Source organism: Salvelinus fontinalis, chromosome 9 (genome assembly GCF_029448725.1).
Source record: "Salvelinus fontinalis isolate EN_2023a chromosome 9, ASM2944872v1, whole genome shotgun sequence".
Taxonomy (NCBI): domain Eukaryota; kingdom Metazoa; phylum Chordata; class Actinopteri; order Salmoniformes; family Salmonidae; genus Salvelinus; species Salvelinus fontinalis.
The window spans coordinates 15,106,581-15,158,999 of NC_074673.1; the positions used below are offsets into that span (position 1 = coordinate 15,106,581).

A 52,419-nucleotide genomic window follows, 5' to 3' on the forward strand; every position below is an offset into this window, starting at 1 on the left:
GTGAAGATTATAGATTGTATGTCTACAATAATTTACATTCAATAACTGGGCTTACGTCTTTTTTTCTTAAGCGTATGACCATTTGAAATGTGTTTGAAATGCAATGAAAAATACTTTACAAGACTACCATCTAGTGGTGTTTTTACACATTACAGCGGGTCAATTATCCTTCTCCAGGAGAGGAGAGGGATGTGGAAGCGCGAATGAGCAAGGCAGGGGCTAAGGAAATTATATGGGCACTGGTGGTGCAGAGCTGGCAGGAGCAGTGGAACAGCAACACTAAGGACAGGCATCTATTCCCTGTTCAGAGTAAAGTCGGGGAGGATGGTATGAAGGGACAGAAGAGAGGAGGCCATTTTTACAAGGCTACGGGTGGGACACAGCCGGTTTAATAAGTCATTATATGTGATAGGAAAGCGCCCAACAGGAAGGTGTGATTACCGCAAGGAAACAGAGACATTGGAGGGGTGGGTATAATTTGTAGAACGTTCCAACAGGAATCCGTTCCAAAAACTTCTTAAAGTACAAGGTTGCCAACAAACGCATACAATGTAACATGATCAATTCACCTAACGTTTGCTAAATAGCTGTCGAATAGGCATCAACTTACCACGTAGCTTATTCTTAATGTTTGTCAATAGGTTACCAGAGTGAGGACAGACATTTTTCGGAATAAACATGGTGAGTGAAAAACGCAATTAATTAGCCCACTCCCTACCCGGTATCGTATTATGCTACTATACAATTTTGTATGCGTTATTTGTGGGCAACCTTGTTATTTACGAAGTTTTTGGATCAGATTCCTGTCTTTTATTTTATTTATTTCACCTTTATTTAACCAGGTAGGCTAGTTGAGAACAAGTTCTCATTTGCAACTGCGACCTGGCCAAGATAAAGCATAGCAGTGTGAACAGACAACAACACAGAGTTACACATGGAGTAAACAATAAACAAGTCAATAACATGGTAGAAAAAAGAGAATCTATATACAATGTGTGCAAAAGGCATGAGGTAGGCAATAAATCGAATAATTACAATTTAGCAGATTAACACTGGAGTGATAAATCATCAGATGATCATGTGCAAGAAGAGATACTGGTGTGCAAAAGAGCAGAAAAGTAAATAAATAAAAGCAGTATGGGGGTGAGGTAGGTAAATTGGGTGGGTAGTTTACAGATGGAATATGTTCAGCTGCAGCGATCGGTTAGCTGCTCGGATAGCAGATTTTTAAAGTTGTTGAGGGAGATAAAAGTCTCCAACTTCAGAGATTTTTGCAATTCGTTCCAGTCGCATGCAGCAGAGAACTGGAAGGAAAGGCGTCCAAATGAGGTTTTGGCTTTAGGGATGATCAGTGAGATACACCTGCTGGAGCGCGTGCTACGGGTGGGTGTAGCCATCGTGACCAGTGAACTGAGATAAGGCGGCACTTTACCTAGCATAGCCTTGTAGATGACCTGGAGCCACGAACATGTAGCGAGGGCCAGTCGACTAGGGCATACAGGTCGCAGTGGTGGGTCGTATAAGGTGCTTTAGTAACAAAACGGATGGCACTGTGATAAACTGCATCCAGTTTGCTGAGTAGAGTATTGGAAGCTATTTTGTAGATGACATCGCCGAAGTCGAGGATCGGTAGGATAGTCAGTTTTACTAGGGTAAGTTTGGCGGCGTGAGTGAAGGAGGCTTTGTTCCGGAATAGAAAGCCGACTCTAGATTTGATTTTTGATTGGAGATGTTTGATATGAGTCTGGAAGGAGAGTTTGCAGTCTAGCCAGACACCTAGGTACTTATAGATGTCCACATATTCTAGGTCGGAACCGTCCAGGGTGGTGATGCTAGTCGGGCGTGCGGGTGCAGGCAGCGAACGGTTGAAAAGCATGCATTTGGTTTTACTAGCGTTTAAGAGCAGTTGGAGGCCACGGAAGAAGTGTTGTATGGCATTGAAGCTCGTTTGGAGGTTAGATAGCACAGTGTCCAGGGAAGGGCCGGAAGTATACAGAATGGTGTCGTCTGCGTAGAGGTGGATCAGGGAATCGCCCGCAGCAAGAGCAACATCATTGATGTATACAGAGAAAAAAGTCGGCCCGAGAATTGAACCCTGTGGTACCCCCATAGAGACTGCCAGAGGACCGGACAACATGCCCTCCGATTTGACACACTGAACTCTGTCTGCAAAGTAGTTGGTGAACCAGGCAAGGCAGTCATGGAGTCGCCAGGTGGAAGGGATGGCCAGCCATTGAGAAATGTTTGTTGTTCCAAAAATTATACCCACCAACATTGGAACATGTGCTGATACAGTGTGGGCAGTATGATAGGGAAAGAGAGACTACTAGCTGTTTGGGGTTTTAGGCTGGGTTTCTGTACAGCACTTCGAGATATTAGCTGATGTACGAAGGGCTATATAAAATAAACTTGATTGATTGACTGAGAATAGGGGAGAATGGGATACAGTAATTGAGTTTAAGTAGCATACTGAGTTGAACATCGTTAGATACAATCACAAATATTTTGTTATATTTTTTAAGAGAAACGTTATTTTGTTATATTTTTTAAGAGAAACGTAGCTGGCAGATAGGATTCAGTTCCTCCCAATAAAGTAGGTGGCGGTAATGCTCCACAACGTTGGATGCCAACTGCCGACAAACGCCAAAGAACACCAGCCGTACCGCCGATAAACCGAACAGAAGAGCGTCAGCTGTATTGACCACGTGACATTTGAAGATGGCTGCCTGCATGGAGAGAAAAATAAATTCAGGTACGTGTCACTATCTCTGGATAACGCAAATAATTAACCCATATGACTCTCCCCATGTCTCTATAAGAGGTATATATGAACGCAATTTCCTATTTAAGAAATACCTAATTTAATACACGTTAATTAACCCTTCAATATTGCTAAAGAAGTAGCTAGCTGTTCAACTTGGTAGCTATAACTACCTGTAAAATGCAATTCTGACAACTTATTTTTCAGGATTCACTCATACGGTATCATGACTTTGATGCAAATAAAGTAGCTAAGTAATGTGTATAATGTTTTGGAGTCAGTTATTCACAATGTGATATTGTGCTTGTACTCATTAGGGCCGATTCAGACTTAGGAACTTTACGCCTTTTCTACGCACTTCTCAGTACTTGGTATTCAGACTTACATTATTCAGTCCCATAACGTGCTCTGCAGTTGTGGCTACCAAACATATTTTATTGTGGAGTTTAAATTCAATAGGGTTTTCAGCACATTATTTATCTTAAAGCCATCCCGTTTAAATACGGTGTAGCTTTTTTTTTGCTCGAATTTTGTCAACAGACTAGAATATATCGAGAAAATGGTTCAGAATATTAGGGATCAATGAAAGAAAGCCATCAAAATATATGTATATTCCTTTCCGTTTCAGCACCAATTGGTAGATGTAAAAAGGGTACACAGAATCTCTGAATGTCTCCCCTATGTGGAAGCTAGGTAGTAAATTGCAACAGTACTAGGCTGCATTCAAAAGACATTTCCCCGTAACATGGTGGAGACTCACGCTTGAGCATTTTACTTTCGGTTTTGGTCCACCAGCTTCAAACGGTTGTAAAAATGTTATTTTTTGTTATTGAAAATATATTTCACAGCGATTTTTATGGTACACGGATTACTTACACGATTCAGTGCTTGATTTCTCAGAAACTGAAATTGAGTTAACTCTAGAATTTAATAACCAGGAAATGAGTGGGCTGCTTGACCCGATTTCCGCTAGATAACTCAGCCCAAAAAATACAATATAATGCAAAAAATAAAAATTATCCTATGTGTAGCTCCTTTAAAAATAGTCTGATCTTGTAGATTTTTTAGATTTAGTAAATAATGTCATTTATGAATCAAACGTTCTACAACCCATGTTGGAATATTAGTGTACATTTTTAGTGTACTTTTTCTCTTTCCAGTTAGCGGGTAGATTTGCTTTTAGCCAAATCCTTTTAGAGCCAGCCAAATAATTTCATGTTTTGAAAAGTTATCCGAGATCAGGATTCATGTTTGAATGTTAAGATGCCAATCATTTGAGTGTACTATGGTAAAGTTGATATGCTTCAGTTAGCCATATGACTGGTTTCACATTTGTCTCCAGCGATTTATAAGGCAAAATAGATCTATAACAAGTGTCATTATTTTTACTATTCCCTTATCCAGATGGATTACTCATTTAACTAGCTCTTATCAATAGCTCTTATCAAGTTGTAAATTTAAAGTGCATGGAGAATGGTGTTTTTATCGGGGGGAAATAAAGTAGATGCTTTTTCCACTTGGAACCGGCAGGTTGGCTAGACCTTATTCGTGGTTTCTTTGCGCATAAATGTGGAATTATTAGGGAATTAAGTCAAGGTCAGAATACAGCGTATCATCTGTAGACACACCTCCACCACACCTTCATATATTCTATCTCCACCCCAAACGAATAGCAGGTGAATAGCATGGTGTTCTCATGCTTATATTCAAGATCAGAATATGCATAGAGAGAAGTGCATACAAAGTGAATTATGTTCCATTTACGTGGCTTAACTTTTTTTTGTTGTCATATTGCTTAGTTTTAATGCTCCATTTTTGAGAAGGGGTGAGAATCATATCAAGCAATGTTTAATAAGAGCATGTTTCACTCTCTCCGCTCAGATGAACAGGAGTGGATACTGGAGCCTCTGTGTTTCCCTGAGCAGCCTGCTACAGACATCGGCACCAACTCATCCTCTCATCATGACATGGAGGTGGTGACCTGTGTGCTCTGCTCTCATTCCGCCCCTTTGTCAGAGAAGGACCGCCTCCTAAAGCACCTAGTACTGGAGCACAAGCTGGTCATCGCTGATGTCAAACTCATCGCTGACTTTCCTAAGTATGCAGCAGAGATACTATATTTGTATATATCCTGAGTATACAAAACCATTATTTTCATGACATAAACTGACCAGATGAAAGCTATGATCCCTTATTGATGTAACTTGTTAAATCCACTTCAATCAGTGTAGATGAAGGGGAGGAGACAGGTTAAATAAGGATTTTTAAGCCTTTAGACATTGAGACATGGATTGTGTATGTGCCATTCAGAGGGTGAATGGGCAAGACAAAAGATTTAAGTGCCTTTGAACTGGGTATGGTAGTAGGTTCCAGGTGCACCGATTTGTGTCAAGAACTGCAACGCTGCTTGGCTTTTCATGCTCTCAACCGTTTCCCATGTGTATCAAGAATGGTCCACCACCCATAGGACATCCAGCCAACCTTGCACAACTGTGGGAAACATTGGAGTCAACATGGGCCAGCGTGGAACGCTGTTTGAAGCGGGTGGAACGCTTTCGGTGTTCAGCCATGTGTGGGCCTTGGAGGGCATAGGCCATCCACTGGGGAGTCAGGTCCAGCCAATCAGAATTAGTTGGGTTTTTTTCCTGCAAGAGCTTTATTACAGACAGAAATACACCCCCCCCCCCCCCAGACGATCCCTCAGGTGAAGAAGCCAGATGTGGAGGTCGTGGGCTGGCGTGGTTACAAGTGCGGTTTTCTAAAGTAACGTTGGAGGCAGCTTGTGGTAGACAAATGAACATTCAATTATTTGTCAACAGCTCTGGTTGACATTCCTGCAGTCATTATGCCAATTGCATGCTCCCTCAACTTGAGACATTTGTGGCATTGTGTTGTGACAAAACTGCACATTTTAAAGTGGCCTTTGTCCACAGCACAAGGTGCACCTGTGTAATGATCATGCTGTTTAATCAGCTTCTTGATATGCCACACCTGTCAGGTGGATGGATTATCTTGGCAAAGGAGAAATGCTCACTAACAGGGATGTAAACAAATTTGTGCACAAAATGAGAGAAATAATCTTTTTGTGGGTATGGGACAACTCTGGGATTTTTTATTTCACCTCATGAAACATGGGATCAACACTTTCTGTAACGTTTTATATTTTTGTTCAGTGTATAAAATATATTTTCTACGGTATGTAGCCTCTCTTGAGTCCTCCTGACCACATAACTAGAATGCATCTATTTCTATGGTCCTGATTATCAAGTTCCCTATCACAATTGCGGCACAGGTTTGATGTTGTTTGATCTATACAAACCGTTATTAAACAGTAATAGCTGTCATGAAAACTGGGATAAATCACATGGAGAGATTGTCAAGCGTGGCTGGCTACTTTTTGTGTACCCTCTTCTCCAGAGGAAATGTATCACATACTGCCTGTCTATCACACAAAAAATTAACTGTGTTCTACTGTGTCCATTTCTTTCAGATACATGGAATACTGGAAGAACAGAATCTCTGAGAAACCCATCACAGATTTCTGCAGTGTGATCAAGACTAACTCGCAGGGCCCTGTTGGTAAGTAGTATTAATATACTATAGATAGCCTTGAGGTTCACAATATGACTGCTTCTACTTTACCCTGTTCTTGCATTATATTATTTAATATACCCTCTTGATGCGCTTTTCAGAAAAACAGGAGCATTACTTCCTTCTGTGTGATGTCCTGCCAGAGGATAGGGTCCTCAGAGAACATCTCCAACAGAAACGACTGGTGAGTTACATATTAGTCAATTAGGGTTAAGTGCCTTGCTTGACAGATTTTTCACCTAGTCGGTGCTGGGACAACAGTGAAACAGTGACCTTTCAGTTACTGGCCCAACGATCTTAACTTGTCAGATAACATAGCGGTTTTCAGAACAACCTCTATTTTATGTATACACTATACTGTATGTTCCTAGGCTAATATTCACAAAGCATCTTAGAGTAGGAGCGCTGAGCTAGGATCAGGTCTTCCCTGTCTGTAGAAACATTCTTATTATAATCTAAAAGACAAAACTGATCCTACATCAGCACTTCTACCCTGAGACTTCCCACTGGGACTGCATAGTTTAATTTATGCTAGTAACTTACACTGTTGGTCCACAGGAGGAGATCCTGGAGCAACAGCAGAGGGAGAGGGATGACGACAGCTTCCAGCGCATCTGCATGTTCTGCAATGACGAGTTCACTGGGAACAGGTCGTCACTGCTCAACCACATGGCCAGGGAGCACTCGTTCAGCGTGGGACTGCCTGACAACATAGTGTACTGCGTGGAGTTCCTTGACCACCTACAGAGCAAACTGGATAAGTAAGTTAGTTTTTGGAATGGATATCCTTTTTATGTTAATGTTTGTTTATGCTATTTTTATCATTTGAAAATAAAATTGTCATCTGTAGCCATCTGTAATTTAGTAATTGGTAACACTGTAGTAACGTTTTCCAGTACTTTTTGTTTTTCTGTGAAGGAGAATGCTGGTTGGTGTCACACAGACATTAGCATTACTCAACCAAACAATGTTTCACAGAGCTTTGAGTGTTTCATTGTTTTTTGTTCCCAGTCTGCAGTGCCTGTATTGTGAGAAAACATTCAGAGACAAGATGACACTGAAGGATCACATGAGAAAGAAACAGCACCGCAGAATCAATGGCAACAACAGCGAGTATGACTGCTTCTACATCATCAACTACCTGGTACGCTCAGTGTTGTGTGAGAGTATAACTAATATAAATGCATATTGCCATATTTGACCTGAAAATATATTATTTTCACATTTAATTCGTTTAAAGGGTCATCAAATGATGATAGACCATAGTCTTCATCACTTTATCTATTTCCCCTGCTACAGGAGCTGGGGAAAACATGGGAAGAGGTCCAATCTGAGGATGATCGGGAGATGGAGGATGAAGATGAGTAAGGATTGTCCTAGTGACACAGTCATTGTTTGGGATGGTCAAATAGTAGATTAGATGATTTGTAATCAGTGTTCTCTTGGATTGAATGGTATGCACTTTTGCAGTGTTGTATTTACCATTGAGGAAATGGCTGTCTGTCCTCTCTTCAGTGATTGGTCAGACTGGCAGGCTCACCCAGTGTGTGCTGTGTGCCTGTTCTGTGAGCAGCAGTCAGAGAGCATGGAGAAGATCTACACACACATGGAGGTAAGTCCCCTTACGCAGTTGTTGACAAATTAGGCCCATGCATTGCCGGTTTGGGAACAGCTACTTCAATATGGATCTGTTTTTCTTCACCATGCGTTTTCAGGAAAGCCATGGATTTGATCTGCACAAGTTGAAGACCGAACTCAGTGAGTAATTTTGCACACCTGCTATGCTTTGTTGTACAAAACCCACCATAAAAACAAACACGTACATCCATCCAAATGAATGGGCATACCAGTTCTAACCATACTAGGGCTACATTTACAGGCAGCTGAGCTATATTTTTCCACTAATTGGTCTTTTGACCAATCAGATGAGCTCTTTTGCCAATAATTAGGCAAGGGATCATAATTTGGTTGTGTGTATAAATGCAGCCAAAGTGTCCTGATAAGCATGTCTTCTCCCAGATCTGCGGTTCTACCAGCAGGTCAAACTGGTAAACTACATCAGACGAGAGATCCACCAGTGCCGTTGCTACGGTTGCCAGGAAAAGTTTGGGTCCAAACCTGAGGTTATACGTCATGTAATGGAGGCAGGTCACGTGATGCAGCTACCAGAGACGTCAACCTGGGACCAACCACAGTAAGTCTGGAGCTCTCATAAGTGATGTGCATGGAAAATGTATTGTTTACTTGTAATATTGTTAACTAAAACCATATTAAGAACAATAACAATACTATTGTTTTACTACAGTTTAAAAGTGATGTTATTGGAATGCTGAATGAATGGTATTGTTAATTGCTCAACTCTCCATCTGGTGGCTATTGTAACTGTTTCTGATGTCTGATGTCTAAGTGCCAGTCATTACAGCCCATTCTCCAATCCAGGTATTACTTCCCCACCTATGAGAACGACGCCCTCCTCTGTGCCTTGTCGGACAGTGACAGTGAATCAGAACACACAGGCCCTTGGGGAGACGTCCCTGTCATAGCTGAGGACATCTCTAACCTGAAAGTCCTGAAGCAGACTAGCGTCCTCAGCCACCTTCTGAAGAACACAGACAGCTCTAGTTAAAAAGCTGGATGGATGGACCAATGATGTTATAAACTCAGTGGAGGATGCTCAGTGGAGAATGGCTCATAGAGGGACACAGTGCAACAACTTCTTGCTTCGCTGTATCTCCAACAAGCCAGTGATGCTCATCACACTGTGCACTTAGCAGACCAGCACGCATGTGCAGAAATGAACATGGCCTGTTTCACAAGAAGTTCCTGAGCCTGGACTACATTTATGTATGATTTAATGTCGTACATGGTGATTTGTACCAAGTATAACATACCTGCAGGTGGATTTAAGTTTCAAACAGTATGATTGCTGACAAACGTGACCTCACTGCAGAGATGTGACAATTGCTGAATGTAAATGAATATACTATAAATGATGGTTCCCTCTCGTTTAGCTTGCTTATACAATAGCTGTATGAATGGCAGGTAGCCTAGTGGTTAGAGCGTTGGACTAGTAACAGAAAGGTTGCAAGATCGAATCCCCGAGCTGACATGGTAAAAATCTCTCGTTCTGCCTCTGAACAAGGCAGTTAACCTACTGTTCCTAGGCCATCATTGAAAATAAGAATTTGTGCTTAACTTACTTGCCTAGTTAAATAAAGGTAAAATAAAAAAACACCACTACATTTTCTAAACCTCGAGCTGCAATAAAGTAAAAAACAGTCTACAGATTAAATTGGAATCGGTCTGTTACTTGAGGGGATGGACGTCCATTTTCTAGTGCTTTTTGTCAGCCTTGGTGGTCTTAACATGAATAATGTGTTGTGTGGCTTTGTCCAGAACCACCTGCCGTATAGTCGACCCTAAACTGCAAAGTACTCAGTGTCTCCACCACGTCGTTCACATCAGGACTCACATTCAAACACGTCACTGAAACAGACAAACACACAGAAGTAACACATTTTGGGTAAGTAATACGTTCAGTTAAAATACATCACAAAATCATAAGCAATGCATCCTGTCAAGACGTTTCAGTATTTGGAAATGTCGAAGTCAGATTATTTTCAGTATTTTAGAGGAAAACTTTACCTTTGCATCTCCACTGAGACATGGCTGAAGCAGGGGTGTAAGTTGAGTTTAAATGTCACATGCAGCGTATTACATTTCAGGGCACTGAAAACCTAAGCACAGAATACCTTCTGTAAGTCATGGTCCCCTCAAATGCACAAAAAATGTAAAACAATTCTTTCACGAGTTCCAGAAGGCAAGCTTAATCAAGTCATGCTCAATGATTTCAAAGAAAATATCTGCCCCCACCCCATCTCCTCACATCAGTGTGAGCTACCCGTCCCAGGGACATCAAGGGTTTGTTGATGACTGCGGTCTCGACCAGTCTGTCGTTTGGCTTCTGTCTTGGCGATGAGCTCGGACCCCGCCAAGTCACACAGGGTCAGGGTATTGTGAGACGACACAATCTGTACCCTCCACAGTCAAGGGTGAGCAACAGGTGGACCGAGAGCTGAAGAGGGAGAGGCTCTTCCTAGCAATGGGTTCACAACCATACTGATATTGACATGACTTGAGGTACCTTTTATGTTTATTTTGGTTGAGCCAATCTTTCTATTTTCCCCATTTCCATCACGTTCAGAATGCCGTCCTCGGTCTTCACCTCGACGTGGGTCAGCCCAGACACAGAGATGGACTTCCCCTAGGTCAATATCTCTAATGAACTGGTGGGACTTTGATAGGAGATCATTTAGGTCAGGGTTTCCCAAACCGGGTCCTGGGGCCCCTCCTAGGTACACGTTTTGTTTTTTGTCCTAGCACTACACAGCTGATTTAAATAACCAAAGCTTGATTATGAGTTGGTTATTTGAATCACCTGTGTAGTGCTAGTGCAAAATCCTAAATGTGCACCCAGGGTGGGCCCCAGGACTGAGTTAGGGAATCTCTGGTATAGGCTGTCATTGTAGATTTCCAACGTGTGTAAGTCGTCCTAGAGCATGTCTGACCATAGGCTAGAATGCAGACGCTACTGTATATCCATCCGCACAAGACCTTACTATGGGCAGGGTCCCTTCAAATACTACCTCCTGCATGGAGAGACAAATTGAGAGAGCACACCGGCACAATATCTAATACCATCACAAAAACAAATGTTCTAATCACAAGAGGTTGGTGGCACCTTAATTGGGGAGGATGGGCTCGTGGTAATGGCTGGAATGATCTCAAACATAAAAAAAACATGGTTTCCATGTGTTTGATGCCATTCCGTTTGCTCAGTTCAAGACATTACGAGCTGTCCTCCCCTCAACAGCCTCCTGTGGCCCTAATCCATTGGGTTCTGTGTTTCAATTAAATTCACCTACCTGTGAGGTGCTGAAGGGTTAAACTTTATCAAATAGTAACTTATTCTTGGTTCCTTTGTTGTTGACCAGATGCTCCTGGTCTGAGTATCCGCCAGTGTCCCCCTGGAGCTTCAGCAGCTTGTTGTAGAGGACCTCCTTGTAGAGCAGGGATGGGTTGTGGGGGCCACAAAAAATCTGAACTCATCATGGGGGGGGGGGGGCGCAGTGGTCCACGGGTCTGCATACCCATATCCATACCCCCAACTTGCGGTAACAACTATTTATCTCCCCCCTTTAACAGTATGCTTAGGGTCATTGTCCTGCTGGAAGACTGAAACAGGTTTCCTTCAAGAATTTCCCTGTATTTAGCACCATCCATCATTCCTTCGATTCTGAACAGTTTCCCAGTCCCTGCCGATGAAAAACACCCCCACAGCATGATGCTGCAACCACCATGCTTCACTGTGGGGATGAGGTTCACGGGGTAATGAGAGGTGTTGGGTTTGCACCAGACATAGCATTTTCCTTGATGGACAAAAAACTAAATTTTATTCTCATTTGAAGAGAGTAACTTCTTCCATATGTTTGGGGAGTCTACCATATGCCTTTTGGCAAACACCAAACGTGTTTGCTTAATTTCTTTAAGCAATGGCTTTTTTTCTGGCCACTCTTCCATAAAGCCCAGCTCTGTGGAGTGTATGGCTTAAAGTGGTCCCATGGGCAGATACTCCAATCTCCGCTGTGGAGTTTTGCAGGTCCTTCAGGGTTATCTTTGGTCTCCTTGTTGCCTCTGATTAATTCCCTGGTCCGTGAGTTTTTGTGGGTGGCCCTCTCTTGGCAGGTTTGCTGTGGTGCCATATTCTTTCCATTTTTTAATAATGGATTTAATGGTGCTCCGTGGGATTTTCAAAATGTCTGATATTTTTTTAGAACCCAAACCTGATCTGGGTTTCTCCACAACTTTGTCCCTGACCTGTTTGAAGAGCTCCTTGGTCTTCATGGTGCCGCTTGCTTGGCGGTGGCCCTTGCTTAGTGGTGTTGCAGACTCCGGGGCCTTTCAGAACCAGTGTACAGTCGTGGCCATAAGTTTTGAGAATGACACAAATATTAATTTCCACAAAGTTTGCTGCTTCAATGTCTTTAGATATTTTTGTCAGATGTTACTATGGAATACTGAAGTATAATTACAAGCATTTCATAAGTGTCAAAGGCTTTTATTGACAATTACATGAAGTTGATGCAATGCAGAGTCAATATTTGCAGTGTTGAACCTTCTTTTTCAAGACCTCTGCAATCCGCCCTGGCATGCTGTCAATTAACTTCTGGGCCACATCCTGACTGATGGCAGCCCATTCTTGCAAAGTCAATGCTTGGAGTTTGTCAGAATTTGTGGGTTTTTGTTTGTCCACCCGCCTCTTGAGTATTGACCACAAATTCTCAATGGGATTAAGGTCTGGGGAGTTTCCTGGCCATGGACCCAAAATATTTATGTTTTGTTCCCCGAACTACTTAGTTATCACTTTTGCCTTATGGCAAGGTGCTCCATCATGCTGGAAAAGGCATTGTTCGTCACCAAACTGTTCTTGGATGGTTGGGAGAAGTTGCTCTCGGAGGATGTGTTGGTACCATTCTTTATTCATGGCTGTGTTCTTAGGCAAAATTGTGAGTGAGCCCTCTCCCTTGGCTGAGAAGCAACCCCACACATGAATGGTCTCAGGATGCTTTACTGTTGGCATGACACAGGACAGATGGTAGCGCTCCCCTTGTCTTCTCCGAACAAGCTTTTTCTGGATGCCCCAAACAATTGTAAAGGGGATTCATCAGAGTAAATGACTTTACCCCAGTACAATCCCTGTACCTTTTGCAGAAAATCAGTCTGTCCCTCATGTTTTTCCTGGAGAGAAGTGGCTTCTTTGCTGCCCTTCTTGACACCAGGCCATCCTCCAAAAGTCTTTGCCTCACTGTGCATGCAGATGCACTCACACGTGCCTACTGCCATTCCTGAGCAAGCTCTGTATTGGTGGTGCCCCGATCCCGCAGCTGAATCAACTTTAGGAGACAGTCCAGGCGCTTGCTGGACTTTCTTGGGCGCCCTGAAGCCTTCTTCACAACATTTGAACCGCTCTCCTTGAAGTTCCTGATGATCCGATAAATGGTTGATTTAGGTGTAATCTTACTGGCAGCAATATCCTTGCCTGTGAAGCCCTTTTTGTGCAAAGCAATGATGACAACATGTGTTTCCTAAAGTTCCTAAAGAACAATGATTCCAAGCACCACCCTCCGTTTGAAGCTTCCAGTCTGTTATTCGAACTCAATCAGCATGACAGAGTGATCTCCAGCCTTGTCAACACTCACACCTGTGTTAACGAGAGAATGTCAGCTGGTCCTTTTGTGGCAGGGCTGAAATGCAGTGGAAATGTTTTTGGGTGATTCAGTTAATTTGCATGGCAAAGAGGGACTTTGCAATTAATTAATTACAATTCATCTGATCACTCTTCATAACATTCTTGAGTATATGCAAATTGCCATCATACAAACTGAGACAGCAGACTTTGTGAAAATTAATATTTGTATCATTCTCAACTTTTGGCCACGACTGTATATATACTGAGATCATGTGACAGATCGATTGCACACAGGTGGACTTCATTTAACTAATAATGCGACTTCTGAAGGTAATTGGTTGCACCGGATCTTATTTAGGGGCTTCATAGCAAAGGGGGTGAATACATATGTACACACCACTTTCCATTTTTTTCACTTCACCAATTTGGACTATTTTGTGTATGTCCATTACATGAAATCCAAATAAAATCCATTTAAACTACAGGTTGTAATGCAAGAAAATAGGAAAAACACCAAGGGGATGAACACTTTTGCATGGCACTGTATGTGAGTCCCCAGGACTAGGGGGTCCTGATTTGAAAAACACTGCATTAACATTGTTTGTTCCAAATCCGTAAACTCTGTCAATATCTCGCCTAATATTCTCTGATAGCCTGAAAGGAGGTGGTTGGCTGCATTACAGACTAATTGACACTTAATGACCTTATGAAGAGATTACAGAAAAGAACTGCCAGTGTATGCATTTCACAGCAAAGTGGAATAGACAGGCCTAGTTTATTGCATACCAGCAGAGTGCATAATTTGTCCATTGAAACAGTACCATAATGTGTCTGTATATCAATCAATTAAAAACACTGAAATCTCCATTTTTATTGCATAGTTGAGACTTCCATCAATGCTTAAGATTAAAACATGTCCATACATATACAGTTGATTAGGCTAAGCTTGCATATCTAAATCACTGTATATGATATGATAAACCCCAGAACACAATCATGCATAAATGCAAGATCACATCCTACATTGGGTCCATATTCCTCCAGGTAGTGCAATCAGTATAGGTACAGTAACAACCCTCAGACTCCCTGAGGTAATTATAGTAGATACCAGACGTCCCAAAAGCAGTATAAACAAAGTTATTCATACAAAATAAATGAATAGCAGATGTGAAACAGCAGTGATAGGGAAAGGGGGATACCTAGTTAGTTGTACAACTGAATGCATTCAACTGAAATGTGTCTTCCGCATTTAACCCAACCCCTCTGAATCCGAGAGGTGTGGAGTGCTGCCTTAATCGACATCCACGTCTTCGGCGCCCGGGGAACAGTGGGTTAACTGCCTTGCTCAGGGGCAGAACGACAGATTTTTACCTTGTCAGCTCTGGGATTCGATCCAGCAACCTTCTGATATTCTTCAAAGCTTTGACATAAAGTAGTTAATTAAAAGCTGAATATACAAATAGGCCTAGGTGTATGGAAACACATGGATAGCAATCAAATATGAAAGTATCGAATTAGAAATCCACATTCCACTCTTGAAAATAAATGAAATACCTATTATCGTAATACAATATCTTAGTAACCTGATATCCTTTTTTGAACAGGGACAAAAAGGCCATTTGTGAAAAATATCAGATTTACAAAGCTGGATGATGGCATGCATTGGTCATAATTCATGAATAGTGCAATCAGTGTAACCACTGCAACTTTTTGTTGTTTGAAAATCCAATCTGGGAGAGTGACAATATGATACCACTTCACTACAGCAGCAGGGCTTCTCAGCCTGAAATTGTGATAAACAGGGAAAAAGAGGTATACATTTCAATTTGAATTTTTAGAGAGATTGAATTAATAGATAAGGTTAAAAAAGGTGGGAATATGCCGGTACAACTGGAGTTCAGAGAACGGTACAACTACCCCAATAAACCCACCAAAAGACTAGAAATGAATTGATTTAAAATAAAACTAATCAAATAACCACCACTAATGAATCTATAGAATGACTTGTAAGGAATAGCCAAACAATAATTTGGGATAGAAACATGTAGTACTACATCAAAATCAGGAACCTCAGATCAGTAACTTTGTACTTTAGCACACATAAGCAAAACATATAGCTCACACACACAATCTGTAACTGTCTAGTTAGTCATTAAAGGGAAACCTTGGGATTTCAGCATGCTAGCAGATACCCAGACTTCCACTCATTGTGCTAATGCTAGTGACCTCTAACTTCCTTCATACTGGACACAGAGACATGATATCCACAAGTTCATCTGACTCTGGGGAAGTAGATAAAGGGCCTCATTGCCAAAATCCAGAAGTTTCCTTTAAGATTTCACAATCAACAGCTGCCTTCACTGAGGGTCCTAAAAACTCAGCGATCAATATCACACAACCAATCAATCAATTACAAAAACTGATTTAGGAAACATTTCTGTACGGTGAAAAACGTGTAAATACAAAGTGAAGAAGCCTTAGACAGTATGGTTCATACAGAGGTGAATTTCTAAGATTTTACCAACTTGAACCCTTGGCCAGTGTCTAGTATGGCCGGGGGAAACCAGTTGAGTTTGACCCTTTTAAGGCACCGTAGGCAGACACTGCATAGCCAAAGCAGGTTCAGCCCCCCACACCAGAGCGCTAACTGGACCACGGGGTAGGTCATCCTGGGGAAGTACATCCTCCAGTGTTGAGTGACATCACTTTCTGTGGGCAGGTGCAGTGTGTAATCACTCCAGTGCTTAGAGATGCCGTAGGCAGCGGTGACAGTCCTTCCTCTCTCCGACCACTGGACAGTGCTGTCTGCATTGCAGTTGTACTCCACCCACTGAGAGGTGAAGTCCCCAAGCTGGGGGGTGTCCTGGAGCTCAATATCCGTGGCTCGGGCTAGCTGGGCCCCCTGCACCGCCACATAAAGCCCCCCCACCTTCCTTACCTCCTTCACCCAGGGTAGGGAGTTCTCACTGTCCAGGACCAGGATGAGGCGGGAGCAGGAGTCACTGTTCTTCTCCCTCCACCATTCCAGGATCTTGTCCAGTTGAAGGGTGCCCCCTCCTGACAGACAACCACAGCACAGGGCAGAGTTAGAGAGAGAGCAGTAGAATGCTGTGGTGGATAGTACTTTATTTTGTGGTTTCAGTACCATAAAATAATGTGCTACAGAGAGTGAGTTAAAGTAACTGAGCTTCACAGAATGACAAAACTTCTAAGTGATTGGTACCTGCTAGTGCCCACTCTCCGCTGCGGTGGGTATGCCCACTGTAAAACACCACATAGGTGTCATGGCGAGGCCCATCGGCTGTGCAGAGTTCCATGAAGGCTTTGAGCTTCACCTGTAGGGCTTCCAGAGTCACCCCGCTGGTGGAGTAGTCGCAGCCGAACGTCTCGATCATGTGGTGGGAGAAGAAATTCTGTATACTGTTCAACATGCCCGTGGAATGCATGTTCAACATATGTACCTGATCCGGAGGTAACAGAGTGGGCTGCCCATCAGGACTGCAAGGGAGAGAGGGAATGAAAGGGTGAAGAGAAGGGAAAGAGTGAGGATGATTGCAGTAAGGGTATGTGAAATTAAAGACTGTAGAAAAGTATGCGCCTGTGTGTTGAGTAAGTATAGTATAGTTTGTACTGTACAGTGCCTTCAGAAAGTATTCATACCCCTTGACTTGTTACACATTTTGTTGTGTTACAGCCTGAATTCAAAATGGATTAAATATTTTTTTCCCCTTACCCATCAACACACAATTTTATTTTATTTATTTATTTTATTTAACCTTTATTTAACCAGGTAGGCAAATTGAGAACACGTTCTCATTTACAATTGCGACCTGGCCAAGATAAAGCAAAGCAGTTCGACACATACAACAACACATAGTTACACATGGAGTAAAAACAAACATATAGTCAATAATACAGTGAAAAAAATAAAAAAATAAGTCTATATACAATGTGAGCAAGTGAGGTGAGATAAGGGAGGTGAAGGCAAACAGATATATGTATAAATAAATAAAAATATAAAAAGGCCATGGAGGCGAAGTGAGTACAACACAGCAAGTAAAATAAAAACTAAAAAAAACACTGGAATAGTTGGTTTGCATTGGAAGAAAGTGCAAAGTAGAGACAGAAATAATGGGGTGCAAAGGAGCAAAATAAATTAATAAATAAATACAGTAGGTAAAGAGGTAGTTGTTTGGGCTAAATTGTAGATGGGTTATGTACAGGTGCAGTAATCTATGAGCTGCTCTGACAGCTGGTGCTTAAAGCTAGTGAGGGAGATAGGTGTTTCCAGTTTCAGAGATTTTTGTAGTTCGTTCCAGTCATTGGCAGCAGAGAACTGGAAGGAGAGGCGTCCAAAGGAAGAATTGGTTTTGGGGGTGACTAGAGAGATATACCTGCTGGAGCGCGTGCTACGGGTAGGTGCTGCTATGGTGACCAGCGAGCTGAGATAAGGGGGGACTTTACCTAGCAGGGTCTTGTAGATGACCTGGAACCAATGGGTTTGGCGACGAGTATGAAGCGAGGGCCAGCCAACGAGAGTGTACAGGTCGCAGTGGTGGGTAGTATATGGGGCTTTGGTGACAAAACGGATGGCACTGTGATAGACTGCATCCAATTTATTGAGTAGTGTTTTGGAGGCTATTTTGTAAATGACATCACCGAAGTCGAGGATTGGTAGGATGGTCAGTTTTACAAGGGTATGTTTGGCAGCATGAGTAAAGGATGCTTTGTTGCGGAATAGGAAGCCAATTCTAGATTTGACTTTGAATTGGAGATGTTTGATGTGGGTCTGGAAGGAGAGTTTACAGTCTAACCAGACACCTAGGTATTTGTAGTTGTCCACATATTCTAAGTCAGAGCCGTCCAAAGTAGTGATGTTGGACAGGCGGGCAGGAGCAGGCAGCGATCGGTTGAAGAGCATGCATTTGGTTTTACTTGTATTTAAGAGCAGTTGGAGGCCACGGAAGGAGAGTTGTATGGCATTGAAGCTCGCCTGGAGGGTTGTTAACACAGTGTCAAAAGAAGGGCCAGAAGTATACAGAATAGTGTCGTCTGCGTAGAGGTGGATCAGAGAATCACCAGCAGCAAGAGCGACATCATTGATGTAAACAGAGAAGAGAGTTGGTCCAAGAATTGAACCCTGTGGCACCCCCATAGAGACTGCCAGAGGCCCGGACAACAGACCCTCCGATTTGACACACTGAACTCTATCAGAGAAGTAGTTGGTGAACCAGGCGAGGCAATCATTAGAGAAACCAAGGCTGTCGAGTCTGCCAATGAGGATGTGGTGATTGACAGAGTCAAAAGCCTTGGCCAGGTCAATGAATACGGCTGCACAGTATTGTTTCCTATCGATGGCGGTTACGATATCGTTTATGACCTTGAGCGTGGCTGAGGTGCACCCATGACCAGCTCTGAAACCAGATTGCATAGCGGAGAAGGTGTGGTGTGATTCGAAATGGTCGGTAATCTGTTTGTTGACTTGGCTTTCGAAGACCTTAGAAAGGCAGGGTAGGATAGATATAGGTCTGTAGCAGTTAGGGTCAAGGGTGTCCCCCCCTTTGAAGAGGGGGATAACCGCAGCTGCTTTCCAATCTTTGGGGATCTCAGACGACACGAAAGAGAGGTTGAAGAGGCTAGTAATAGGGGTGGCAACAATTTCAGCAGATAGTTTTAGAAAGAAAGGGTCCAGATTATCTAGCCCGGCTGATTTGTAAGGGTCCAGATTTTGCAGCTCATTAAGAACATCAGCTGACTGTATTTGGGAGAAAGAGAAATGGGGAAGGCTTGGGCGAGTAGCAGAGGGGAGGGCAGTGCTGTTGTCCCGGGTAGGGGTAGCCAGGTGGAAAGCATGGCCAGCCGTAGAAAAATGCTTATTGAAATTCTCAATTATAGTGGATTTGTCGGTGGTGACAGTGTTTCCTATCTTCAGGGCGGTTGGAAGCTGGGAGGAGGTGTTCTTATTCTCCATGGACTTTACGGTGTCCCAGAACTTTTTTGAATTTGTGTTGCAGGAAGCAAATTTCTGCTTGAAAAAGCTAGCCTTGGCTGTTCTAACTGCCTGTGTATATTGGTTTCTGGCTTCCCTGAAAAGTTGCATATCACGGGGGCTGTTCGATGCTAATGCAGAACGCCATAGGATGTTTTTCTGTTGGTTAAGGGCAGTCAGGTCAGGAGAGAACCAAGGGCTATATCTGTTCCTGGTTCTAAATTTCTTGAATGGGGCATGCTTATTCAAGATGGTGAGGAAGGCATTTTTTAAAAATGACCAGGCATCCTCTACTGACGGGATGAGATCAATATCCTTCCAGGATACCCCGGCCAGGTCAATTAGGAAGGCCTGCTCGCTGAAGTGTTTCAGGGAGCGTTTGACAGTGATGAGTGGAGGTCGTTTGACCGCTGACCCATTACGGATGCAGGCAATGAGGCAGTGATCGCTGAGATCTTGGTTAAAAACAGCAGAGGTGTATTTGGAGGGCAAGTTTGTTAGGATGATATCTATGAGGGTACCCGTGTTTACGGAATTGGGGTGGTACCTGGTAGGTTCATTAATAATTTGTGTGAGATTGAGGGCATCAAGCTTAGATTGTAGGGTGGCTGGGGTGTTGAGCATGTTCAAATTTAGGTCGCCTAGCAGCACGAGCTCTGAAGATAGATGGGGGGCAATCAGTTCACATATAGTGTCCAGAGCACAGCTGGGGGCAGAGGGTGGTCTATAGCAGGCGGCAACGGTGAGAGACTTGTTTTTAGAGAGGTGGATTTTTAAAAGTAGAAGTTCAAATTGTTTGGGAACAGACCTGGATAGTATAACAGAACTCTGCAGGCAGTCTTTGCAGTAGATTGCAACACCGCCCCCTTTGGCCGTTCTATCTTGTCTGAAAATATTGTAATTGGGGATAAAAATGTCTGAATTTTTGGTGGTCTTTCTAAGCCAGGATTCAGACACGGCTAAAACATCCGGGTTGGTAGAGTGTGCTAAAGCAGTGAACAAAACAAACTTAGGGAGGAGGCTCCTAATGTTAACATGCATGAAGCCAAGGCTATTACGGTTACAGAAGTCATCAAAAGAGAGCGCCTGGGGAATAGGAGTGGAGCCAGGTACTGCAGGGCCTGGATTCACCTCTACATCACCAGAGGAACAGAGGAGAAGTAGGATAATGGTACGGCTAAAAGCTATGAGAATTGGTCGCCTAGAGCTACCAGAGCAGAGAGTAAAAGGAAGTTTCTGGGGGCGATAAAATAGTTTAAAGGAATAATGTACAGACAAAGGTATGGTAGGATGTGAATACAGTGGAGGTAAACCTAGGTATTGAGTGATGATGAGAGAGATCTTGTCTCTAGAAACATCATTGAAACCAGGTGATGTCATCGCATATGTGGGTGGTGGAACTGCAGGGTTGGATATGGTATAGAGAGCAGGGCTAGAATCTCTACAGTGAAATACCCCCGGACAAAGTGAAAAAAAAATGTTTTTGAATTTTTGAAAAAGTATTGACAATTAAATACAATAGTATCTCATTTATATAAGTATTCACACACTTGAGTCAATACATGTTAGAATCACCTTTGGCAATGATTACAGCTGTGAGTGTTTCTGGGTAAGTCTCTAAGAGCTTTCCACACCTGGATTGTACAATATTTGCACATTATTATTTTAAAAATTCTTCCAAGCTCTGTCAAGTAGGTTGTTGATCATTGCTAGACAGCCATTTTCAATACGATTTAAGTCAAAACTGTAACTAGGTCACTCGGGAACATTTGATGTCATCTTGGTAAAGCATCTCCAGTATATATTTGGCCTTGTGTTTTAGGTTATTGTCTTGCTGAAAGGTGAATTGGTCTCTCTGTGTCTGTTGGAAAGCAGATTGAGCCAGGTTTTCCTCTAGAATTTTGCCTGTGCTTAGCTCTATTCCGTTTATTTTTTATCCTGAAAAACTCCCCAGTCCTTAATGATTACAAGCATACCAATGTTCCCTCTAATATGTGGTGTTCAATGCAGGCCTACATTGCATGAGACCTTTAGAAAACATTTTTAGATTATGAAGGGCTTGACATTAATTAATGATCTTTTACTTGATCTGTAACACCATGGGCCAAATAGGTGACTGTAAATTGCATTGTATTGTGAGATGCAAGAAACCACTTTACAAAATATAATGAATTGTTATTACCATACAGAGAATTTGATAATGTAGGCTACCCCTCTGCCTATTTGCATAATCAAGCCTGTCTCAAAATACAACACCGCCCCTTGAATTAAAACATACACTTTTTTTTCCTCTCACCTGACTGGCTTTACATCAACAGCTTGAAATGTAGCCTACCCATTTTGTGCTCGTGTAGTAAAGTAAATTTATTTGCCACATTTCTTGCAGTATTACTTTAGTGCTTTGTTGCAAACAGGATGCATGTTTTGGAATATTTTATTTCTGTACTGGCTTCCTTCTTTTCACTCTGTCATTTAGGTTAGTATTGTTGAGTAACGACAATGTTGTTGATCCATCCTCAGTTTTCTCCTATCACAGCCATTCAACTCTGTAACTGTTTTAAAGTCCCCATTGGCCTCATGGTGAAATCCCTGAGCGGTTTCCTTCCACTCTGCCAACTGAGTTAGAAAGGACGCCTGTATCTTTGTAGTGGCTGGGTGTATTGATACACCATCCAACGTGTAATTAATTACTTCACCATGCTCAAAAGGATATTCAATGTCTGCTTTTTCTTTTACCCATCTACCAATAGGTATCCTTCTTTGCAAGGCATTGGAAAACCTCCCTGGTCTTTGTGATTGAATCTGTGTTTGAAATTCACTGCTCGACTGAGGGACCTTACAATTATGTGTTGGGTACAGAAATTAGGTAGTCATTCAAAAATCATGTTAAATACTATTATTGCACACAGAGTAAGTCCATGCAACTTATTATGTAACTTGTTAAGCAAATTTTTAACGCCTGGACTTAAGGCTTGTCATAACAAAGGGGTTGAATACTTATTGACTCAAGACATTTCAGCTTTTCGTTTTTAATTAATTTGTAAATATTTAAAATACAACGTTGACATTATGAGGGTATTGTGTACAGTCCAGTGACATAAAATCTCAATTTAATCCATTTTAAATTCAGGCTGTAACAAGAAAATGTGGAAAAAGTCAAGGGGTGTGAATACTTTCTGAAGGCACTGTATATATTTGGGTGTCCACTATCCATACATTCCTACCTGCAATAGTTGGTGGGGATGACCACTGCATACCCCACACATGTGCCGCCTAGGCAGTTCCCCAGCTCATAGAAGAGGCCGTGGAACAGAGACTCCAGAGCCAGGACCAGCAGGAGCATACTCATAAAGATACTGCTGGAGGCCTGAAACACAGACACAATGGGTCACATTCACACACTAACCAAAAAAGTAGGACTATTAAGTTGAGAAGATGGCTCTGAATATCTATGACCTCAAAAACTATGGGAAAGTGTCCAATCTCAATTTATTTTACGCCAGTTAACCTAGCTTATCAATAAAACAAACAGACTAAGTTATATGAGCCATTAAGGTATAACATAGCTGGTCTGGACTGAATAACAGTGCTATATCAATGACTGGAGACATACCTGCCATGATAAAGCAGCCAGGATGACGGTGGACACCAGACTGAAGAGCACCAGGCGTTCAGAGATGAGACAGAAGTGTCTGACTCCTTTAGAGGCCATAACCTTGTCTAGGCAGCTGCTCCCGGCTCCCTGGGCCAGACACACCCTCTGGCAGTCACTCAGCTTGGTGTGGAAGCCCCACAGAGTGATGATGAACACCACGTGACAGATGGCCCAGAACACCCCACTCAGCATGAAGCCCGGGATCATCAGGTACCACCGGTCCAGGTCCACCAGCTTCAGGGCTGCCAGGATCAAGAAGCCCACCTGGGAACAAGGACCACAATGGAAGTCTACTGTTGACTCTGTGTTTTTATCCTCAATTATGTTTTGTGTGTATCATTGTACTCACATGGCTGGGGAAACTCTATATGCATTTTAAATGTATCAAATAAAATTAATTCAAATCACCTCCGCCAGGAGCAAAGGCAGGAGGGACAGCCTGCGCCACAGCCCCCTCCAGGCAAGGTAGGGCAGCCAGCGCTCGGTCACCGACAGCCCACTGAAGTACACGTCCAGCAAGGGGTCGCAGATCAGCTGGCTGAAGAAACATGACAGGGCAAAGGGGTTGGTGGTGATGCCCAGCGCCTTGAAGAACAGCACCGCAGTGATGATGGAGAAGCAGACCAGGTTGGGCAGGGCCAGGAGAGCCTTCATGCGCAGGACCACCATCAGAGTAGCCAGGGCCACCACTAGCACCACTACACTCATGGACTTCTGGATGAATAAGACAGTACTGGCGATGGCAAAGCCTGCCAGCTCTAGGGCCTCTGCTGAGGTGAGGAAGGCAGGGCGGTACCTGGTGCAGCCGCACATCCTCTCCAGCAGAGCCCACAGCGTCCTCAAGACAACACTGGCCAGCAGGAGGTAGTTGGTGGCTTGCTCTTTGATGTTGCTCTCCAGAGTGGGGTTGTTGAGGAAACACAGGAGGCCAAGCAGGAAGCCAAACCACAGGTGGAGGAGGCTCAGGCTGACTTTTTCCATGCTGAAGTAATAGTACAGTATGCTTGCTATCCCGAGGACAAACAGGGCCAGAACAAATATGATGAGGATCATGGGTTCCTCAGTCTTCTCCCATCGCACATAGAGCCCCAGGCAGAGAGCCACCAGCAGGTTCAGACCAGACAGGTACCCCAGACATCTGACAGAGGACCACATGTTAACCTCTCCGTTGACCTCCTCCAGTCTGGTCATCGCTGCATGCAGACAGTGACTGACACAGTACCGTAAGCGACACATTTTGATATGTAGGAGTAGCTAACAGTTAATTACAGCTGGTAACGTTATTAGTTAACAGTTCAGAGGCAATTAAAACCTTTCCATGAAGCTAACTTAGCTAGCTAGATTGCAAGACTATGGCGAAAAAAGTCACTCACTAGCTAGCCACCCTGAACTAACAGAGCAGCAAACTTTGAGCTAGTGATAGGTAGTCTAAGCTAGCTAACGTTAGCTAGAAGTTACTAGCTACTTAGCTAGTTTTTGCTAGTTTGCTAGCTACATGGTTTTTGCTAGTTAGCTAGCTACATGATTTGCCGGTAGCTAGCTTGCAGTTGTACGACTTGCAGATGGTACGCTTGATTACATGGTCCCTTTGCTGTTTCTCTTCTTTCGTGTGTAAATAGATACGTCTCATACAAACCTAGCTAGCCCAAATTAATTTATTTCACTTGAAGGAGCAGGAGACAAAAATACTTATTTTCCACTTCGAAAACTTTTCGGTCAAATGACTGCCGCCATCAAACTAGAACGGGGAATACGTCACTACGGCAAATCAGTAGTACAAAGTGGCGGAGAGGAAAGTCGAAGTATGGAAATTCATAAAGTGTGATGACTAATCAATAAATCTAGACGTACTGTAAATGAGGCTATTCCACTGAATATTACAATTACTTTATCAATATAGGTTAAACCATACTACACATTGATATACTTATGCCCTAACTAACATGATCAACACCTAGTCAGCAGATTGTAACGGGCTAATGTGATGCTCAATTAGCCGTTACAGGACAGGTACTGTTTGGCGTAGCAGAGAATTTTAGACCAACCTTGGCCATACCCTCTTCGTTCGAGTCACCCAAACATGTATCTTCTAGAATGTTGGTGTCCAGTTGCAGGTGGTTCCCTTGAATTTAGAAAATGTTCCAGTATTAAAATACAAATGTTGTAATCCAACAATGCATATACCACTATCTTGTCTACTTCATATCTTCTCTCATTGATTGAGAAGGTTGAGTCCACCCGAAACTGCCGTTTGTCATGACACTCACTGGTGTCGATCAATGAGAGAAGATTTGAAATAGAAACAGATCGTAGCGTACCCATCATTGGATTACTTCATGAAGCAAAAACATTTTAATAACAGATGATTTTCTAAATTGAAACGAACCACCTGAAACTGGACATTTTAGAAGATACATGTTTGGCCGAATCGAGAACGAAGATGGTATCGTCAAGTTAAGGTTGGTCGAAAAGTCTGTGCTACGCCAAACAGTACCTATCCTGTAACGGCTAATGAAAGGATTACATTAGCCCGTACAATCTACTAGCTAATCATTTACATTTACATTTAAGTCATTTAGCAGACGCTCTAATCAATACCATGACTCAATTAGTTTACTTCAGTCCTATAGGAAAATAGTGAATGGAAGAGGCCACAATAATCACACATGAACACTGCATTTCCATTCATTTATAAAAGAGAGAAGAGAAAAAAAATGCACACCTTGTCGAAATCCTTAATACTGAAAATGAAGCTATTCATGCAAGTAATGTAATCTTGGAAGACAGATGAGATGTATTCCTAAATGCTAACTGGTACAATTGATAACGCTCAAGAAAATGAACTAAAATGAGAAAATATATTTTGTATTTTCTGTTACTAAAGATAAATAGTTGAAAGTACACCAAACATGAACTGACCAGAAAGTTAACAGATTTAGAGCAAATTAAACGCAAAGTAATTATTAATGAAAAATTTAAACAAAATACATTGTTCTTAGGGTAAAACATTGAGCCAATGATACTTTGCAGTGGTAGATGGTAGTAGGTAGCTCATTTGGACAGTTGCACATAACAAACATTTGGCAAAAGAAGCCCGTTGAATGCTGCCAAGTGAAGGGAGTTTTCCAACACAGTATGGCCTGGGGATAAGTAAGAAGGCACCTTTAGGATTACAGGTATCCTGATGTACATCATACTGTTTATACTAATAAGACTATGGTTGTTTGCGTTGCATCCCAAATGGCACCCTATTCCCCATATAGTGCACTAGTTTTGAGCAAGGCCCATAAAGAATAGGATGCCATTTGCGAGACCTAATCCTAAATCCCCCATGACAGGAATCACATGACTCATGGCAACAGAGATTCGTCTACTATTTATGAAATAAAGTGCCACAGACAAGTTCATTACAACACACATCCACACTAAAAAGGGGAACATAAATACCATTCCCCATAAGATACAGTACTTTCAGTATACACCTGGCTATTGCTAAAATGCACTTTGATGGGATCAGAAGTTGCATGACTAATGATGAGACAGCAGTGTATTAGTGCAAAACCTCATTGAGGTGAATCATTTGGAATTGTTTGAGCGCTCATAACAAGATAATTTTAAATTGTTCGGAGTTAAAACTTTTAAGCAGAGTACACATTTAGTACTTTCATGTGTAAAGTGATATAGTCAAAATGTACTTACTGATGCAATGAATGACTCAGTATTTGTTGATACTACACCTATACTAGCAACCCATGAATGAAAAAATACAAAAACAATTCATATTTTTAATTCAGAAATGACTAATGCTAGTCCCATGTAGCTGTTGGTAGAGCGTGGCGCTTGCAGCGCCAGGGTTATGGGTTTGATTCCCACGGGGGACCAGTATGAAAAAAGTATTAAAATGTATGCACTTACTACGTAAGTCGCTCTGGAAAAGAGCATCTGCTAAATGACAAAAATGTAAAAATGCTTAAGGCATGTGTTGCTGTCCTCAGATACGATGTAGAGTAAAGGAAGAGAGATGAACAGCAACTGACAGCTAGAGCTGTAGTCTCTTGGTCGACCTGTTTCACTTCAGTGGACATAAGATATGTTTTATCTCTACATACACCGGATAGGTGCAGTGAAATGTGTTGCTTTAAAAAGGGTCAGCCATAATAGTACGGTGCCCCTGGAGTAAATTAGGGTTAAGTGCCTTGCTCAAGGACACGTCGACAGAGTGTAGGCAGTCTTCTTTTTTGGAATATGTTACCAGTACCCATAGAGAAGCTACCAGCTACCTATAAAGAAGCAAAGACATTAATCCAGACATATTATTGATCTGATAATGTAGCCTAAATAATATTACAGAAAAAAAGTGATTACAAACAAGGATGTAATGACAAAAAAAATGCTAAAACTTCTGGGTTACAACATTGGAGGTAAATTAAGATGAATTAAAACCAGTTTCTTCACACCAGCACAGAAAAGCGAGCAATGACTATTTCACAACTCGTACCATGTTACACAATGAGAAAAACACGGTTAACAGTTTCACATTAGTAAAAGTAATTACGTACACCTATCTTAAAGTTCTGAAAATGCTACAAATCTATTGTAAAAGAGCCATGAGATCAGCCCAAAAAAATGCTGAATTAAAACGCCATTGTCACACATCGTGTTGGACAAGACACGTGTTCAAAAGGGAACAAATCAAAACATTTTGGCTGAGGGTACAATGTATTTTTCTTAATTTTAAAAATTAAAATGCACACCAAGAATTAGAGAAAGTCTAGCCTCATCTGACTAACATCTCAATCGCTCCACTCCAACCAAACTTGACAAACCTCTGTGGTATCAGTCCATTTAAGAGGGATTTAAAGTCAGCGGCTTGCTGGTACTGAAGCACATTCACTGTTTAACTACTAAGAAAAAGCCTTTGAAGGAGTAAAGATTGCTTTTCTTCTGTTAGTAGAGAGTGAGATCAAAGATGGGATAAAAAAAACAAGGGGCAGACTTACTCAGTCTCAGTAATCAGCGACCAAGTTTTTATTTTTAAAAACTACCTTATTTACTGAAGTGTGTGTGTGTGTGTGTGTGTGTGTGTGTATTGTGTTGTGTTGAGTGACTAACCATCAAAGATACCGAAAAAATAAACTGACTTCTGTAAACGTCTTTTTCTTTCACTCTGTGCAAACTGCATTGTTTAGTTAAGGAAGAGGAGGAGTGTGAGAAGAATGCAGCAGGTTCATTTGGTAGCGCAGCAGTTGTGTACAGACAGACTGTATCCCTCCCCCTTTGGCCTAACCACTCGATGTTGCATGTCTGAAGGCTCTGGATAGGTATAAGTAGTGTGGCGTTAAAGCGTCACCCATATTGCTTCCACGTTACAGATCTGTAAACATTGAAGGGTTATGGCCAAGAGGAGTGGTAGGGATCGAATTGGAACTGGTAAAAGAGAAGAAGAGAGTAGCTAGTAGGGTTTTAGCTGGTCTAGCTCAGCTCTGCAGTAGAATGGGGTCCTCCAGCTCGTGTAGGAAGGGCACAGAGCTGCTCTGGCTCTCTCCGCTATCCGAGTCATATGGCGTGTCGGGCAGCTCCATGAAGCCCCACGCCAGCTGGTCGTCCTCGAAGTCGGAGCGCGCCTGAACTGGCACGTCGGTGTAGTCCTCCTCCTCGGGGGATTGGAAGTCCTGAGGGATGTAGAGCATCTCGGGGTAGTTACGGCTGACCAGGTCGCTGGTGGTGGCCAGGCACACCTTGCGGAAGGCGATGAGGTGCATGTGGGAGAACTTGATGTACTTGCAGCGCCTGAAGCCAAGTGACTCCACCGCCACTCGCCAGCTGCGCATCATGAGGGTGTGGCGGTTCTGGTGGGAGGAGTCTGGGGTGATGATGAGCAGCAGGCCGTGCAGTTCCAGCAGCTCGTGGGCCTTCTTGCAGCAGATCCAGCGCTGGTAAGGCGAGGGGAAATAGGAGAGGAGCAGGGAGAAGACCACCACGTGGAAGAGCTGGGCGGGCAGGGCGTCGATGGGGCTACGCAGCTGTCTCAGGAAGGCTTCCACTGTGTCGCCAGCCAGTTGCAGAGGCTGCTGGAGCTGGAGGTTGAGGAAGTCACACTTGTATACACTCTGAGGGGAAAGGGTAGAAACAGATACTTTAGAGTAACACAAGTTGTTCTCATCATGCAGTGGCATTTTAGACCCATATCTAAGACCCACTGTTCTTAATCCATTTAGTTATCAAAATCACTCGATGCTAATATTCTGCCAGTTCCTTCACAGCAGGTCAGGTTTCATTCCCATCAACTGTTGACACTTACTGTCAAGGGACAGCATTGTTCTGTGGTCTGATATTCACACAATGAATATTCCTGACATTTTTTAAATGTATTTAACTAGGCATTTTTCCCCGGCAGCAAATTAGTGAGTAAGACAGTAAGAGTCAGGACTTTCTAGCTGGGACCGAGGGAGTGATCACGGACAGTAATAGTACATACCTCGACCGCAGGCACTATGTCAATACCGACTGTGAGGAACTCGTCAAACTTCAGGAAGGGGTTAAAACAGCTGCCAACGTCCAGCAGCCGCATTTTACCAAGCTGGGGGACAGACCTTCAACCAGAGGCGTTAAGTTAGCGTTAAGTCCGACAGAGTAAGAATGCTTAATGATAGCAGTAGCTAATAGAGGTAAGATGTGTCAATATGAACACACAACAGAGCATGCTGAAACAGAGCAAAATAGTCAGATAAAAATGGACATGTTTAATTTAACACTGTCACAATACAGTACCTGGGGATAGAGGAGCTATAGGGCTGGTCACTCAGAGCTGTGGCCGACACGGCCATGGCAAGCCTGGCACTCTTCTCATCCTTCTCCAACATTCTTTTCATCCCACCATCCTGAAAATACTCCTGGCAAACACTGGAGAAATAGTCCCGAAACGTCACACATAATGGTATTAATGCCTTACTGTTAAAACAGTGATATGCTAAGAAATAAATAGGGCAAATCCTAACTTGGAATCCTAACTAAATCCTAACCATTGGAATCAATGCATGACTAAGTGAAAATTCAACAAGCAGAAGTTAGGATTTACCCCACAGTGTTGATATCGGAAGGGCTGGATGAGTCATCGGAGTAAGCATAGAGCAGTGGAGTTCTGAGCTAGTACAACACAGCCAGAGGGTTATTTACACAGTCTCCTTTTGTGGGGGACTATTTTACCTGCGACACCAGTCGATGCGTCCCTCTCCCTCGCAGGTCTTGGCCCAGTGGTTGTCAGCCAGGTTCCTCATGGCCAGGGCGTATTCACTCAGAGTCTGTTCATCTTCACAGTGCTCTCGCCAGATCTTCTCAAAATCCCCCACTGTGGAAAGATAACAGGCAGCAGGAGGTTGAAACAAAGTTAACAAACCCAACCAAATCACACCATACAGTATGACATACATATAGTAAAACTACTAAGCACTGTAGGCTACATGAGTGTCCCAGACACTGATGCTTTGTTTTCCCATTTCATCACATTGAAATTCTTCATTATAAAATGGCAGGAATTGAAAGTTAGTCCTGTTAGTTTTGTTTCAAAAAATAACACAAGCATAGTACGTACGTAGAGTGCACAATAAGCCAACATGAATGTACCTACTTATAAAGTGTGGCCATTCATTCAAGAGGAATCACAATCGTTCAGCCCTTCAGATGAAAACACCACAGGCTAACACTGCTGACGCAACATTGCTTCAACATTTTCAAAACAGTTACTCGTCATTATGTCTGGCATATCTGAAAACTGGATTTTCAAGATGTCTTCACTTCTGTTCCTAGGTCTATATCTTCACAAATTCCCTGCAGCAGGTCTTCCCAGACGCGCAGCAGAATGTGTGTTTCGAGAGCAAACACGCTGATAAGGAAGAAATCCCATGACCACATAGGGAAAAAAAACTATCAGATTTGCAGAAATAAAACGACAACATGATTACTGTGGTAGCAATGCCAAGCAGACCAGATCATGCTTTACTTATTAACCAATCATGGTGTCAGCTGACAGGGTATTTTCAAGAGCATCAGCTAGCCAGTCCTTCTGCTAAAGTGGAAAGGACCTGTTGAATGCTACTTTTTTTTGGTATTACTTTGTGTGATTATTGCAATTACATACCAGTTGAAGTCGGAAATTATACATACACCTTAGCGAATTACATTTAAACTCAGTTTTTCACAATTTCTGACATTTAATCCCAGTAAAATGTCCCCGTCTTAGGTCAGTTAGGATCACCACTTTATTTTAAGAATGTCATATGTCAGAATAATAGTAGAGAGAATTATTTATTTCAGCTTTATTTCTTTCATCACAACTCCAGTGGGTCAGAAGTTTACACACACTCAGTATTTGGTAGCATTGCATTTAAATTGTTTAACTTGAGTCAGACATGTCGGGTAGCCTTCCACGATAAGTTGGGTGAATTTTGTCTCATTCCTCCTGACAGAGCTGGTGTAACTGAGTCAGGTTTGTAGGCCTCCTTGCTCACACACGCTTTTTCAGTTCTGCCACAAATTTTCTATAGGATTGAGGTCAGGGCTTTGTGATGGCCACTCCAATACCTTGACTTTGTTGTCCTTAAACCATTTTGCCACAACTTTGGAAGTATGCTTGGGGTCATTGTCCATTTGGAAGACCCATTTGCGACCAAGCTTTACCTTCCTGACTGACGTCTTGAAATGTTGCTTCAATATATCCACAATTTTCCATCCTCATGAAGTCATCTATTTTGTGAAGTGCACCAGTCCCTCCTGCAGCAAAGCACAACATGTTGCTGCCACCCCCGTGCTTCACGGTTGAGATGGTGTTCTTCGGCTTGCAAGCTTCACCTTTTTCCTCCAAACATAACAATGGTCATTATGGCCAACAGTTCTATTTTTGTTTCATCAGACCAGAGGACATTTCTCCAAAAAGTACAATCTTTGTCCCCATGTGCAGTTGCAAACCGTAGTCTGGCTTTTTTTATGACGGTTTTGGAGCAGTGGCTTCTTCCTTGCTGAACGGCCTTTCAGGGTATGACAATATAGGACTCATTTTACTGTGGATATAGATACTTTTGTACCCGTTTCCTCCAGGATCTTCACAAGGTCCTTTGCTGCTGTTCTGCGATTGATTTGCACTTTTCACACAAAGTTTGTTCATCTCTAGGAGACAGAATGAGTCTCCTTCCTGAGCGGTATGACGGCTGCGTGGTCCCATGGTGTTTATACTTGCGTACTATTGTTTGTACAGATGAACGCGGTACCTTCAGGCGTTTGGAAATTGCTCCCAAGGATGAACCAGACTTGTGGAGGTCTACAGTTATTTTGAGTTCTTTTGATTTTCCCATGATGTCAAGCAAAGAGGCACTGAGTTTGAAGGTAGGCCTTGAAATACATCCACAGGTACACCTCCAATGGACTCAAATTATGTCAATTAGCCTATCAGAAGCTTCTAAAGCCATGACATAGTTTTCAGGAATTTTCCAAGCTGTTTAAAAGGCACAGTCAACTTAGTGTATGTAAACTTCTGACCCACTGGAATTGTGATACAGTGAATTATAAGTGAAATAATCTGTCTGTCAACAATTGTTGGAAAAATGACTTGTCATGCACAAAGTAGATGTCCTAACCGACTTGCCAAAACTATAGTTTGTTTACAAAAAAAATAGTGGAGTGGTTGAAAAATGAGTTTTAATGACTCCAATTTAAGTATATGTAAACTTCCGACTTCAACTGTACATGCATACCATTCAGCAATTTTTTTAGCCGCCCGGCATCTGAACAAAACAAACAGGCTGCAGAGCAAAAATACTAATAGGGCTGGGTTCAATCCGTAGCTCTGAAGTTTGGTGTTACAGCGCAATTGAATTTTAAAGGTAATTTCCGATTGAGCCGACATATGCAGCGTTTACCTTGAATGCAGTCTCTGCTAACACAGGAACATTGCCTTTAACATTTGATATCGCGCTGTAGCGCAGCTGTTCAGCGCTACGGACTGAATTTAGCCCTAGATGCTGCCCAGTTTGATAATCACAACATAAGAGCACAGGGCAAATCAACCATTCAAATGGTAGAATAACTTAACCTGTGGCACTGGACACTCTCAGTAAGATTAGCTAATTTGGGGTCATGCATTGCTGCAACGCAAACAAAATAGCTGCAGTTGATGTGAGAAGACTCAATGATAAACAGTCTGTTAGAAATTAGTGATGGGGGAGGGGACGATAAGTTACATGTCAGGATATAAAAATAAAAAATGTATGTACAGTATCCTATTAAACAATATTTTTCCTTCATAGCTTGTACTCTTTTTAAATAGGGAGCCAATTTGTTTTCAGCACTTTTATTTCCATGACTGATCAAAACTAGTTTGCATGCTCTCTCGTCCCTGCAGCAGACAGTGCATTCAGAAAGTATTCACACCCCTTGACTTTTTCCACATTTTGTTGTGTTACAGCCGGAATTTAAAATTGATTAAATTAAGATTGTGTGTGTCACTGGCCTACACACACACACATCCCATGATGTAAAAGTGGAATTATGTTTTTCAAAAATGAAAAGCTGAAATGTCTTGAGTCAATAAGTATTCAACCCCTTCGTTATGGCAAGCCTTAAATTCAGTAGTAAACATTTGCTTAACAAGTCACATAATAAGTTGCATGGACTCACTGTGTGCAATAGTGTTTAACATGAGTTTTGAAAAACTACCTAATTTCTGTACCCAACACATATAGTTGAAGTCAGAAGTTTACATACACTTAGCTTGGAGTCATTAAAACAAGACACTCCACAAATGTCTTGTTAACAAACTGTAGTTTTGGCAAGTCAGTTAGGACATCTACTTCATGCATGACAAGTCATTTTTCCAACAATTGTTGACAGACAGATTATTTCACTGTATCACAATTCCAGTGGGTCAGAAGTTTACATACACTAAGTTGACTGCGCCTTTAAACAGCTTGGAAAATTCCAGAAAATTATGTCATGGCTTTAGAAGCTTGTGATAGGCTAATTTACATCATTTGTGTATTTCAAGGCCTACCTTCAAACTCAGTGCCTCTTTGCTTGACATCATGGGAAAATCAAAAGTAATCAGCCAAGACCTCAGAAAAAAAAAATTGTAGACCTCCACAAGTCTGGTTCATCCTTGGGAGCAATTTCCAAAGGCCTGAAGGTACCACGTTCATCTGTACAAACAATAGTACGCAAGTATAAACACCATCGGACCACGCAGCCGTCATACCGCTCAGGAAGGAGACTCATTCTGTCTCCTAGACAGAACGCATTTTGGTGCGAAAAGTGCAAATCAATTCCAGAACAGCAAAGGGCCTTGAAGATGCTGGAGGAAACAGGTACAAAAGTATCTATATCCACAGTAAAATGAGTCCTATATCAATATAACCTGAAAGGCCGCTCAGCAAGGAAGAAGCCACTGCTCCAAAACCGCCATGAAAAAGCCAGACTACGGTTTGCAACTGCACATGGGGACAAAGATCATACTTTTTGGAGAAATGTCCTCTGGTCTGATGAAACAAAAATATAACGGTTTGGCCATAATGACCATCTTTGTTTGGAGGAAAAAGGGGGATGCTTGCAAGCCGAAGAACACCATCCCAACCATAAGCACAGGGGTGGCAGCATCATGTTTTGGGGGTGCTTTGTGGCAGGAGTGACTGGTGCACTTCACAAAATAGATGGCGTCATGAGGGAGGAAAATTATGTGGATATATTGAAGCAACATCTCAAGACATCAGTCAGGAAGTTAAACCTTGGTCGCAAATGGGTCTTCCAATGGACAATGACCCCAAGCATACTTCCAAAGTTGTGGCAAAATAGCTTAAGGACAACAAAGTCAAGGTATTGGAGTGGCCATCACAAAGCCCTGACCTCAATCCTATAGAAAATGTGTGGGTAGAACTGAAAAAGCGTGTGCGTGCAAGAAGGCCTACAAAACTGATTCAGTTACACCAGCTCTGTCAGGAGGAATGGGCCAAAATTCACCCAACTTATTGTGGGAAGCTTGTGGAAGGCTACCCAAAACGTTTGACCCAAGTTAAACAATTTAAAGACAATGCTACCAAATACTAATTGAGTATATGTAAACTTCTGACCTATTGGGAATGTGATGAAAGAAATAAAAGCTGAAATAAATCATTCTTCTACTATTATTCTAACATTTCACATTCTTAAAATAAAGTGGTGATCCTAACTGACCTAAGACAGGAATTTTTTACTAGGAGTAAATGCCAGGAATTGTGAAAAACTGAGTTTAAATGTATTTGGCTAAGGTGTATGTACACTTCCGACTTCAACTGTAATTGTATCAGTCAAGCAGTGAATATGAAACATATTCAAACAGGTAAGTGTTCCATTCCCTTGCAAAGGGCTCCTATTGGTAGAAAAAAAAAAAAGCAGACATTAAATATCATTTTTAGCATGGTGGTTATTACACTTTGGATGGTGTATCAATACACTCAGACACTATAAAAAAATACAGGTGTCCTTCCTAACTCAGTTGCTGGAGAGGAAGGAAATTGCTCAGGGATTTCATCACGAGGCCAATGGTGACTTTAAATTAGTTCCAGTTTAATGGCTGTGATAGGAGAAAACTGAGGATGGATCAACAACATTGTAGTTACTCCACAATACTAACCTAATTTAAAAGAGTGAAAGGAAGCCTGTACAGATTAAAATATTCAAAAACGTGCATCCTGTTTGCAACAAGGCACAAAAGTAATAATGCAAAGAAATGTGGCAAAGCAACAAAAAAATTGGTGCTGAATACAAAGTTATGTTTGGGGCAAATCCAATACATTACTGAGTACCGCTCTCCATATTTGCAAGCATAGTGGTAGCTGAATTATGTTATGGGTATAATAGTAATCGTTTAAGGACTGTGGAGCTTTTCCAGGATAATATTTTTTTTTTATGGAATGGAGCTAAGCACAGGCAAAATCCTAGAGGAGAACCTGGTTCAGTCTGCTTTCCACCAGACACTGGGAGATGAATTCACCTTTCAGCAGGACAAGTGTGGCCAAGTTACAGTTTTGACTTATATCTACGGCAAGACCTGAAAAGGTTGTCTAGTAATGATCAACAACCAATTTGACAGCGCTTGAAGAAATTTGAAAATAAAATCGGCAAATGCAAAAATCCTGGTGTGGAAACCTCTTAAGAGACTTACCCAGAAAGACTCACAGCTGTAGTTGCTGCCAAAGGTGATTCTAACATGCATTGACTCAGGGGGTTGAATACTTTTCCAAATCAAGATGGTGTATTTTTTTGAAAATTTTTATACAAAACATTAGAATTTTTCTTCCACTTTGATAGAGTATTTTGTGTAGATCATTGACAAATAAAAGGACAATCAAATCTATTTTAATCCCCTTTTGTAACAAAACGTGGAAAAAGGTCAAAGAGTATGAATACTTTCTGAAGGCACTGTATGGTGAGCAATATTTTTGGAACATCCAATCGAAATAAAATCACAATACATATCGTATCAGCACCTAAATATTGTGATAATATCAAATCGTACAGTTCCTGGCAATTCCCAGCCCTATTAGGAATACGTTTACTAGCAGATTCCTCCATTGGTTACGTCTGTACTGCCTGCCCTACATCTGAATGGAAGACAAATTCCTGCAAAGGCCAATAAAGTGAACTGAACCAGAAACGCCTATATCTTTCTTTATGGTGTTTGGTTTGTGACCAATGATCTGCGAAGGGTCCAATAGTGAAAAGCATGTTTGCGTTACCTTTGTTTTCAATGAAAGGACCTAAATATTGGAGTTAATAACAAGGAGATCGGATTCCGTCTCAATACTAGGCCTCAGACCTTTGAGTCCACTTTTAACATTTTATTTAACTAAGCAAGTCAGTTAAGAACAAATTCTTATTTACAATGACAGCATACCCAAGCCAAACCCGGACGACGATTGCACTTTGAAGGACATGTTAGAAAATGTTTGTTCAAAACAGACAGGGATCTCAATTCAGCAACTCTGGATGATATGTGCTCATACTATTGGCATATGCCAGTGTCTAATAACATCACATAATGGATGAGCCTGAACTTGAGTTTTTACTTGTAGGGTCTTGTTCTTTTCAGTTTCAGAAAAGGGGTGTATTCATTAGCTGGATTCCATTGCAAAACGTTTGCAAAATAAACTATAGGAACCAAACGGAGAGGGAGCTGAATTTGTCCAATAAAAACTCTCGTTTTTGTTGCAAAACGTTTTCCGATTAGAGTAAACGGTTTCCGTTGCTAAACATTTTGCAATAGATAAAACATTTTGCAACGGAGTCCGACTAATGAATACACCCCATGACGTCAAACAAAATGCCATACAACCCGTGTTGATCTCTTTGCTAGTACCCATGATCCAGTATGTTACAATTGAACAACCTTACCAAATCACTATGGCTGGCTGTAAGATGCGCGATTATTATTTATTTTTTAATTGATGACTGCCAAATCATCTAATGAGGGACAAACATAGCCTCGTTAAAATTGCACACTGCAGATTGAAATGTTCACAGGCGTTAGTTTAACCTTATTTAAATTGAGTGAATGTAACGTTAGGCACATGTCCCATGATTGCATGACAATGTTTTTTTGTTTTTTTTAGACAGTAGAGTAGCGAGACCCTGACATGTTGCCAGTCACTTGCAGTTTGTGCAAGGCCCCAAAAATAGGAAATAACGTTAGCTACCTAATCCGGGCCTTGTTTTCGATCAATTTAAATAGCCCGTTTGATGAGAGACGCCGTAAATTACCCCTGAATTGAGCAAAGCTAGTGTACCTTCTCGGTATTTTCTTCGCAGTTTTCTATGGACGTTCTTGACGACTCCGGACAGTTTTTCCTGCTCCTTCTTCTTGCACCGCGTTTCTTTCGGAATGAGAACGTAGCACGGCTCCAGTTCTGTTTCTGTCTCTCCTGTCTCTGCATTGTTCACCGGGTCCATAGTCCTACGACACTTCTTCTCCTCCTTCACATCTAGCTACACTAGCTAGCTACCGGTGTCGACCCCGCGCACCCGATCCACTAGCCAAATACGCGCGCGCTGATTGGTTCGCCTGGACAGATATACTGTGAAGTTGACAACTGTATGACCAATCACAGAGCTGAAAACAGAAACGCCTTCTTATAGAATTTGTAGCGTCAGCATACAGTTGCATGTGCTGTTTGCTGTTTAAATTGAATTATACAAAAGATTATGGACATACTGACAAGATACATGTCTCTCCGAGTCCGGTCACAATGGGAGTCGTTGTCCACATAGTGGAACGGCGGGCTGTGTAGTTCCCGGGTTTATTTTCTTTAGATTAGTGGATACATCTCATTATTGTAATCTTTTTTGAGTGTAGCCCCATACCATGAATATGTGTAGCCATCTCGAGACAACTCCGATATAAAGTGTTTTTTTCTCAAAGTTGCCGTGATGTCACGTGTTCTACTTCTACAGTACACTCATAACAACAAGCATTGCAAAACGTATTTTTGATTACATAAACCTCGCATTGCAAACAATCCATTCATTTTTATGTTGACCAAATTCGACACTCAAATTGACCTCCATACAAAAACTCCTTGCTTGGTGGGCGAAACGACGGGGGAAAAAACGCCACTTGCATTGAGGGAGACAATGAGATTTTCTGCCGAGTTGGTTCTCTCTTCCTCTTCCATGGCGTTGTTGAATAGTTGTTTCTGACTAGTTTGAAGGGCATTCTAGAGCGTGGATTATTTAAGAAATAAGGCATGACGGGGTGTGGTATATGGCCATATACCACGGCTAAGGGCTGTTCATATGCACGACCCATCTTGGAGTGCCTAGACACAGCCTTTAGCCGTGGTATATTAGCCATATACCACACACACCTGAGGTGCCTTATTGCTATTATAAACTGGTTACCAACATATAATTAGAGCAGTAAAAATAAATGTTTTGTGATACCTGTGTTATACGGTCTGAAATACCACGGCTGTCAGCCAATCAGCATTCAGGTCTCAAACCACCCACTATATAATTCCATTTATAAACCGGGTGGTTCGAGCCCTGATTGCTGATGGCTGAAAGCCATGGTGTATCAGACTGTATACTATGGGTGTGATCAACAATTACTATTTACTGGTCTAATTGCGTTGGTAACCAGTTTATAGTAGCAATAATACCCTCCCGGGTGGAGCAGTGGTCTAGGGCACGGCATCGCAGTGCTAGCTGCGCCACCAGAGTCTCTGGGTTCACGCCCAGGCTCTGTCGCAGCCGGCCGCAACCGGGAGGTCCGTGGGGCGATGCACAATTGGCATAGCGTCGTCCAGGTTAGGGAGGGTTTGGCCAGTAGGGATATCCTTGTCTCAGTATGTAAATGTAATAAAAAATGTATGCACTGGATAAGAGTGTCTGCTAAATGACTAAAATGTAAATGTAATAATGCACCTCAGGGGTTTGTGGTATTTGGCCAATATATCATGTATCCAGGCACTCCGCATTTGGTGGTGCCTAAGATCAGCCCTTAGCTGTGGTATATTGGCCATATACCACACCTCCTCAGGCATTATTGCTTACATAACATACAGTATATCAGTACAGTATAATTCAATGGCTATAGTTCATTCTTACATTTTCTATTGAACTGCTTTTGAAAGCAAAAGTCGAATTGAAAACATTGGTGTAACAGTATGGCTTCCATCCCTCTCCTCTCCCTTACCTGGGCTCGAACCAGGGACCCTACTTCAAGGTCTCAGAGCGAGTGACATCCCCGATTGAAACGCTATTAGCACGCACCCCTCTAACTAGCTAGCCATTTCACATCGGTTACACTCACCACCCTTTTGACCTCCTCCTTTTCCGCAACAACCACTGATCTGGGTCACGACACCAATGTAACAGTATAGCTTCCGTCCCTCTCCTCGCCCCTACCTGGGCTTGAACCAGGGACCCTCTGCACACATCAACAACTGCCTCCCACGAAGCATCGTTACCCATCGCTCCACGAAAGCTGCGGTCCTTGCAGAGCAAGGGGAACAACTACTTCAACGTCTCAGAGCGAGTGACGTTACCGATTAAAACACTATTAGCGCGCACCCCGCTATCTAGCTAGCCATTTCACATCGGTTACATTGGCATTGTTGAATAAAATTTTCATAATAGCAAGATAGGACTGACAGTTTGGTTAGCTAAACTAGGAAGTGTTTGTTTGTTACCAAGGCAACTACTGTAGTTATCTAGTAAACTTGCTAGCTACTTCACTGTTTGTTGAACACATTTCTACCAGCAAATTAACACAATGCTAGCGGCAAATGTGTTAAATTATATACAGTAAGTGGCGCAACTTTCACTGGGGACGTGGGGGCTCATGTTCCCCCCACATTCTGAAATTGCACTTTTTACCCCCCCGGTTTTAGCATTGCAATGTGATACAAAAAGAGAAAGTAGTGTGCTTTTGGACCATGCGGACGCCACAGAGCGGTCGGTAGACTGTTTGGAGTTTTTAAATGCTGAATTTAGGACCATGCGGACACCACAGCGCAGGCGGACAGGCTGTGTGAAAGATAAAGCTTCTGGAAGGCTGGCTGGACCATCACTGGAGAGTTGAACAGAGGCAGTGTGTTGCTGTCAATGTGTTGCGCTCTTTCTCCAAGTTGTAGAAGCAAGCTAAGTATAAACTGGCTACTCATGAATTTACTTATCATCATCAGTGAAGCTGTTGTATGGAAATGTTTTGTATCCTTTGTTTTGTTTTGTTTCAACAGAACTAAATTAACCTGGCTTGCTTTTGCCAGTGGATGTACCGTTAGAGCTGGCCAAAAGTTGGCTGACGTTAGCTATTATTTTTACCTCAATCACACCAGACCTGAATCAAACAATGAAACTAGCGGCCAAACAATTGAAGAACGATATTCTGATCTTTTTTCATTGCAATGTGAGTTTTTGTTGGTCAGCATAGCAATGTAACATTATTGATCTGCTAATTTCCAACTTTTCTCACAAACACAGTACTAAACAGCTCTAGTCTTCACTATCTTGGTGCACAGACAGTACACAACACTATGCTCATTATGTCTTAGCAGGATCAGATGGTGATAGGTGTCCCAGCAGGGTCCGACAGCCAGGGAAGACCCATCTACAGAGCTCAGGTGACTTTTGCAGTATATTAACAATATCAGTGAATGATACAAAGTTCCATCTTGAATTGATGGGTAGACCTACAGTAGCTACAGGACAGCAGTTTCAGTTTAAAGCTACAGTCTGAGATCTGGGAATAATGGTCATTTCAATTATTGAACCATTGATTCTATTCTTAGATAATATAATTCTTAGTCATGCCTCATTTTAGGAGTACCAGATGGTGACAGGGGTCTCAGCAGGGTCAGGCAGCCAGGGAAAACCAGTCTGTGATGGAGCCGAGGTACATTTTTGAAGATACATCACTTTATTCTCTCTGGACAAGCCAGATACTTCAAAGATTGAAACTATTTTAAGGCAGTGTGACAAACCTCTGTTGATTTCCAAACTGTATTAAGTGTTGATAGAGGATTGTCCCGATGCCACAAAACATGTAAAAGAAAAATGTGAGGAAGACCTGGAAGAAGCTATTGATGATGATGAATGTATACAGATACCTGTATGTTTGAATGCCCAGTCATGTTCATATAATCTCAGACATAAATTACTGCAGTTTAAAACCATTCCACAGAAGATGCTATATGCCAGTGAAACTGAATTACGTGCAATCAGCAATGTCATTCATTTGCTGGAGGTGTAAAACACAGGGATATGTTGTATTTGCATTTGCATATGTTATGGTCTTGTGAAGGCTGGCTGAATTCTGGCAAAGAGTATGTTATTTTATCTCAGCATGTCTACAGATTTTCCCTTCTCCCTGTTTTTGTTTTTTGGAAATGTTGATACTGGAGACTGTTACAAGAAGAAACTGTAACCAAGCATTTATAGCGGTCTTAGAAATGCATTGCCGTTAATTGGAAGGTCGGTTATCCTCCCACAATCTCACAATGGATGGCATAAATGTCAAGTTATGTATCACTAGATTTGTTTGTTACAAGATTAAGGGTAAACTGAGCAATTTGCATAAGGTCTCAATGCCTTATATGGAATACAAGGCATCGATATATGAACATGACTGGGCATTCAAACATACAAGTATCTGTATACATTCATCTGCGCCACCCAGGGTCTCCCGGGTGGCGCAGTGGTCTAGGGCACTGCATCGCAGTGCTAGCTGCGCCACCAGAGTCTCTGGGTTCGCGCCCAGGCTGGGCTGGGTTCGCGCCCAGGCTCTGTCGCAGCCGGCCGCAACCGGGAGGTCCGTGGGGCGACGCACAATTGGCATAGCGTTGTCCGGGTTAGGAAGGGTTTGGCCGGTAGGGATATCCTTGTCTCAGTATGTAAAATGTAATAAAATGCATGCACTCTACTGTAAGTTGCTCTGGATAAGAGCGTCTGCTAAATGACTAAAATGTAAAATGTAAAAACAAAAGGAGTCAGTATTGAAACATGCCCACGTCAGGGGAGATATCTATTTCGGCAATCCCTAGCTGCTGGGCTGCTCAATCCTAGCCCTGGGGGTCTGCTGTCCTGTAGGTTGTCACTCTGGCCTTGGTTTAACATACCCAAAACCAATAATGAATATTTCGCTAAGATCCTAAAGCTGAGTGGTGTGTATTGGGTTGAGGCGCTGCAGGGCGGTGGACCCCTAGGAACAGGACAGGGCGATCCAGCTATATTGTGTGCAAGGAAAAAGAGCTCTACAGTACTATTAGGCTTATGATATGAAATATACTGAACAAAAATATGTACGCAACATGCAACAATTTCAAAGATTTTGCTGAGTTACCGTTCATAAAAGGAAATAAGTCAATTGAAATAAATTCATTACGCCCTAATCTATGGATTTCCATGACTGGGCAGGGGCGCAGCCATGGCTGGGCATAAGAGGGCATAGGCCCTCCCACTTGGGAGCCATACCAACCCACTGGGTCCCAGGCCCAGCCAAACAGAATGAGTTGTTCCCCACAAAAATACTTTATTACAGACAGAAATACTCCTCAGCACCTCCTCACTCCTCAGACAATCCCGCAGGTGAAGAAGCCAGATGTGGAGATCCTGGGCTGGCGTGGTTACATGTGGTCTGCGGTTGTGAGGCTGGTTGGACAAACTGCCAAATTCTCTAAAACAATGTTGGAGGCGGCATATCGTAGCCAAATGAAAATTGAATTCTCTGGCAACAGCTCTGGTGGACATTTCTGCAGTCATCATGACAATTGCACGCTCGCTCAAAACTTGAGACATCTGTGACATTGTGTTGTAAGACAACACTTCAAATTTTAGAGTGGCCTTTTATTGTTCAGGCACAAAGTGCACCTGTGTAATGATCACACTGTTTAATCAACTTCTTGATATGCCACACCTGTCAGGTGGATGGATTATCTTGATAAAATGTTCAGTTACAGGGATGTAAACAAATTTGTGCAACATTGCTTTTTATGCATATGGAGCATTTCTGGGATCTTTTATTTTCAGCTCATGGAACATGGGACCAACACTTTACATGTTGCATTTATATTGTTGTTCAGTTTATATGGAGGATTTGCTGTTTGTGTTTTAATGTATAGTCGTGGCCAAAAGTTTTGAGAATGACACAAATATATGGGGGGTATGCCTTATGATTAACGAGACGTGGTGTGGTCATAACAACATACAGGAACTCAAGTCCTTCTGTTCACCTGACTTAGAATTCCTCACAATCAAATGTCGACCGCATTATCTACCAAGGGAATTCTCTTCGATTATAATCACAGCCGTATATATTCCCCCCCAAGCAGACACATCGATGGCCCTGAACAAACTTTATCTGACTCTATGTAAACTGGAAACCACACATCCTGAGGCTGCATTCATTGTAGCTGGGGATTTTAACAAGGCTAATCTGAAAACAAGACTCCCTAAATTCTATCAGCATATCGATTGCGCAACCAGGGCTGATAAAACCCTGGATCATTGTTATTCTAACTTCCGCGACGCATATAAGGCCCTCCCCCGCCCTCCTTTCGGAGGGCTGACCAAAGCTGACCATGACTCCATTTTGTTGCTTCCAGCCTACAAACAGAAACTAAAACAAGAAGCTCCCGCTCTCAGGTCTGTTCAATGCTGGTCCGACCAATCTGATTCCACGCTTCAAGACTGCTTCGATCACGTGGATTGGGATATGTTCCGCATTGCGTCCAACAACAACATTGACGAATACGCTGATTTGGTGAGCGAGTTCATTAGAAAGGGCATCGGAGACGTTATACCCACAGCAACGATTAAAACATTCCCAAACCAGAAACCGTGGATTGATGGCAGCATTCGCGGGACACTGAAAGCGCGAACCACTGCTTTTAGGCCCCGTGTAGCTCAGTTGGTAGAGCATGGCGCTTGCAACGCCAGGGTTGTGGGTTCATTTCCCACGGGGGGCCAGTGCAAAAAAAGTATGAATGTATGTACTTGTAAGTCGCTCTGGATAAGAGCGTCTGCTAAATGACTTAAATGTAAATGTAAATGTTTTAACCAGGGCAAGGTGACCGGAAACATGACCGAATACAAACAGTGTAGCTATTCCCTCCGCAAGGCAATCAAACAAGCTTAAGCGTCAGTATAGAGACAAAGTAGAGTCGCAATTCAACGGCTCAGACACGAGGTATGTGGCAGGGTCTACAGTCAATCACGGATTACAAAAAGAAAACTAGCCCCGTCGCGGACCAGGATGTCTTGCTCCCAGACAGACTAAATAACTTTTTTGCTCGCTTTGAGGACAATACAGTGCCACTGACAAGGCCCACTACCAAAACCTGTGGGCTCTCCTTCACTGCAGCTGAGGTGAGTAAAACATTTAAACGTGTTAACCCTCGCAAGGCTGCAGGCCCAGACGGCATTCCCAGCCGGGTCCTCAGAGCATGCGCAGACCAGTTGGCTGGTGTCTTTACGGACATATTCAATCAATCCTTATCCCAGTCTGCTGTTCCCACATGCTTCAAGAGGGCCACCATTGTTCCTGTTCCCAAGAATGCTAAGGTAACTGAGCTAAACAACTACTGCCCCGTAGCACTCACTTCCATCATCATGAAGTGCTTTGAGAGACTGGTCAAGGACCATATCACCTCCACCCTACCTGATACCCTAGACCCACTCCAATTTGCTTACCGACCCAATAGGTCCACAGACGACGCAATCGCAACCACACTGCACACTGCCCTAACCCATCTGGACAAGAGGAATACCTATGTGAGAATGCTGTTCATCGACTAGAGCTCAGCATTTAACACCATAGTACCCTACAAACTCGTCATCAAGCTCGATCGACCCCGCCCTGTGCAACTGGGTACTGGACTTCCTGACGGGCCGCCCCCAGGTGGTGAGGGTAGGTAACAACATCTCCACCCCGCTGATCCTCAACACTGGGGCCCCACAAGGGTGCGTTCTGAGCCCTCTCCTGTACTCCCTGTTCACCCACGATTGTGTGGCCATGCACGCCTCCAACTCAATCATCAAGTTTGCAGATGACACTACAGTGGTAGGCTTGATTATCAACAACGACGAGACGGCCTACAGGGAGGAGGTGAGGGCCCTCGGAGTGTGGTGTCAGGCAAATAACCTCACACTCAACGTCAACAAAACAAAGGAGATGATTGTGGACTTCAGGAAACAGCAGAGGGAGCACCCCCCTATCCACATCGACGGGACAGTAGTGAAAAGGGTAGTAAGTTTTAAGTTCTTCGGCGTACACATCACGTACAAACTGAATTGGTCCACCCACACAGCGTTGTGAAGAAGGCGCAGCAGCACCTCTTCAACCTCAGGAGGCTGAAGAAATTCGGCTTGTCACCAAAAGCACTCACAAACTTCTACAAGGCAGCAAAGAAGCCACTTCTCTCCAGGAAAAACATCAGGGACAGACTGATTTTCTGCAAAAGGTACAGGGATTGTACTGCTGAGGACTGGGGTAAAGTAATTTTCTCTGATGAATCCCCCTCCCGATTGTTTGGGGCATCTGGAAAAAAGCTTGTCCGGAGAAGACAAGGTGAGCGCTACCATCAGTCCTGTGTCAAGCCAACAGTAAAGCATCCTGAGACCATTCATGTGTGGGGTTGCTTCTCAGCCAAGGGAGTGGGCTCACTCAATTTTGCCTAAGAACACAGCCATGAATAAAGAATGGTACCAACACATCCTCCGAGAGCAACTTCTCCCAACCATCCAGGAACAGTTTGGTGACGAACAATGCCGTTTCCAGGATGATGGAGCACCTTCCCATAAGGTTAAAGTGATAACTAAGTGGCTCATGGAACAAAACATAGATATTTTGGGTCCATGGCCAGGAAACTCCCTAGATCTTAAACCCATTGAGAACTTGTGGTCAATCCTCAAGAGGCGAGTGGACAAACAAAACCCCACAAATTCGGACAAACTCCATGCATTGATTATGCAAGAATGGGCTGCCATCCATTAGGATGTGGCCCAGAAGTTAATTGACAGCATGCCAGGGCGGATTGCAGAGGTCTTGAAAAAGAAGGGTCAACACTGCAAATATTGACTCTTTGTGTGAACTTCATGTAATTGTCAATAAAAGCCTTTGACACTTATGAAATGCTTGTAATTATACTTCAGGTTTCCATAGTAACATCTGACAAAAATATCTAAAGACACTGAAGCAAAAACTTTGTGAAAATTTATATTTGTGTCATTCTCAAAACTTTTGGCCACGACTGTCACGCCCTGACCTTAGAGAACCTTTTTATTTCTCTATTTGGTTAGGTCAGGGTGTGATTTGGGTGGGCATTCTAGTTTTCTATTTCTTTGTTGGCTGGGTATGGTTCCCCATCAGAGGCAGCTGTCTGTCGTTATCTCTGATTGGGAATCATACTTAGGCAGCCTGTTTTTCCACCCTAGTTTGTGGGATGTTGTTTTTGCACTGTAGCTGTATAGCCCTGCAGAACTTTACGTTCGTTGATCTTTTGTTGTTTTTTGTTGTTCATTCGAAAATAAATTAAGATGTACACTTTCCACACTGCGCTTTGGTCTCATTCCGACAATGGACGTAACAACGACTGAACACTACAGGTCAAAAGTTTTAGAACACTTACTCATTCAAGGGTTTTTCTTTATTTTTACTCTTCTACATTGTAGAATAATAGTGAAGACTTCAAAACTATGAAATAACACATATGGAATCATGTAGTAACCAAAAAAAAAATTAAACAGATCAAAATAGATTTTATATTTGAGATTCTTCAAAGTAGACATCCTTTGCCTTGATGACATTTTTGCACACTCTTAGAAATTCTCTCAACCAGCTTCATGAGGTAGTCACCTGGAATGCATTTCAATTAACAGTTATGCCTTGTTAAAAGTTATTTTTTGGAATTTCTTTCCTTCTTAATGCGTTTGAGCCAATCAGTTGTGTTGTGACAAGGGGTAGGGGGGTATACAGAAGATAGCTATATTTGGTAAACGACCAAGTCAATATTATGGCAAGATCAGCTCAAATAAGAAAAGAGAAACAACATTCCATCATTACTTTAAGACATGAAGGCCAGTCAAGGACCACCACAGGAAAGAAAGACCCAGAGTTACCTCTGCTGCAGAGGATAAGTTCATTAGAGTTACCAGACTCAAGAAATTGCAGCCCAAATAAATGCTTCACAGAGTTCAAGTAACAAACACATCTCAACTTCAACTGTTCAGGGGAGACTGTGTGAATCAGGCCTTCATAGTCGAATTGCTGCAAAGAAACATCTACTAAAAGACACTAATAATAATAAGAGACTTGCTTAGGCCAAGAAACACGAGCAATGGACATTACCCAGTAGAAATTTGTCCTTTGGTCTGGAGTCCAAATTGGATGATCTCTGCATGTGTATTTCGCACCATGTAGCATGGAAGAGAAGGTGTTACCAAGTCTACCTAACTTGATGCTTTGCTGTTGACACTGTCTATGATTTATTTAGAATTCAAGGCACACTTAACCAACATGGCTACCACAGCATTCTGTAGCGATATACACTGCTCAAAAAAATAAAGGGAACACTTAAACAACACAATGTAACTCCAAGTCAATCACACTTCTGTGAAATCAAACTGTCCACCTAGGAAGCAACACTGATTGACAATAAATTTCACATGCTGTTGTGCAAATGGAATAGAGGTGGAAATTATAGGCAATTAGCAAGACACCCCCAATAAAGGAGTGATTCTGCAGGTGGTGACCACAGACCACTTCTCAGTCCCTATGCTTCCTGGCTGATGTTTTGGTCACTTTTGAATGCTGGCGGTGCTCTCACTCTAGTGGTAGCATGAGACGGAGTCTACAACCCACACAAGTGGCTCAGGTATTGCAGCTCATCCAGGATGGCACATCAATGCGAGCTGTGGCAAGAAGGTTTGCTGTGTCTGTCAGCGTAGTGTCCAGAGCATGGAGGCGCTACCAGGAGACAGGCCAGTACTTCAGGAGACGTGGAGGAGGCCATAGGAGGGCAACAACCCAGCAGCAGGACCGCTACCTCCGCCTTTGTGTAAGGAGGATTAGGAGGAGTACTGCCAGAGCCCTGCAAAATGACCTCCAGCAGGCCACAAATGTGCATGTGTCTGCTCAAACGGTCAGAAACAGACTCCATGAGGGTGGTATGAGGGCCCGACGTCCACAGGTGAGGGTTGTGCTTACAGCCCAACACCGTGCAGGACGTTTGGCATTTGCCAGAGAACATCAAGATTGGCAAATTCGCCACTGGCGCCCTGTGCTCTTCACAGATGAAAGCAGGTTCACACTGAGCACATGTGACAGACGTGACAGTCTGGAGACGCCGTGGAGAACGTTCTGCTGCCTGCAACATCCTCCAGCATGACCGGTTTGGCGGTGGGTCAGTCATGGTGTGGGGTGGCATTTCTTTGTGGGGCCGCACAGCCCTCCATGTGCTCGCCAGAGGTAGCCTGACTGCCATTAGGTACCGAGATGAGATCCTCAGAGCCCTTGTGAGACCATATGCTGACACATGCACATTTGTGGCCTGCTGGAGGTCATTTTGCAGGGCTCTGGCAGTACTCCTCCTAATCCTCCTTGCACAAAGGTGGAGGTAGCGGTCCTGCTGCTGGGTTGTTGCCCTCCTACGGCCTCCTCCACGTCTCCTGATGTACTGGCCTGTCTCCTGGTAGCGCCTCCATGCTCTGGACACTACGCTGACAGACACAGCAAACCTTCTTGCCACAGCTCGCATTGATGTGCCATCCTGGATGAGCTGCACTACCTGAGCCACTTGTGTGGGTTGTAGACTCCGTCTCATGCTACCACTAGAGTGAGAGCACCGCCAGCATTCAAAAGTGACCAAAACATCAGCCAGGAAGCATAGGGACTGAGAAGTGGTCTGTGGTCACCACCTGCAGAATCACTCCTTTATTGGGGGTGTCTTGCTAATTGCCTATAATTTCCACCTTTTGTCTATTCCATTTGCACAACAGCATGTGAAATTTATTGTCAATCAGTGTTGCTTCCTAAGTGGACAGTTTGATTTCACAGAAGTGTGATTGACTTGGAGTTACATTGTGTTGTTTAAGTGTTCCCTTTATTTTTTTGAGCAGTGTACCATCCCATCTTGTTTGGGCTTAGTGGGGCTATCATTTGTTTTTCAACAGCACAAGTACCCAACACACCTCCAGGCTGTGTAAGGGCATTTTAAAAAGAAGGAGAGTGATGGAGTGCTGCATCAGATGACCTGGACTCCACATTCCCCCGACCTCAACCAAATTGAGATGGTTTGGGATGAGTCGTACCGCAGAGTGAAGAAAAAGCAGCCAACAAGTGCTCAGCATATATGGGAACTCCTTTCAAGACTGTTGGAAAAGCATCCTAGGTGAAGCTGGTTGAGAGAATGCCAAGATTGTGCAAAGTTCACATCAAGGCAATGAGTGGCTATTTGAAAAATCTCAAATCTCAAATATATTTCGATTTGTTTAACACTTTTTTGGTTACTACATGATTCCATATGTGTTATTTCCTAGTTTTGATGTCTTCACTATTATTCTACAATGTAGGAAATAGTAAAAATAAAGAAAAACCCTTTAATGAGTAGGTGTTCTAAAACGTTTAACCGGTAGTGTATATTTTAGGTGTATGTTTTTTAACATTTTGTTTTTTAAAACTTTTGTTTCCAAACCTTTCCATTGGGAAGGAAATTGTGTTGGGAGAGAGTTGAGTTATGTACTTGCTGGTGGGGGTCGGGCGTGCAGGCGGCTCGAGCTGGCTGGGCAGTCTGTCTGCAATTTGATATAGAGGATGTCTTAATAAAGACAATCAAAAGTCTTCATATTTTTATAAGAGTTGTTAATTTCTTAGGCTATTGGTTAAAGGTGCAACACAATTATGATTATTAATGACCTTATCTAGTTCAGTCTTATCAATCACGTAAACATTTTTAATAATCATGTCTACCTAACTTGATGACTATTGGCATTTTTGCTTACTTTTTGTTGTTCTAAACATATTGGATTGTGTAGAAATGCAGGAAATGAGCTTTAGATGGCAAAAAAAGTCCTCCCCTAGACCCCCTGCCAGGTTATGTCCCCCCCACTTCGAAACCCAATTTTATGCCCCTGAATTATAGCCATGGTTTAAAAAGGAATAATCAACTCAGGGCTCTATGCGTTCTCTGGAAAATAATGCAACTCCATGGAACTCCACACCTTCCACGTTGTTCATTATTTTCCAGAGAACACATAGCCCCTCGTTGATTTTCCCTTTACAGTGCCTTGCAAAAGTATTCACCCCTTTGGCATTTTTTCTATATTGTTGCATTAAAACCTGTAATTTAAATGGATTTTTATTCTGATTTCATGTAATGAACATACACAAAATAGTCCAAATTGGTGAAATAAAATGAAAAATATAACTTGTTTCAAAAAATACATTTAAAAATATTGAAAAGTGGTGCACGCATATGTATTCACCCCCTTTGCTATGAAGCCCCTAAATACGATATGGTGCAACCAATTACCTTCAGAAGTCACATAATTAGTTAAATAAAGTCCACCTCATGTGATCTGTCACATGATCTCAGAATATATACACCTGTTCTGAAAGGCCCCAGAGTCTGCAACACCACTAAGCAAGGGGCACCACCAAGCAAACGGCACTATGATGACCAAGGAGCTCTCCAAACAGGTCAGGGACAAAGTTGTGGAGAAGTACAGATCAGGGTTGGATTCTAAAAAAATATCAGAAACTTTGAACATCCCACAGAGAGCCATTAAATCCATTATTAAAAATTGGAAAGAATATGGCACCACACCAACAGAGGGCCGCCCACCAAAATTCACGGACAAGGAAAGGAGGGCATTAATCAGAGAGGCAACAAAGAGACCAAAGATAACCCTGAAGGACCTGCAAAGCTCCACAGCGGACATTGGAGTATCTGTCCATAGGACCACTTTAAGCCTTACACTCCACAGAGCTGGGCTTTGCGGAAGAGAGAAAAAATAAGCAAATGTATTTGGTGTTCGCCAAAAGGAATGTGGGAGACTCCCCAAACATATGGAAGAAGGTCCTCTGGTCAGATGAGACTAAAATGTAGCTTTTTGGCCATCAAGGAAAACGCCATCACCCCGATAACACCATCCCCACAGTGAAGCATGGTGGTGGCAGCATCGTGCTGTGGGGACGTTTTTATTGGCAGGGACTGGGGAAACTGGTCAGAATTGAAGGAATGATGGATGGTGTTAAATACAGGGAAATTCTTGAGGGAAACCTGTTTCAGTCTTCCAAAGATTTGAGACTGGGATGGAGGTTCACCTTCCAGCAGAACAATGACCCTAAGCATACTGCTAAAGCAATACTCGAGTGGTTTAAGGGGAAACATTTAAATGTCTTGGAATGGCCTAGACAAAGCCCAGACCTCAATCCAATTGAGAATCTGTGGTATGACTTAAAGATTGCTGTATACCAGCGGAACCCATCCAACTTGAAGGAGCTGGAGCAGTTTTGCCTTGAAGAATGGGCAAAAATCCCAGTGGCTAGATGTGCCAAGCTTATAGAGACATACCCCAAGAGACTTGCAGCTGTAATTGTTGCAAAAGATGGCTCTACAACGTATTGACTTTGGGGGGTGAATAGTTATACACGATCAAGT

General features: G+C 42.7%; 3 protein-coding genes across 4 annotated transcripts; 1 reads left to right on the forward strand and 2 right to left on the reverse strand.

The window, feature by feature from the left end:
* Positions 1 to 247: 247 nt before the first annotated feature.
* Positions 248 to 9,644, forward strand: znf277 (zinc finger protein 277). 2 transcript variants are annotated; one of them, XM_055933509.1, is made up of 12 exons: positions 248 to 467; positions 2,552 to 2,752; positions 4,643 to 4,859; positions 6,252 to 6,340; positions 6,454 to 6,536; positions 6,911 to 7,113; positions 7,364 to 7,496; positions 7,652 to 7,716; positions 7,823 to 7,964; positions 8,068 to 8,110; positions 8,372 to 8,546; positions 8,792 to 9,644. In XM_055933509.1, the coding sequence occupies exons 2-12, from the start codon at positions 2,719 to 2,721 to the stop codon at positions 8,976 to 8,978; spliced, it is 1,371 nt and encodes a 456-aa protein (XP_055789484.1). In that variant the 5' UTR covers positions 248 to 467; positions 2,552 to 2,718; the 3' UTR covers positions 8,979 to 9,644. The 2 variants fall into 2 exon arrangements, with proteins under 2 accessions (XP_055789484.1, XP_055789485.1); XM_055933510.1 differs by lacking the exon at positions 248 to 467 and having other exon boundaries at positions 2,211 to 2,752; positions 7,868 to 7,964.
* Positions 9,645 to 14,344: 4,700 nt separating this feature from the next.
* tmem168b (transmembrane protein 168b) lies at positions 14,345 to 25,824 on the reverse strand. Its single transcript, XM_055933511.1, has 5 exons — positions 23,654 to 25,824; positions 23,204 to 23,509; positions 22,815 to 22,957; positions 16,825 to 17,099; positions 14,345 to 16,658 (listed from the first exon to the last, which is right to left on the reverse strand). The coding sequence occupies exons 1-5, from the start codon at positions 24,479 to 24,481 to the stop codon at positions 16,111 to 16,113; spliced, it is 2,100 nt and encodes a 699-aa protein (XP_055789486.1). The 5' UTR covers positions 24,482 to 25,824; the 3' UTR covers positions 14,345 to 16,110.
* Positions 25,825 to 25,919: 95 nt separating this feature from the next.
* bmt2 (base methyltransferase of 25S rRNA 2 homolog) lies at positions 25,920 to 38,307 on the reverse strand. Its single transcript, XM_055933512.1, has 5 exons — positions 38,050 to 38,307; positions 30,452 to 30,593; positions 30,017 to 30,148; positions 29,724 to 29,838; positions 25,920 to 29,355 (listed from the first exon to the last, which is right to left on the reverse strand). The coding sequence occupies exons 1-5, from the start codon at positions 38,210 to 38,212 to the stop codon at positions 28,723 to 28,725; spliced, it is 1,185 nt and encodes a 394-aa protein (XP_055789487.1). The 5' UTR covers positions 38,213 to 38,307; the 3' UTR covers positions 25,920 to 28,722.
* Positions 38,308 to 52,419: the final 14,112 nt, after the last annotated feature.

Bases quoted from the DNA above. Each gene is read 5' to 3' on its own strand.
- znf277 (XM_055933509.1), top strand. From the start codon at position 2,719: ATGGCTGCCTGCATGGAGAGAAAAATAAATTCAG. The intron at 4,860-6,251 runs GTATGCAGCAGA...CATTTCTTTCAG, and splicing joins CTCATCGCTGACTTTCCTAA to ATACATGGAATACTGGAAGA. The intron at 8,547-8,791 runs GTAAGTCTGGAG...TCTCCAATCCAG, and splicing joins TCAACCTGGGACCAACCACA to GTATTACTTCCCCACCTATG.
- tmem168b (XM_055933511.1), bottom strand. From the start codon at position 24,481: ATGTGTCGCTTACGGTACTGTGTCAGTCACTGTCTGCATGCAGCGATG. The intron at 23,510-23,653 runs GTGATTTGAATT...CCTTGTTCCCAG, and splicing joins TGCCTTTGCTCCTGGCGGAG to GTGGGCTTCTTGATCCTGGC. The intron at 16,659-16,824 runs GTACCAATCACT...GTTGTCTGTCAG, and splicing joins CGGAGAGTGGGCACTAGCAG to GAGGGGGCACCCTTCAACTG.
- bmt2 (XM_055933512.1), bottom strand. From the start codon at position 38,212: ATGGACCCGGTGAACAATGCAGAGACAGGAGAGACAGAAACAGAACTG. The intron at 30,594-38,049 runs GTACACTAGCTT...ATCTTTCCACAG, and splicing joins GCGAAGAAAATACCGAGAAG to TGGGGGATTTTGAGAAGATC. The intron at 29,356-29,723 runs GTATGTACTATT...CTTTCCCCTCAG, and splicing joins ACATAGTGCCTGCGGTCGAG to AGTGTATACAAGTGTGACTT.